The 72,089-nt window shown below is 43.3% G+C and overlaps 1 protein-coding gene across 2 annotated transcripts; it reads left to right on the plus strand.

Annotated features, from left to right (window-relative positions):
• Nucleotides 1-18,099: 18,099 nt before the first annotated feature.
• LOC109870866 (glycophorin-C-like) lies at nt 18,100-58,366 on the plus strand. Of its 2 annotated transcripts, none has more exons than XM_020461546.2 (4): nt 18,100-18,443; nt 21,896-22,109; nt 55,653-55,694; nt 57,241-58,366. In XM_020461546.2, exons 2-4 carry the CDS (start codon nt 22,028-22,030, stop codon nt 57,435-57,437), a joined length of 321 nt encoding a protein of 106 aa, XP_020317135.1. In that variant the 5' UTR covers nt 18,100-18,443; nt 21,896-22,027; the 3' UTR covers nt 57,438-58,366. The 2 variants fall into 2 exon arrangements, with proteins under 2 accessions (XP_020317135.1, XP_020317136.1); XM_020461547.2 differs by having other exon boundaries at nt 21,972-22,109.
• The last annotated feature ends 13,723 nt before the right edge of the window (nt 58,367-72,089 follow it).

Here is a 72,089-nt window from a genome sequence, read left to right on the forward strand (position 1 = left end):
AGAGAGGGAAGGAGAGGCAGACAGGGGAGGGAGAGAGGGGGGGAAGGAGAGGTGGGCAGGGGAGGGAGAGAGAGAGGGAAGGAGAGGTGGGCAGGGGAGGGAGAGAGAGGGGGAAGGAGAGGTGGGCAGGGGAGGGAGAGAGAGAGGGAAGGAGAGGCGGACAGGGGAGGGAGAGAGAGAGGGAAGGAGAGGCGGACAGGGGAGGGAGAGAGAGGGGGAAGGAGAGGTGGGCAGGGGAGGGAGAGAGAGAGGGAAGGAGAGGGGGGCAGGGGAGGGAGAGAGAGGGGGAAGGAGAGGTGGGCAGGGGAGGGAGAGAGAGGGGGAAGGAGAGGCAGACAGGGGAGGGAGAGAGAGAGGGAAGGAGAGGTGGGCAGGGGAGGGAGAGAGAGGGGGAAGGAGAGGTGGGCAGGGGAGGGAGGGAGAGAGGGAAGGAGAGGTGGGCAGGGGAGGGAGAGAGAGGGGGAAGGAGAGGTGGGCAGGGGAGGGAGAGAAAGCAGGGGCACTAGCGAGAAAGGAGAGAGTGGGTGGAGCAGAAGAGGAGGATGGAGAAAAAATAAAGAATAAGAGAGGGTTGGCATCTGGTTAGAGAATAAGCGTGGCAGCAACACAGATCTGAGGGAGGGAGACCATAGAAGGCACTGTCAATACTTCTAATGAGAAAGACATTCATACTGCATTAAGTGAATGGCAAAGGAGATTATTCTGAGGGACATATTGTGCAAGATGATGCCAAGAATTTCCGTAATTAGAGGCCTTTCAAAGATCCAACTAAAGGAGGAGTGTGAAAGTGATGAAAACCATCACACTGATGAACAACAGTCTTCTCTGTGGTCAGATAAGTAAGTGCCAGAGCTCCTCTTATTGGTTGGTTTGGGTACTGTGGCACTACTCCACTGCCGCCTGAAAGCAGTTTTTGTTCCATAGAACTAAATGAAGATGATAAGGAAAGTAGAAAGTTGAAAGTGGCGTGTAGGAGGAAATAGCCATATATCTGTGTGTGTGTGTGTGTGTGTGTGTGTGTGTGTGTGTGTGTGTGTGTGTGTGTGTGTGTGTGTGTGTGTGTGTGTGTGTGTGTGCGTGCGTGCGTGCGTGCGTGCGTGCGTGCGTGCGTGCGTGCGTGCGTGCGTGCGTGCGTGCGTGCGTGTGTGTGCGTGCGTGCGTGTGTGTGTGTGTGTGTGTGTGCGTGCGTGTGTGTGTGCGTGTGTGATACATGGGCATAATACTTTTTGATTATACTCTATTCTCAGATGAAATTTGTTTGTTTTTACCGGTTATTTCTTACTTCCATTATTTCGCTAAACATCCATTTCTTTAGTGTAGTCAAAAACAGACAACATAATGAGAGTGTTATTTGTTTTCATATAATGTTGGCCATATAAATGGCCGTCAGTATTATGGTGATCGTGACTCAACCACAACATATTCTCACACTCCTGCATGACTGCTCCCAGGAAGCCTCAGCCTACTCTGAGCGAATCGTGCACAGGCTTTAATCAAGAATAGCTCTCCAATTAAGCACAAAGCACAGAACAGACTGTGGCTCTGATAAGGTTTAACCACTAGCAAAATAGACCCAATGAAACTGATAATTGGGAACTGGTTCAGTTTGGCATGGCTGACTAGTGTTGTGTGTGAGACCACCTAAAGCGAGACCAATTCAAGACCAAGACCGGAGGAGGGGGGGGGGGGGCGAGTCAATACCGAGATCGGGAGTCTGTGTGGGGGGGGTCAATACAAGACCCCCCCCCCCCCCCCCCCCTCGAGACCTTGTCAATACCGAGATTGGTGGGGGGTGGGGGGTGGGTTTGAGACCGAGTCAAGACCGAGACCAGGAAAATGTGAGTAAAATTTTAGACCATGATTGTAAATGTGTCCATTTGCTCATATTTCAGTGGAACATATGGATTCTTTAGACATTAAGCAATGCATGCTGAAGGCAAATAGAGAGCCACTACATTTTTTATTTAACCTTTATCTAACTAGGCAAGTCAGTTAAGTACAAATTCTTATTTACAATGACGCGCTACCAGGAGACAAAAAGGCATCCTGCAGAGACGTGGGGTCAAATGATAACGATGATAACCCTAACAGGTCTATAGTAGACGAAAATACCAAATATGTTACTTCCCCCAGTCTCCCCGTACTAATTGTGAGCGTGCAGCTTTCAAACTATTTCCCCCCACTCCCTACCACGAATCAAGGACATTTTGACGAGTGAGACAAAGTTGGAGAATATTTTTCAACGAAGGTAAAGGACAATCATTTTACGAGTAAAGTAGGAATCACAGGTTTCAACAGGCCATAAGATATAACAGGTCAAGTAACTGACTGACTGCCTGTGACTGGCAGAAGCAGGATCCTAGAGTACAGTATTTGACCTGCTAGTGTTGGGCGATGGGGGTAGGAGATAGTTATTGGTGGAAATGGGTCCTTCCTTGGAAAGTGGACTGTAACATCTCTCTTTATATATGTGTGTTGTTCATCTAGAGTTGATTAGTAAGAGTTAATCATGTCACCTCAATAACAATAAGAGGGGGGAGAAATTAAGATTTGGAATAATTATTCTGAATTTTCTGAATTGTACTTCAAAGATGGTCGCCGGTACACCCACCAGGGAATGTTGATTTAAATGGTCATGTGTTTTCTATTCAAATTGTATATTTGTACATCTTATTATATGGAATGTACATTTTCATTTTGCAGGAGACTGCTGAAACTCAATTATATAGTCAACGTGAAATCAGGAAAACGTTGCTAACTACTCTCATTTTAAACAGATTTAACTTTGAAACAGAAGGGCTGTACTCAGAGAAATGATGCCTGTAATTTTCCACCTCCCACTGCTTCAGGTATAGAAATAGAATTGTATTTCTATGGTTTCAAGTTTGACATCAGTTCTATTCCATCCTACTGTGCTTTACCTTCCTCATTTCTCTATCTGGTATCGGCCTCCGGCACCTGACGAGACACTAGTACTGTCAAGCCCCAAATGCCAACACTGAGAATCCCCACTGGGTGTACTGTCTGTGTCACCTATCACACATCTCATCCTGCCATTATCTCAAGTTTCTCACAAAAAGAATAATGAAAACTTAACACAGAACTCTGCATGTGATGATGTCATCTTTGTCTTACTCTAGTGAAATAAATCTCTGTTTAAAATAAATGTGATCCACTGTTTAAAGTAGCAGTCCAGTCCTTCTTTTGACATGACATGGGACAAGTGTTGGGGGGGGGGGTGACATCAGAGGGCACCTTCAGACCAACTCCTTGAAGTTATTTTTTTGCTAAAAACGATTTGAAACCCATTAGAGCTGAAACCCATTAGAGCTGAACCCCGTTAGAGCTGAAACCCATTAGAGCTGAAACCCATTAGAGGTGAACCCCGTTAGAGCTGAAACCCATTAGAGCTGAAACCCATTAGAGCTGAACCCCGTTAGAGCTGAAACCCATTAGAGCTGAAACCCATTAGAGCTGAACCCCATTAGAGCTGAACCCCGTTAGAGCTGAAACCCATTAGAGCTGAAACCCATTAGAGGTGAACCCCGTTAGAGCTGAAACCCATTAGAGCTGAAACCCATTAGAGCTGAACCCCGTTAGAGCTGAAACCCATTAGAGCTGAAACCCATTAGAGCTGAACCCCGTTAGAGCTGAACCCCGTTAGAGCTGAAACCCCGTTAGAGCTGAAACCCCGTTAGAGCTGAACCCCGTTAGAGCTGAAACCCATTAGAGGTGAACCCCGTTAGAGCTGAAACCCATTAGAGCTGAACCCCGTTAGAGCTGAAACCCATTAGAGCTGAACCCCGTTAGAGCTGAACCCCGTTAGAGCTGAAACCCATTAGAGCTGAACCCCATTAGAGCTGAACCCCGTTAGAGCTGAAACCCATTAGAGCTGAACCCCATTAGAGCTGAAACCCATTAGAGCTGAAACCCATTAGAGCTGAACCCCGTTAGAGCTGAAACCCATTAGAGCTGAACCCCGTTAGAGCTGAACCCCGTTAGAGCTGAAACCCATTAGAGCTGAACCCCGTTAGAGCTGAACCCCATTAGAGCTGAAACCCGTTAGAGCTGAAACCCATTAGAGCTGAACCCCGTTAGAGCTGAAACCCATTAGAGCTGAACCCCATTAGAGCTGAACCCCATTAGAGCTGAAACCCATTAGAGCTGAACCCCATTAGAGCTGAAACCCATTAGAGCTGAAACCCATTAGAGCTGAACCCCGTTAGAGCTGAAACCCGTTAGGGCTGAACCCCGTTAGAGCTGAACCCCGTTAGAGCTGAAACCCATTAGAGCTGAACCCCGTTAGAGCTGAAACCCATTAGAGCTGAACCCCGTTAGAGCTGAACCCCGTTAGAGCTGAAACCCATTAGAGGTGAACCCCATTAGAGCTGAACCCCGTTAGAGCTGAAACCCATTAGAGCTGAACCCCATTAGAGCTGAACCCCATTAGAGCTGAACCCCGTTAGAGCTGAAACCCATTAGAGCTGAACCCCATTAGAGCTGAAACCCATTAGAGTTAAACCCGATTAGAGCTGAACCCCATTAGAGCTGAACCCCGTTAGAGCTGAAACCCATTAGAGCTGAAACCCATTAGAGCTGAACCCCGTTAGAGCTGAAACCCATTAGAGCTGAACCCCGTTAGAGCTGAACCCCGTTAGAGCTGAAACCCATTAGAGGTGAACACCATTAGAGCTGAACCCCGTTAGAGCTGAAACCCATTAGAGCTGAACCCCATTAGAGCTGAACCCCATTAGAGCTGAACCCCGTTAGAGCTGAAACCCATTAGAGCTGAACCCCATTAGAGCTGAAACCCATTAGAGTTAAACCCCATTAGAGCTGAACCCCATTAGAGCTGAACCCCGTTAGAGCTGAAACCCATTAGAGCTGAACACCATTAGAGCTGAACCCCATCAGGGCGGCAGGTAGCCTGTGGTTAGAGTGTTGGGCCAGTAACCGAAAGGTTGCTGGATCGAATTCCCGAGCTGACAAGGTAAAAATATGTCGTTTTGCCCCTGAACAAGGCAAGTTAACCCACTGTTCCCCGGTAGGCCATCATTGTAAAATAAGAATTTGTTCTTAACTGACTTGCCTAGTTAATTATTATTATTTATTTTACATTAGAGCTGTGTCCTTTGAGTTTGTATTTTGATTCAATTAGACACTTATTAAATATGTTTTAAAATTTAGAATAAATGAGGACATACTGTACAAAGTTGAATTAGGCACAGGATACACTTTGTTCAATTGCACATGGACAGAGGGAATTGAGAGAGGCTTGGCGTGAAGTAATTAAGAGAATAACAGATTCAATCCCCAAAATGAAGATAGAAGAAATGAGTACGTTGAAGCGGATGTAAGTACATGGGAGGAGTTTTAAACTTGTGAGTACTGTATGTTAAAACAGGCATGTTCGTTAGCGAGATGCTGTGATGTGATGTGCTGTTACAGTGGTGTTATGCATTAGTTCAGAAAATGTATCCTTTGAAGAATACTGACAAAACTATTCTCCATGTTTAGTCAGCATCACCATGGGAACAGAGATGAGAAATATATTCGCAGCGATTACACTTTCATACGCAATAACACCGTTGAATCATAGTTTGCTCAATTTACTCCCGAATCGTGTGTGTGTGTGTGCTTGTGTTTGTGCGTGTGTGTGTGTGTGTGTCTCCAGAACCAATCATCAGAAGTCTTCCTGGACCGGCCTGTCTGTGTAAATGGAGCAGTGTGGGTCAGGTGGGTCTAATCCTGAATGCTGATTGGTTAAAAGTGCATTCCAGCCGGTGTCTATTCCACAAGTTACTACCGGCTAAATATATGACGTTAAAATGCCTATTTACTCTGTTCCATCTGACTGAGCAATCCACTGTCTCATCAGCCCAGGCAGGGAAGTTATATACTTGATCTCCACTATAAAAAGCATCTAGACTTTACCTCACGTTTCTTTTAGATTAACATTTAGTTCTCAACAGCGGAGATTTGTATAAACTGTTGCTGTCTGTCTCTCCGACATTTGCAACATTGTTTCAATATTGAAAGTTGATCTCCAACTGTCCAGTAATGAACATGTAGGGGTCAGGAGTCGGGACGAGAGAGAGAGGCAGGCAGCGTTTCTCAGCCAGTCAATATCATGAATCAGCTGGCATCATTTTTTATGGATATATATATATATATAACAAAATATATGTACAACAAAATGAAGTGCAGCTAGTTTGCAGTCTTTCCAGCTTCAGTTTGAAGTGATTGTGTTAGCTGTGTTGTTGGCTAGCTCCTCTGAACAACAGTGTCCTGACGAGAGAGCACATTTTCTAATCCAGGTGAAATCGCGCCTCATTAGCTCATTGTTATGGATGTATCCAAACTAATGTCACTAGAAAACAGCTTAAACAAATGCAGCTACTGTTGTTATTCTGTCTGACGTGTCTGTAAGTTAGCCGTAGTTGGCTAGCTAGCAAGCAAGGGATAAGAATGTTGCCAGCCAGTATGGCAGTGTAACATTTAGAACAAACGACTGGGTCGCGTCCATAGGTCTCTTTCAACCGAATCAATAGAACAAACAACCAGCGGGCTTGGGTAGCAACCGTAGATTTGTTTCGGGACTATATCTTGTGGAAGGATGAAATAGTATGAATAAATTAATCAAAATACAACGTTTTTAATGAAAATATGTCAATAATTATTTGAATATGTTGGTAACCCGTTGAATAAAAGTGATAATGCCCGGTGTTTGGAGGACATTTTGGACTTCGTCTCAGGCCTGAAAACATCCTCCGAACACCGGCTTCTTGGGCATTATCACTTAAACGACAACTAGCACATCTCACTAATGGAACAGAGATCTGGGTTTTACTGCACAAGGCAGCAACACCTTCACTAGAGATGAAGATACAGTAACCAGAGAATGCTGATCTTGAATAATTTAAGAAAATACATTTTAGCTCACATGGGTCTATTTCTACACATCTCTAGGGTTGATGGGGTGTTGTGGTTAGGTATAGACCAGGCTATTATAAGTGGTTATTTGGTGTTATGTAGTTATCAAATGAAAATCCGATCAAATTTTATTTGTCTGTCACGTCGGTTCAACGGGATCGGGAGACAGGTACAGGAATGGTTTTTTTTTATTTACCAAAATTACAGTGTGCGAGGAGTTCCCCAAATAAATACACTGGGGCGAGACCAGTAACACACGCGCGCTCGAGATCCGTAATCATCTGCACAATACATGCAGCACGAAAGCCAAAACAACACAGCACAGGTACTCACACGACCAACGGACATTGGAACAATAATCGACAGCCCAATGATGAAACAAAGGGCACATTTATACAATTACAATCAGGGAAATGGGGACCAGGTGTGTGTAATGACACAGTTCCAGAGGGATCCATGACATTGTCACATGTGTCGAATACATCAGATGTAGACCATACTGTGAAATGCTTACTTACCAGCCCTTAACCAACAATGCAGCTTTAAGAAGAATAAGAGTTCAGAAAAATATTTACTAAATAAACTAAAGTAAAAAATAAAAGAGCAAGAATAAAATAACAACAGCGAGGCTGTTATACAGGGGTTACCGGTACAGAGTCAATGTGGAGGCTATATACAGGGGGTTACCGGTACAGAGTCAATGTGGAGGCTATATACAGGGGGTTACCGGTACAGAGTCAATGTGGAGGCTATATACAGGGGGTTACCGGTACAGAGTCAATGTAGAGGCTATATACAGGGGTTACCGGTACAGAGTCAATGTGGAGGCTATATACAGGGGGTTACCGGTACAGAGTCAATGTGGAGGCTATATACAGGGGGTTACCGGTACAGAGTCAATGTAGAGGCTATATACAGGGGTTACCGGTACAGAGTCAATGTGGAGGCTATATACAGGGGGTACCGGTACAGAGTCAATGTGGTGGCTATATACAGGGGTTACCGGTACAGAGTCAATGTGGAGGCTATATACAGGGGTACCGGTACAGAGTCAATGTGGTGGCTATATACAGGGGTTACCGGTACAGAGTCAATGTGGAGGCTATATACAGGGGTTACCGGTACAGAGTCAATGTGGAGGCTATATACAGGGGTTACCGGTACAGAGTCAATGTGGAGGCTATATACAGGGGTTACCGGTACAGAGTCAATGTGGAGGCTATATACAGGGGGTACCGGTACAGAGTCAATGTGGAGGCTATATACAGGGGGTACCGGTACAGAGTCAATGTGGAGGCTATATACAGGGGTTACCGGTACAGAGTCAATGTGGAGGCTATATACAGGGGGTACCGGCACAGAGTCAATGTGGAGGCTATATACAGGGGTTACCGGTACAGAGTCAATGTGGAGGCTATATACAGGGGTTACCGGTACAGAGTCAATGTGGAGGCTATATACAGGGGTTACCGGTACAGAGTCAATGTGGAGGCTATATACAGGGGTTACCGGTACAGAGTCAATGTGGAGGCTATATACAGGGGTTACCGGTACAGAGTCAATGTGGAGGCTATATACAGGGGTTACCGGTACAGAGTCAATGTGGAGGCTATATACAGGGGGTACCGGTACAGAGTCAATGTGGAGGCTATATACAGGGGTACCGGTACAGAGTCAATGTGGAGGCTATTTTTTTTTTTTATTTTACCTTTATTTAACCAGGTAGGCAAGTTGAGAACAAGTTCTCATTTACAATTGCGACCTGGCCAAGATAAAGCAAAGCAGTTCGACAGATAAAACGACACAGAGTTACACATGGAGTAAAAACAAACATACAGTCAATAATGCAGTATAAACAAGTCTATATACAATGTGAGCAAATGAGGTGAGAAGGGAGGTAAAGGCAAAAAAAGGCCATGATGGCAAAGTAAATACAATATAGCAAGTAAAATACTGGAATGGTAGTTTTGCAATGGAAGAATGTGCAAAGTAGAAATAAAAAAATAATGGGGTGCAAAGGAGCAAAATAAATAAATAAATAAAAATTAAATACAGTTGGGAAAGAGGTAGTTGTTTGGGCTAAATTTTAGGTGGGCTATGTACAGGTGCAGTAATCTGTGAGCTGCTCTGACAGTTGGTGCTTAAAGCTAGTGAGGGAGATAAGTGTTTCCAGTTTCAGAGATTTTTGTAGTTCGTTCCAGTCATTGGCAGCAGAGAACTGGAAGGAGAGGCGGCCAAAGAAAGAATTGGTCTTGGGGGTGACTAGAGAGATATACCTGCTGGAGCGTGTGCTACAGGTGGGAGATGCTATGGTGACCAGCGAGCTGAGATAAGGGGGGACTTTACCTAGCAGGGTCTTGTAGATGACATGGAGCCAGTGGGTTTGGCGACGAGTATGAAGCGAGGGCCAGCCAACGAGAGCGTACAGGTCGCAATGGTGGGTAGTATATGGGGCTTTGGTGATAAAACGGATTGCACTGTGATAGACTGCATCCAATTTGTTGAGTAGGGTATTGGAGGCTATTTTGTAAATGACATCGCCAAAGTCGAGGATTGGTAGGATGGTCAGTTTTACAAGGGTATGTTTGGCAGCATGAGTGAAGGATGCTTTGTTGCGAAATAGGAAGCCAATTCTAGATTTAACTTTGGATTGGAGATGTTTGATATGGGTCTGGAAGGAGAGTTTACAGTCTAACCAGACACCTAAGTATTTGTAGTTGTCCACGTATTCTAAGTCAGAGCCGTCCAGAGTAGTGATGTTGGACAGGCGGGTAGGTGCAGGTAGCGATCGGTTGAAGAGCATGCATTTAGTTTTACTTGTATTTAAGAGCAATTGGAGGCCACGGAAGGAGAGTTGTATGGCATTGAAGCTTGCCTGGAGGGTTGTTAACACAGTGTCCAAAGAAGGGCCGGAAGTATACAGAATGGTGTCGTCTGCGTAGAGGTGGATCAGGGACTCACCAGCAGCAAGAGCGACCTCATTGATGTATACAGAGAAGAGAGTCGGTCCAAGAATTGAACCCTGTGGCACCCCCATAGAGACTGCCAGAGGTCCGGACAGCAGACCCTCCGACTTGACACACTGAACTCTATCAGAGAAGTAGTTGGTGAACCAGGCGAGGCAATCATTTGAGAAACCAAGGCTGTCGAGTCTGCCGATGAGGATATGGTGATTGACAGAGTCGAAAGCCTTGGCCAGATCAATGAATACGGCTGCACAGTAATGTTTCTTATCGATGGCGGTTAAGATATCGTTTAGGACCTTGAGCGTGGCTGAGGCGCACCCATGACCAGCTCTGAAACCAGATTGCATAGCAGAGAAGGTATGGTGAGATTCGAAATGGTCGGTAATCTGTTTGTTGACTTGGCTTTCGAAGACCTTAGAAAGGCACGGTAGGATAGATATAGGTCTGTAGCAGTTTGGGTCAAGAGTGTCCCCCCCTTTGAAGAGGGGGATGACCGCAGCTGCTTTCCAATCTTTGGGAATCTCAGACGACACGAAAGAGAGGTTGAACAGGCTAGTAATAGGGGTGGCAACAATTTCGGCAGATAATTTTAGAAAGAAAGGGTCCAGATTGTCTAGCCCGGCTGATTTGTAGGGGTCCAGATTTTGCAGCTCTTTCAGAACATCAGCTGAATGGATTTGGGAGAAGGAGAAATGGGGAAGGCTTGGGCGAGTTGCTGTTGGGGGTGCAGTGCTGTTGTCCGGGGTAGGAGTAGCCAGGTGGAAAGCATGGCCAGCCGTAGAAAAATGCTTATTGAAATTCTCAATTATGGTGGATTTATCAGTGGTGACAGTGTTTCCTATCTTCAGTGCAGTGGGCAGCTGGGAGGAGGTGTTCTTATTCTCCATGGACTTTACAGTGTCCCAGAACTTTTTTGAGTTAGTGTTGCAGGAAGCAAATTTCTGCTTGAAAAAGCTAGCCTTGGCTTTTCTAACTGCCTGTGTATAATGATTTCTAGCTTCCCTGAACAGCTGCATATCACGGGGGCTGTTCGATGCTAATGCAGAACGCCATAGGATGTTTTTGTGTTGGTTAAGGGCAGTCAGGTCTGGGGAGAACCAAGGGCTATATCTGTTCCTGGTTCTAAATTTCTTGAATGGGGCATGTTTATTTAAGATGGTTAGGAAGGCATTTTTAAAAAATATCCAGGCATCCTCTACTGACGGGATGAGATCAATATCCTTCCAGGATACCCCGGCCAGGTCGATTAGAAAGGCCTGCTCGCAGAAGTGTTTCAGGGAGCGTTTTACAGTGATGAGTGGAGGTCGTTTGACCGCTGACCCATTACGGATGCAGGCAATGAGGCAGTGATCGCTGAGATCTTGGTTGAAGACAGCAGAGGTGTATTTAGAGGGGAAGTTGGTTAGGATGATATCTATGAGGGTGCCCGTGTTTAAGGTTTTGGGGAGGTACCTGGTAGGTTCATTGATTATTTGTGTGAGATTGAGGGCATCAAGTTTAGATTGTAGGATGGCTGGGGTGTTAAGCATGTTCCAGTTTAGGTCGCCTAGCAGCACGAACTCTGAAGATAGATGGGGGGCAATCAGTTCACATATGGTGTCCAGAGCACAGCTGGGGGCAGAGGGTGGTCTATAGCAGGCGGCAACGGTGAGAGACTTGTTTTTAGAGAGGTGGATTTTTAAAAGTAGAAGTTCAAATTGTTTGGGTACAGACCTGGATAGTAGGACAGAACTCTGCAGGCTATCTTTGCAGTAGATTGCAACACCGCCCCCTTTGGCAGTTCTATCTTGTCTGAAAATGTTGTAGTTTGGAATTAAAACTTCAGAATTTTTGGTGGTCTTCCTAAGCCAGGATTCAGACACAGCTAGAACATCCGGGTTGGCAGAGTGTGCTAAAGCAGTGAATAGAACAAACTTAGGGAGGAGGCTTCTAATGTTAACATGCATGAAACCAAGGCTATTACGGTTACAGAAGTCGTCAAAAGAGAGCGCCTGGGGAATAGGAGTGGAGCTAGGCACTGCAGGGCCTGGATTCACCTCTACATCGCCAGAGGAACATAGGAGGAGTAGAATAAGGGTACGGCTAAAAGCTATGAGAATTGGTCGTCTAGAACGTCTGGAACATAGAGTAAAAGGAGGTTTCTGGGGGCGATAAAATAGCATCAAGGTATAATGTACAGACAAATGTATGGCAGGATGTGAATACAGTGGAGGTAAACCTAGGTATTGAGTGATGAAGAGAGAGATATTGTCTCTAGAAACATCGTTGAAACCAGGAGATGTCATTGCATGTGTGGGTGGTGGAACTAATAGGTTGGATAAGGTATAGTGAGCAGGACTAGAGGCTCTACAGTGAAATAAGCCAATAAACACTAACCAGAACAGAAATGGACAAGACATATTGACATTAAGGATAGGCATGCTTAGTCGAGTGATCAAAAGGGTCCGGTGAGTGGAGAGGTTGGTTGGTGATTTAGACAGCTAGCCAGGGCATCGGTAGCAAGCTAGCATAGGATGGAGGTCTGTTAGCCACCCCTTACGTTCCGTCAGTAGATTAGTGGGGTTCCGTGTGGTAGAGGGGATTAATCCAAATCACACAACAACAACAAAAATAAAAACAATAGATATAGTTATAGAGGCCCAAGAAGAAAATATAATAATAATAATTTAAAAAATAATTTAAAAAAAATAATAATAAAAAAATTGTCCGATTGCAGGGGGTACCGGTACAGAGTCAATGTGGAGGCTATATGCAGGGGGTACCGGTACAGAGTCAATGTGGAGGCTATATGCAGGGGGTACCGGTACAGAGTCAATGTGGAGGCTATATACAGGGGGTACCGGTACAGAGTCAATGTGGAGGCTATATGCAGGGGGTACCGGTACAGAGTCAATGTGGAGGCTATATACAGGGGTTACCGGTACAGAGTCAATGTGGAGGCTATATACAGGGGTTACCGGTACAGAGTCAATGTGGTGGCTATATACAGGGGTTACCGGTACAGAGTCAATGTGGAGGCTATATACAGGGGTTACCGGTACAGATTCAATGTGGAGGCTATATACAGGGGTTACCGGTACAGAGTCAATGTGGTGGCTATATACAGGGGGTACCGGTACAGAGTCAATGTGGAGGCTATATACAGGGGTTACCGGTACAGAGTCAATGTGGAGGCTATATACAGGGGTTACCGGTACAGAGTCAATGTGGTGGCTATATACAGGGGGTACCGGTACAGAGTCAATGTAGAGGCTATATACAGGGGTACCGGTACAGAGTCAATGTGGTGGCTATATACAGGGGTTACCGGTACAGAGTCAATGTGGAGGCTATATACAGGGGTTACCGGTACAGAGTCAATGTGGAGGCTATATACAGGGGTTACCGGTACAGAGTCAATGTGGAGGCTATATACAGGGGTTACCGGTACAGAGTCAATGTGGAGGCTATATACAGGGGTTACCGGTACAGAGTCAATGTGGAGGCTATATACAGGGGGTACCGGTACAGAGTCAATGTGGAGGCTATATACAGGGGGTACCAGTACAGAGTCAATGTGGAGGCTATATACAGGGGGTACCTGTACAGAGTCAATGTGGAGGCTATATACAGGGGGTACCTGTACAGAGTCAATGTGGAGGCTATATACAGGGGGTACCTGTACAGAGTCAATGTGGAGGCTATATACAGGGGGTACCGGTACAGAGTCAATGTGGAGGCTATATACAGGGGGTACCAGTACAGAGTCAATGTGGAGGCTATATACAGGGGGTACCTGTACAGAGTCAATGTGGAGGCTATATACAGGGGGTACCAGTACAGAGTCAATGTGGAGGCTATATACAGGGGGTACCGGTACAGAGTCAATATGGAGGCTATATACAGGGGGTACCTGTACAGAGTCAATGTGGAGGCTATATACAGGGGGTACCAGTACAGAGTCAATGTGGAGGCTATATACAGGGGGTACCTGTACAGAGTCAATGTGGAGGCTATATACAGGGGTTACCGGTACAGAGTCAATGTGGAGGCTATATACAGGGGTTACCGGTACAGAGTCAATGTGGAGGCTATATACAGGGGGTACCGGTACAGAGTCAATGTGCGGGGGTACAGGTTAGTCAAGGTAATTGAGGTAATATGTACATGTAGGTAGGGGAAAGTAACTATGCATAGATAAACAGCAAGTAGCAGCAGCATAAAAGAGGAAGTTCAATGTAAATAGTACGGGTAGCCATTTGATTAGCTGTTCAGCAAGCCTAATGGCTTGGGGGTGGAAGCTGTTAAGAAGCCTTTTGGACCTAGACTTGGCGCTTCAGTACCGATTGCCGCGCGTTAGCAGAGAGAACAGTCTATGACTGGGTGGCTGGAGTCTTTGGCAATCTTTAGGGCCTTCCTCTGACACCATTTAATAGAGATTTCGAGGTCCTGGATGGCAGGAAGCTTTGCCCCAGTGATGGTATTTATCAGGCTATTATATGGGGTTAGGTATATATCAGGCTATTATATGGGGTTTGGTATATATCAGGCTATTATATTGGGTTAGGTATATATCAGGCTATTATATGGGGTTTGGTATATATCAGGCTATTATATTGGGTTAGGTATATATCAGGCTATTATATTGGGTTAGGTATATATCAGGCTATTATATTGGGTTAGGTATATATCAGGCTATTATATTGGGTTAGGTATATATCAGGGTTGTGGGGTTATATGGTGTTAGCTACTGTAAATATCAGACTACTACAGGAACCTACAGTATGCAGACACTTCATCACTGCATATGATATGACTGATATGTGTTATTCTTATCACTTAGCATGCCATGCTCTGTGACTGTGTAAATTCACAAGGGTAGGTGATGCAAATAAATGAGCTTTTATGCTCATGTTTAGTATCACCACTTCAGTAACTCAATGCATGCAGTGAAACAATGAGTTTTCTAGGTAATTAATGTAATAGCTAAAATGGCAGGCAAACATCTGGTGCCACCAAGACGGGTATAAAAACTGTTTGCCTGGCATCTGTAGTCCCTGACAGTCACCAGTCACCCCCATTTTTTAAAGAAAATGACTGCAATTAAAAAGCTATTCAGTTCCAGCTAGCCAAGCTTTATTTAAATTGCAGTCCATCAATGTGTCGAGGACCCCCGCAACACTCTCCGCTCAATGGGTGATGTGTACAATATAACTCCATTTTTATCTCTAAACTGCCTCGATTCACTTATTTCAGGATAAATGACATTGGCCTGTATTTCTGTTTATTACTATTATTTTGTATATAAGCAGATTGTGAACCCCATAGTATTAGATATTTTCCTGTCTATCGGTGAGTCTGAGGCTTGTTTCTTAGATACTATTCCTCAGCTACAGAGAAAATAAAGGTACAGTATGTGATTAAAAGACAGGGGGTGATTTTTCCTTCTCTGTTAGTTACTGATTCTGGTCTTTATTTAATGAAAAACTAAACATTAAATGTATTACAGGTAATACAATTACATCCAGTTTCCAATTGTCTTTTTTCCTTTAACTATTTCCCAAGTCGTTGCTGCAAATGATAATGGATTCTCAGTCAACCTGATCAAATAAAATAAAAAATAAAATAACAAATTGTTTACCATTTACCAGGTTGGGTTGACAACAATGCTTCAGGAACACAGAGTGGAAGTTGACAACAATGCTTCAGGAACACAGAGTTGAAGTTGACAACAATGCTTCAGGAACACAGAGTTGAAGTTGACAACAATGCTTCAGGAACACAGAGTTGAAGTTGACAACAATGCTTGAGCAAGACAGAAGTGAAGTTGTGGCAATCAAGAGGCACTTGAGCAAATCTAGATAGGAAGATCATGATGATTTTTTAAAATTTAAATAACTAGGCAAGTCAGTTACGAACAAATTCTTATTTTTAATGACAGCCTAGGAACAGTGGGTTAACTGCCTGTTCAGGGGAAGAACAACAGATTTGTACCTTGTCAGCTCAGGGATTTGAACTTGCAACCTCCCGGTTACTAGTCCAACGCTCGAACCACTAGGCTACCCTGCCACCCCAAATGATTTAAGACTTTGCCAGAAGGGTTTAGTCAAATCGTGTGTGTCGGTGTGAAAGTAGAGCCAGAGAGAAGTATTTTATAGAGTGCAAGACATCTTAGATATATGGCCAGATGATAAGCAATCCCACTGCATGTATATGTCAACATGAATATAATGCTGTTGAATAAGCAATATTATCGCTCTCAGAAAACAAACACCCTAGAAAGTCAGACAGGGAGGAATAAAGATGTGTGTCAATTGTAAACCGAGACAATGAGTTCAGACATCCCCTGAAAAAGATGTGGAGGTGGTGCATTGTCAATTCTTATTTTAGTACAAACATGTTAAAACAATGTTAACATATATCTTATTATCTTAGGCTTGGAACAGCACAAGATTTAAAAAAAAATGTGTCATGAAACAGGAAACCTATTGAAGTTGTCCCCATCTACACCTAGTGGTAGTGCCACTAGATTCACAGACACAGATCCCACATGTTCAGGGCACCTGAACCAAACAACACCTGCCTTTTTTCATACCTCAACGTTTCTCTTTGCCACTAACCAGATGAATGCGCTGGAGGAAATATTTTCTAAATATAAGCAAAGGACAATAAAATAAATGTTTGAAATGGTGGTTTAACAAAACAAGATTAAACATGAATTGTCAGTTAGTGTTTATTGAGTAGATGTAACAAAGCCATCATTGATGCATTCATGGGTATAGCGTTCTTGGCTCAATCTAAAATTATATATTCAGTCTATTGCCTCATTGACAGTCAGTAGCCTACCTTCCAACTTTGATCATGAAAAGATGACGTCATCCTTTCAAAACATGTTTTGCTGTGTTGAGGGTATTGTTGTGTAATCATGCCAATTTTCTATGCATAATTCAGTAATCTCAGAATCGTATAGTTGGGTCCTTGTGCAGAGATGAAAGACACCTAGGTTCTATGTAGTCTGTGGAACGTGGAGCATGAATAGAGAAGGACGAGATTAGCTTCGAGCTTGGCAGAGGATCTCTGCAGAAGTCAGGAATAATGAGAATGAACTGACACATGGAGATCAGATACATATCTCCCACCTCTTTGTCATTCAGTCATGGATTGGTTATGTTCACAATCGAGTCTTGCTGAGGTGAAAGTTGACCGCGCATAATGAGCCAAGCATGGCCATTAAAAAGGATTCTGGCTTCGAGTTGGAGCTAACGTATTATGTGTTACATGAATACACTTTTCAACGATTGTTACGCTGAGTGAATAGCATGTTTAAATTGCCATGTTGACAACAGACTTGATACATCAGACCAAACGAAAGTCGACATCTACTGTAGGGAGTGTGCATTAAGTCTTAATAATCTGATTGGATAATATCCCTCGTTAGTCTTAGAACACCTCAAGAATTATTTCGAATCTTTTCCAGAATGATAACAGAGGCAGATATGGTTTGCACTGTTCTGGCTACATGTCCTGTGTAGTGCAACTGGAGATGGCGTTTGGATGAACACTCCCTAAGTATTGTGCAGCTGTTCAAATTCCTGTCCCGTTCTCTCATCGCTCTCCCTCATTCCACGCAACTGTAACTCTAGAGCCATGGATTTAATTCCCTATAGGCTCAAAATCCTCTCTGTTAAAGGGGCAATCTGCTATTGGTACATCCATTTTTGGACTTTAAAATTCATTATTGACCCATTGATTCTTGATAAATACAACTTACGAATGCCTCAAGAGCTTTGTTCAACAGTTGTACCACATCGGAACCCAAATATGAGCAATGTATTGTAAAGAAACTGTAAACCGTCAAAACATGGTTAAAACTATAATTTTGATCATCATTGTCAGTCCTTGGATCCATAGCTCTGTTTAATGAATTTGAGAGAGGTTCAAATGTTCCAGTCATATCCCTCAGCTGTTTACCAAAACAATAGTGGAGTGACCCTTTGTTATTGCTCCTTCATGTCAGTTTGAGCAAACCTTGCCCCCGAATCGATCCCAGGGTTTTGGACTACATAACTCCCATGATGCATGTGTTTCTGCTCGGTCCACAGCCTTAACAGTCAACGGCAGTCCTTCACAGACTACATTTTGGATAGTCAATGCCCTACCCCTTCTTCTCCTCCCTCTTCCTGTCTCCTCCCTCTAGCCTACCCTGGCCTAAATGAAACTTGGGAATCATTTGCTTGTTGCTGGGAGGGGCCTCTCGGTCCATTGGTTGAGCAGAAGAGATCATTAGTTAGGGGATTGAGTTTACAGGCACTGGGGGGAAAAAGTACAGTTCACATGCTGCACAACACACCCGGTTTTCAGGGCGAGATTTTAAAAAAGGAGTGTTGTCTACAGACAGTATTTGAGTGAACGGTAAAAGGTGAAAGATTGGTGAAGAGGGAGGACTGACTGACTTTAAATATTCTGTTGCTCTGTTCTGAAGAACAGTTTCTTCTTGGAGAGTGGAGTTAGAGAGTGTAGGCAGGAATTCTTGGAAACGTGGTGCTGTGCAGCTCTGGAAATTTGGTGAGTGCATGCTCCTTTTAAGGTCCTTTGTGAAAACTACTTCTAAAGTATGTTTTTTTCTTCTTCTCAGCATCTTAATGCTGTTAGAGGATCATTTGGACAGGGGCCGAGTGAGAACGGTCTGAGACGGCTCTTGACAGATGACGTGTTGTCATAATAAAAGAGCCGGTGAAGGCAGAGATATACTATACGGTGACATCATAGCTATTATTGAAGGAGGAAATGACGAGGCAACTTGTTGATTGGTTGTTTACTCACACAAGCTGCCATTTCCATTTGGAGGTTTGTGACATCCACAAGACTCTTTTCTCACCTCGACATTGGTCAAAGTGTGCCTGTGTCTCCACACATAAGACACTTCTGTTAAGTTATAATGGAGGCAGACAGTGGTATGTACAATAACCTACATAGGTCTATGCATCTATGATGCAGTAGTTTGCGTTTTTATGAAAACGAAAGTCAAACTGCCCTTTCAGCTCATGTGACAGTGCAGCTGGGTTTGACATCTGGTTCTCGTAGTGGCACCCAGTCAGCCGTTAGACACCAGACACTGAAAACGTTGTTCAAAATGACTTCTGTGGTAAATTAAGTTCAGAATTTATGCTTGGCTCCTACAAGAGACCCTGGAGTCAAAACATGTTGATTGTTTACTAACATTGGTTGGGTACTGCAAGACTCTCCAAGACACAGAAGTTCTGAGATAAAATGATCCAGGACATTCAGTCCCAATCAAGTTGATTACTGTTACTGACATTTTCTGTGTAACCATGGTGATGTCAGAGCATCACACCTGCCGTGCGTGCTGAACCTAATGTTCTGTAGTCGCATCCGCTCTTACTTTCAAAGCACAAAGGCCAAAATATTAGACCCTTAGACACATTTATTATTCCTTTGAACAGAGGAAGCTTGATCACACAGAAGATCGTCTATTGTGACATAAGAGAGGCTGACTGAGTAACATAGGAAGAGCAGTAGACAGGACAGACAGGAGAGACAGGAGAGACGGCAGACAGGGGAGACGGCAGACAGGACAGACAGGAGAGACGGCAGACAGGACAGACAGGGGAAACAGCAGACAGGACAGACAGGGGAGACGGTAGACAGGGCAAACAGCAGGCAGGACAGACAGGGGAGACGGTAGACAGGACAGACAGCAGGCAGGACAGACAGGGGAGACGGCAGACAGAACAGACAGCAGACAGACAGGGGAGACAGGGGTCGGCAGACAAGACAGACCGGGGAGACGGCAGACAGGACAGACAGGGGAGACTGCAGACAGGACAGACAGGACAAACAGACAGGACAGACAGGACAGACAGGGGAGACAGCAGACAGACAGGAGTCGGCAGACAAGACAGACCGGGGAGACGGCAGACAGGACAGACAGAAGACAGACAGGAGAGACGGCAGACAGGGGGGACGGCAGACAGGACAGACGGCAGACAGGGGAGACGGCAGACAGGACAGACAGGGGAGACGGCAGACAGGGGAGACAGCCGACAGGGGAGACAGGGGAGACGGCAGACAGGACAGACAGGGGAGACGGCAGACAGGACAGACAGGGGAGACGGCAGACAGGACAGACAGGGGAGAAGGCAGACAGGACAGACAGGGGAGACGGCAGACAGGACAGACAGGAGAGACGGCAGACAGGGGAGACAGCAGACAGGACAGACAGGGGAGACGGCAGACAGGAGAAACAGGGGAGACAGTAGACCGGACAGACAGGGGAGATGACAGACAGGAGAAACGGGGGAGACAGCAGACAGGACAGACAGGGTGATGGCAGACAGGACAGACAGGGGAGACGGCAGACAGGACAGACAGGACAGACAGGACAGACAGGGGAGACAGCAGACAGACAGGAGTCAGCATACAAGACAGACCGGGGAGACGGCAGACAGGACAGACAGCAGACAGACAGAAGATGGCAGACAGAACAGACAGGGGAGACGGCAGACAGGACAGACAGGGGAGACGGCAGACAGTACAGACAGGGGAGACGGCAGACAGGATTGACAGCAGACAGACAGGACAGACAGGGGAGACGACAGACAGGACTGACAGGAGAGACGGCAGACAGGACAGACAGCAGACAGACAGTGGAGATGGCAGACAGGACAGACAGGAGAGACAGCAGACAGGACAGACAGGAGAGACGGCAGACAGGACAGACAGCAGACAGGACAGACAGGGGAGACGGCAGACAGGACAGACAGGAGAGACGGCAGACAGGACAGACAGGGGAGACGGCAGACAGGACAGACAGGGGAGACGGCAGACAGGACAGACAGGAGAGACGGCAGACAGGGGGGACGGCAGACAGGACAGACAGGGGAGACGGCAGACAGGGGAGACAGCCGACAGGACAGACAGGGGAGACGGCAGACAGGACAGACAGGAGAGACGGCAGACAGGGGAGACAGCAGACAGGACAGACGGGGGAGACGGCAGACAGGGGAGACAGCAGACAGGAGAAACAGGGGAGACAGCAGACAGGGGAGACAGGGGAGACAGCAGACCAGACAGACAGGGGAGATGACAGACAGGAGAAATGGGGGAGACAGCAGACAGGACAGACAGGGTGATGGCAGACAGGACAGACAGGGGAGACGGCAGACAGGGGAGACAGGGGAGACAGCAGACAGGGGAGACAGGGGAGACAGCAGACAGGACAGACAGGAGAGACAGCAGACAGGACAGACAGGGGAGACGGGGGAGACAGCAGACAGGACTGACAGGGGAGACGGGGGAGATGACAGACAGGACAGACAGGAGAGACGACAGACAGGACAGACAGGGGAGACGACAGACAGGACAGACAGGAGAGACGACAGACAGGACAGACAGGGGAGACGGCAGACAGGACAGACCGGGGTGAGGGGGGTAAGTGGAGAGTTATTCAGCTCTCAAGAGTAAACTGTATATCTGACTGTTTGACTGTGATAAGGCTGGGCTCCATGCTTCCTCAAAGCTGCACTTCCTCTGTTTGTTAGAAAGGTGTTGGGTCAGCAGCAGGCTGCAGATACAGGGAAGCAGAGGGAGGGAGGAGGGATTATGGACTACGTCCAAGGGAATGGAATAGGATAGGTAGCCTCAGATTCTTGGTGAGCCACGACCCACTGTGATTTGATTGACAGTGTGGAGTGAGATACTTGCAAAACTTCTTAGATATTGTCTATTTAGAAATGAGAGGTGTGTGTGTGTGTGTGTGTGTGTGTGTGTGTGTGTGTGTGTGTGTGTGTGTGTGTGTGTGTGTGTGTGTGTGTGTGTGTGTGTGTGTGTGTGTGTGTGTGTGTGTGTGTGTATATATATGTTCAGTAGAAGTTTATTTCACCTATACCAAACAGGCTAAGAGGGATTGAGAGATTAATATACTATTTCCTCTGACTTCCATGCTTATAGAGATTTGATACAGAGAACCGAGTAACACCCCTACACTCCTCCTTCAGGATCCCCCTTTACCCTCCAAATTCCATCTCTCTATTGCTCTCTCTCTCTTTCTGCTTCTCTTCCTCTCCCTGTCAGCTGTCCCACTCAATCCCCCTCTCCTGACGTCCTGCCTGACACCCTCTCTGCTCGACATGGAGAACTCCACGGCTGTGGCCTTTAACGCGACCCCGGACCAAGCGAAACCAGAAGCCATGACACAACTCATGCCAACCAGTGAGTATTCTTCCACGGTCAGGTCTGGTACCGTTGAACCACCACACACCACAACACTCTTTACCTGTCTGAGCTGCCTGGTGGCCTGGGTCTTGCAGATCAGAATAATCCCTAAGCATGCGTGACATTCCACAATGACTGACTGCTGTGTCATCCTCTGCTGCTGCACTGTAAAACACAAGGGAGAAGAGTTTGGAGTAGAAGTACTGAAACAGACTCGCTGTACTGTAAATCCTGACAACCCCCAATACTCCACATTGTAAAGCACATGACCACTGACCTTGTTGACCCCTGAGAGAGCGAACTCCTGAAGCATAACATGTATCCAACACGTGGTGGTCCAAGAGGCATGTTGAGTGCTGCTCGTATAACTGGGAGGTCAGGAGTGTTGCAATCAAGAAAGAAAAAAAGAAAGAAAAATGACCGACAGCAAGCAGCTGTTTTATTTGACTCTGTTTTGTTCAGTTGAATTTGACAGGGGTTTTTTGCTTCATTTTTTTTACTCCACCCATGTGTTTCCTGTCAAGAGCTGCCTTGTAAAGTGGCCAAACATTGACAGAGCAGGAAGAAGAATGATACAATTGTTAAACTGAATTAATCATTGAATATGCTTTGACAGACAGGTTGCCACCTGCTATCAGACCAAATAGATGCTGGAGGTGTATGGTTATGTATAGAAAAATACCTGAGGCACATAAATATGGGGGAAAAGGAGGTAGATGCTTGTCTGTTAGAAATGCTTTCACTTTTCAAAGTCAGGGGGAGACTCCAGCTATGCTATCCCTTGTGCATGCTACTGTTGTCTCCTCGGGTGTCGGGGAGAGGGAGCAGCCAGGCGATATGACAGGTGTGAATATAGACCTTCTCAGATCCCCGGGCCCTGGCCTGACAGCAAGGGACCCATTGCCAGAGAGGCAACTAGAAACCTGCAGGATAAAAACAGCTCTCACAACCAGGCACTTTAACACTGCTGTTTAATGGGACTTTTATCTCTGATTTAACAAGGCGCAATCGCATCATGAGAAAAAATGTACACTCTCATTAGTGATGCAATGACAAACAATCAGTTAATCTGACTAGATATGAGAAGCAAAGCAAATTTCTCAGGCTTGTACCCTAGCATCCCTGGCTGAAAATGTAGTAGCCAGTTACCGTGTATATCCATCTCTGTGGGTTTCAGGATAAATGGTGGAACCACAAAGGGAGGCTGTGATTGGAATGTGGAGAACACTACAACGTCCGCCATTGGCTTTAGTTAGTGTCTCTCCAGCCAGTGCTTAGATCCCGTTTTCTCTCCATACATCGTACTCTCAAACATTTAAGGTAATAATGTAATAGCAAGTCTTATCACACAATACACCTGTAGGCTACACAATGACAGAGGCAGCTATAGGCCAAGGAGAGAGGGAAGCAAGCGCCTTTAGAATTTATAAATCGGTCTTTCAGGACCTGACTGTTCCTATTTTCTGTTGATGCATTTTTTTTAAACTTCATTTTGGTAGCAGAGTCTTCCGATACATTACATGATTTACCTGTGCACAACTTATTATTTCTCCTTGTAACAGATTCATTTTACTCAGCACCCCCCCCCCCAAAAAAAAAATCTGTTAAATAATATTTGAAGGTTTTAAGATTTAATTTGATATTGTGCAGTAACTGACAGGAAGTCAGTGCAGTAACTACTGACAGGAAGTCAGTGCAGTAACTACTGACAGGAAGTCAGTGCAGTAACTACTGACAGGAAGTCAGTGCAGTAACTACTGACAGGAAGTCAGTGCAGTAACTACTGACAGGAAGTCAGTGCAGTAACTACTGACAGGAAGTTGAAGCAAAAAAGAGGTCCGGTTATTTCAGAATCCATGGGAAAAAGACCCAACTTTAGAGACTCACTTTTGAGTGAGGATGAGCACCTCCCTCTGTGAAATGATCATGATTAAGCATAAAATGTGCCATCAAGCTTGGCTGCTGATGTTCCTAAAGTGCTATGGGGCCAATGTTAATGTTAATTGACAATTACATGCCACCATGCCTACAGGTTGAATCATTCCCTACCTATAGCACAGGGCAAAGTTTGTGAACCTCAAATAAAGTAGATGTGTGTGTGGAAGTCATAACATTGCATTGGAGTCATCCTTGTGTAGTGATGTATCCTTCTCCGTACGACTGCAATATGACCTTGTAGGGGACATCTTGTTGCTGAGGTCAAATAAACAACTGGCAGAGTGAGGCATTCTGTTGTTTGTTTTTTACATAAGGCTTTGAGTTTATAACTCCCTGACTGCACACACAACCCTGAATACAAGGTTGATTTAACCACACACGTCTATATGTATGCAGGACTGTTAACGATCCATTTGCTCAACGAGCACCAAATGTGGGCCAGGACACATTGAATAGGTGTTGAAGAATAATGATCTGTTTGCAACCAGCTGGAAGTAGTTGTACAAAAGCAGTGTCTGTGAAGCAGCCGGTGCCTGATGTTTTTTGTTTGCAGAAACAGCTCTGCTGGCTGTCACTCAGCTGGTCCGGTGGCTGTCACTCAGCTGGTCCGGTGGCTGACAGTCAGCTGGTCCGGTGGCTGTCAGTCAGCTGGTCCGGTGGCTGACAGTCAGCTGGTCCGGTGGCTGTCACTCAGCTGGTCCGGTGGCTGACAGTCAGCTGGTCCGGTGGCTGTCAGTCAGCTGGTCCGGTGGCTGACAGTCAGCTGGTCCGGTGGCTGACAGTCAGCTGGTCCGGTGGCTGACAGTCAGCTGGTCCGGTGGCTGACAGTCAGCTGGTCCGGTGGCTGACAGTCAGCTAGTCCGGTGGCTGACAGTCAGCTGGTCCGGTGGCTGACAGTCAGCTGGTCCTGGTGGCTGACAGTCAGCTGGTCCGGTGGCTGACAGTCAGCTGGTCCGGTGGCTGACAGTCAGCTGGTCCGGTGGCTGACAGTCAGCTAGTCCGGTGGCTGACAGTCAGCTGGTCCGGTGGCTGACAGTCAGCTGGTCCGATGGCTGTCAGTCAGCTGGTCCGGTGGCTGACAGTCAGCTGGTCCGGTGGCTGACAGTCAGCTGGTCCGGTGGCTGACAGTCAGCTGGTCCGGTGGCTGACAGTCAGCTAGTCCGGTGGCTGTCAGTCAGCTGGTCCGGTGGCTGACAGTCAGCTGGTCCGGTGGCTGACAGTCAGCTGGTCCAGTGGCTGTCAGTCAGCTGGTCCGGTGGCTGTCAGTCAGCTGGCTGTGGAGGCTATATACAGGGGGTACCGGTACAGAGTCAATGTGGAGGCTATATACAGGGGGTACCTGTACAGAGTCAATGTGGAGGCTATATACAGGGGGTACCGGTACAGAGTCAATGTGGAGGCTATATACAGGGGGTACCGGTACAGAGTCAATGTGGAGGCTATATACAGGGGGTACCGGTACAGAGTCAATGTGGAGGCTATATACAGGGTGTACCTGTACAGAGTCAATGTGGAGGCTATATACAGGGGGTACCGGTACAGAGTCAATGTGCGGGTGTACAGGTTAGTCGAGGTAATTTGTACATGTAGGTAGGGGTAAAGTGACTATGCATAGTTGAGCAAATATTAATGTCAGTGTAAATAGTCCGGGCGGCCCTTTGATTAATTGTTCAGCAGTCTTGTGGCTTGGGGGTAGAAGCTGTCAAGGAGCCTTTTGGACCTAAACTTGTCTGGCGATCCAGTTCTGCTTGGCGTGCAGTAGCAGAGAGAACAGTCTATGACTTGGGTGACTGGAGTCTTTGACAATTTTCTGGGTCTTCCTCTGACACCGTCTAGTATACAGGTCCTGGATGGCAGGAAGCTTGGACCCAGTGATGTACTGGGCTGTACTCACTACCCTCTGTCGCACCTTGCGGTCGGAGGCCAATCAGTTACCATACCAGGCTGTGATGCAACCGGTCAGGATGCTCTCGATGGTGCAGCTGTGGAACTTTTTGAGGATCTGGGGACTCATGCCAAATCTTTTCAGTCTCCTGAGGGGGAAAAGGTGTTGTCATGCCCTCTTCACAACTGTCTTGGTGTGTTTGAACCATAATAGTTGTTGGTGGTGTGGACACCAAGGAACTTGAAACTCTCGACCCACTTCACTACAGCCCCATCGATGTGAATGGGGGCATGTTTGGCCCTCCTTCTCCTGTCGTCTACGATCATCTCCTTTGTCTTGCTCATGTTGAGGGAGAGGTTTATGTCCTGGCACCACACTGCCAGGTCTCTGACCTCCACCCTATAGGCTGTCTCAGTTGTCTGTGATCAGGCCTACCACTGTTGTGTCATTAACAAACTTAAAGAGGGTGTTGGAGTTGTGCTTGTGCTTTACAGGAGGGGACTAAGCACGCACCCGAGGGTGCCCTTGTTCAGGATCAGCGTGGCAGATGTGTTGTTAACTACACTTACCACCTGGGGGTGGTCCATCAGGAAGTCCAGGATCCATTTGCAGAGGGAGGTGTTTAGTCCAAGGATCCTTAGCTTAGTGAGGATTTTTGTGTTAAACGCTGAGCTGTAGTCAATGAAAAGCATTCTCACATAGGTGTTCCTTTTGTCCAGGTGGAAAAGGGCAGTGTGGAGTGCGATTGAGAATGCATCATCTGTGGAGGTATGCAAATGGGTGTGGGTCTAGGGTTTCCGGGATGGTTTTGGTGTGAGCCATGACCAGTCTTTCAAAGCCCTTCATGGCTACCAACATGAGTGCTACGGGGTGGTAGTGATTTAGGCAAGTTACCTTTGTTTTCTTTGGCACAGGGACTATGGTGGTCTAATTGAAACCTGTAGGCATTACTGACTCAGTCAGGGAGAGGTTGAAAATGTCAGTGAATATACAGTGCCTTGCGAAAGTATTCGGCCCCCTTGAACTTTGCGACCTTTTGCCACATTTCATGCTTCAAACATAAAGATATAAAATTGTATTTTTTTTGTGAAGAATCAACAACAAGTGGGACACAATCATGAAGTGGAACGACATTTATTGGATATTTCAAACTTTCTTAACAAATCAAAAACTGAAAAATTGGGCGTGCAAAATTATTCAGCCCCTTTACTTTCGTTCAAGGGGGCTGAATACTTTCGCAAGGCACTGTACTTACCAGTTGGTCTGTGCATGCTCTGAGTACACGTCCTGGTAATCCATCTGTCCCCGTAGCAGCAACATTATGTACAAAATAAGTTAAACAATGTGAAAAAGCACAGTTGGTTTGGAGGCCCTAAAACGGCAGCCATCATTTTCCCCAGACATGGAGATAGAGCTATACCCCCGAACACTAACCCCCGTACACTAACCTCTGTTGTAGTTCAGAGACCTTTATGTGGCATCTCAGACAGTAAGGAAAGGACACAGAAAAATGGAGACTCTCCATTTTTAGCATGAAAGCATGTGTCTCAAAGGAGCTGAGAGATGACAGCAGAGCGGACCTTGAATTGTTTGGGCTGCTGGAGCAGTGCGTTCAGCCGTGGTGCTAGCGAGGGAGATTTTCCCCTTCCTCTACTTTGACCTTCAGGGTTTTTACTGTAGAAAAACCTAAGTTCCAAAGGCTGGGCCTAATATAGTTTAAGAGGTCATACAATAAGTTTTGTAGTGAATCATATGTTGATGACATAAAGAATATTTGCTGGTCTGTAATGAGGAGCAACCAGACGCTGCACTTGACACATCTATGAAATTGCTTATTCCAGTTACTAATAAGCATTGTAGCAAGATCAAAGGTGTGGGGTTACACATCACCAAGTTCAATAACCAAATAGGCACCAGTAGCACAAATAGGATGCAAAGGGGAAGTTTATTAGCTATGTTCATACATGGGGAAGAAGGGGGAATTCACCAATCACCTCACAGTCCACAAGCCATTCTCTTTGTCTGTGCCGTTTTCCAGGGGTCCAACAGTCCAGGTCACAACGGGCAATCACACAGATTTCATTCTCTTTTCTCTCACTCTTCACACCGCTCTTGTTTCTCTCACTCTTCACACCGCTCTTGTTTCTCTCACTCTTCACACCGCTCTTGTTTCTCTCACTCTTCACACCGCTCTTGTTTCTCTCACACTTCACACCGCTCTTGTTTCTCTCACACTTCACACCGCTCTTGTTTCTCTCACACTTCACACCGCTCTTGTTTCTCTCACTCTTCACACCGCTCTTGTTTCTCTCACACTTCACACCGCTCTTGTTTCTCTCACACTTCACACCGCTCTTGTTTCTCTCACACTTCACACCGCTCTTGTTTCTCTCACACTTCACACCGCTCTTGTTTCTCTCACTCTTCACACCGCTCTTGTTTCTCTCACACTTCACACCGCTCTTGTTTCTCTCACTCTTCACACCGCTCTTGTTTCTCTCACTCTTCACACCGCTCTTGTTTCTCTCACTCTTCACACCGCTCTTGTTTCTCTCACTCTTCACACCGCTCTTGTTTCTCTCACTCTTCACACCGCTCTTGTTTCTCTCACTCTTCATACCGCTCTTGTTTCTCTCACCTCCTCTGCCCCTTTATGCAGGCTGCTTCCTCCTTTATCCCCAAGCACTCCCTGGCATAATTAATGACTCACAGCCTTTCCTCGTTTGGACAGGAAATCCATATAAGGCCCGGGGGCGGAGCCAGCTACCTGCAAGATATCGCTTAATTACCACTCCCCTCACCTCTCCCTGCCGTCTGCCACAGCATGCACTAATTAAGAAAATGACTGTAAAAACGATTAAATCTCCTTGAGTAATTGAAACATTTTATGGTAGAGAGGGATGAGACAAAAGGTATGACAAATAAGTCTGATAAAAATAAACAAATACAAATACAAAGCAAATAAATACAAATACTCTACTTTCAAACGAAAGAAGACAGGTGAAAAGAGGGAGAGAGAGAGTGAGAAAGGAGATGAGAGAGCGAGAGGGAGAAAGAGTGTGGGAGAGGAGAGGGGGAGAGAGAGAGAGAGTGAGAGTGTGAGAGAAAGAGAGTGAGAGAATTAGGCAGACAAAGATAGAGAATCAGAGAGTAACAGAGGGGAACAGTGCAGGCGAGGCTGAGAGAAAGCAGTGTTGTAAAGTACTTTAATTGACTTATTATATTTTTTACTTTTACTTCACTACATTCCAAGAGAAAATAATCTACTTTTTACTCCACACATTTCCCTGACACCCAAAAGTACTCCTTACATTTTGAATACTTAGCAAGACAGGAAAAAATTCCAGTTTACGTACTTTTGAAGAGAACACGTGGTCATCCCTACTGCCTCTGATCAGGCTGACTCACTAAACTCAAATGCATAATTTGTAAATGATGTCTGAGTGTTGGAGTGTGCCCCTGGCTATCCGTACATTTTTAAAACAAAATGGTGCTGTCTACATTGCTTCATTTAAGGAATTTTAAGTTATTTATACTTTTACTTTTGCTTTTTCTTTTGAGTATATTTTAACAATTATACTTACTTTTGATACTTGAGTATATTTAAAACCAAATACTTTTAGACTTTTACTCAAGTAGTTTTTTAAACTTTCTATTAAGGTATCAATATTTTTACTCAGATATCACAATTTGGTACTTTTTCCACCACGAGAGTGCTGCAGAGATATATAGTTGAAGTCGGAAGTTTACATACACTTAGGTTGGAGTTATTAAAACTCTTGTTTCAACCACTCCACAAATGTCTTGTTAAAACCTCTTTGGGCTAGGCGTGCCGCTAGTGCCCCAGCTCGACAACATCTGGTGAAATTACAGAGTGCAAAATTCAAAATACAAAAATCGTAATATTAAACATTTGTGAAAATACAAATGTCATACATTGTTTAAAAGTTGAACTTCGTGTTACTCAAACCACTTTGTCAGATTTCAAAAAGGCTTGAAGGTGAAAGCGATTATCTGAGGACAGCGCATACACCAGCATTAAAAACATCTTCCAAACCAGCAGAGGCGTCACAAAAATCAGAAATAGCGATAAAATAAATCACTTACCTTTTGAAGATCTTCCTCTGTTTGCAATCCCAAGGGTCCCAGCTATACAACAAATGGTTGTTTTGTTCAATAAAGTCCTTCTTTATATCCCCAAAAAGTTAGTTTAGTTGGCGAGTTTGATTCAGTAATCCACCCGTTCCACTCGTTCAACATACAGACAAAGGAATCCCAAAAGTTACCAATAAACTTTGTTCAAACAAGTCAAATATCGTTACTAATCAATCCTCAGGTACCCTAATATGTAAATAAATGATAACATTTCAGATGGAATGTAGTATGTCTTATTTGTGCATGACACAAGTCATTTTTCCAACAATTGTTTACAGACAGATGATTTCACTTATAATTCAATATATCACAATTACAGTGGGTCAGAAGTTGACATACACTAAGTTGACTGTGCCTTTAACCAGCTTGGAAATTTCCAGAAAAGGATGTCATGGCTTTAGAAGCTTCTGATAGGCTAATTGACATCCTTTGAGTCAATTGGAGGTGTACCTGTGGATGTATTTCAAGGCCTACCTTCAAACTCAGTTCCTCTTTGCTTGACATCATGGGAAAATCTAAAGAAATCAGCCCAAGACCTCAGGAAACAGAATTGTAGACCTCCACAAGTCTGGTTCATCCTTGGGAGCAATTTCCAAACGGCTGAAGGTACCACGCTCATCTGTACAAACAATATTATGCAAGTATATACACCATGGGACCATGCAGCCGTCATACCGCTCAGGAAGTGCGAAAAGTGCAAATCAATCCCAAAACAACAACAAAGGACCTTGTGAAGATGCTGGAGGAAAACAGGTACAAAAATATCTATATCCACAGTAAAAATAAATCCTATATCGACATAACCTGAAAGGCTGCCCAGCAAGGAAGAAGCCACTGCTCCAAAACCGCCATAAAATAGCCAGACTACGGTTTGCAACTGCACATGGTGACAAAGATCGTACTTTTTGGAGAAGTGTCCTCTGGTCTGATGAATGTCACGAGTCCGACCGAGGGTGGCTTCCCTTTCCGGTCGGGTGGCGCTTGTCGTCACCGGCCTATTAGCTGCCACTGATTGTCTTTCCTCCCCCTCCTTGTGTGTTTATTGGTAGCACCTGTTTGTGATGATTAGTTGGGCTTCTTTAGACAGCCGGCCCGCCTGTTTGTTGTGCGGGATTATTCATTGTAACCTTCGGCTCTGTAGTAGAGGAACGTGTTAGTTCCTGGTTGTGCATTTTTCAGTTATACATTTTTGTGTTTGGGGCCCTTATTATTGTGAGCACCCTGTGGTGCATTGGTGCAATTAAAGAGCACAGCATTGCACTCTCTGTCTCTTGCGTTTGACTCCACACCCACGACACCCGGAGCATTACAATGAAACAAAAATAGAACTGTTTGGCCATAATGAACAAAAGTGGGAGGCTTGCAAGCTGAAGAACACCATCCCAACCGTGAAGCACAAGGGTAGCTGCATCATGTTGTGGGGGTGCGTTGCTGCAGGAGGGATTGGTGCACTTCACAAAATAGATGGCATCATGAGGTGGGGGGAATGATGTGGATATATTGAAGCAACATCTCAAGACATCAGTCAGGAAGTTAAAGCTTGGTTGCAAATGGGTCTTCCAAATGGACAGTGACCCCAAGCATACTTCCAAAGTTGTGGCAAAATGGCTTAAGGACAACAAAGTCAAGGTTTTGGAGTGGCCATCACAAGCCCTGACCTCAATCCTACAGAACATGTGTAGGCAGAACTGAAAAAGCATGTGCGAGCAAGGAGGCCTACACACCTGACTCAGTTACACCAGATCTGTAAGGAGGAATGGGCCAAAATTCACCCAACCTATTTTGGGAAGCTTGTGGAAGGTTACCCGAAACGTTTGACCCAAGTTAAACAATTTTAAAGGCAATACTACCAAATACGAATTGAGTGTATGTAAACTTCTGACCTACTGGGAATGTGATGCTGAAATAAATAATTCTCTCTACTATTATTCTGACATTTCACATTCTTAAAATAAAGTTGTGATCCTAACTGACCTAAATGTCAGGAATTGAACTGAGTTTAAATGTATTTGGCTGAGGTGTATGTAAACTTCCGACTTCAACTGTAGGTAACTGCCAAAATAAGGGAAACGTGAGTAAATTTCGGATACACAGTGGTGTCCCATCCCTCCGATAGAGTTCCAGACACTTGTAGAATCTATGGCAAGGATCATTGAAGCTGTTCTGATTGCTTGTGATGGCCCAACACCCTATTAAGACACTTTACTGTATTTTGGAGTTTCCTTTATTTAGCTGTAGATTGAGGCTTGGATGTATGGGGTAGTTGGAGAAATCAATAACATAATAAATTAATATAACTGGAGTAAAAGTAAACAGTAAATAACCCTTCCTATCTTCTTGGAGCAGGATGTTGGCTTTGGAACCGCAGGGGGTGGAGGTATTTGTCCAAAAGGGAATTGAGGAGAGATGGGGGAGTTCTAACCCAGTGTCGCGAGACGGGAGAGACCCAACAACAATCCCAGAGAGGCATCTCTGTAGTGTCTGTTTATCTTAGCCCCCCCAGAGTCTCCTCCCCCATCCCCCCAATCCCATCAGCTCAATGCTCCTGAGATAACAGGACAGATGTGCTGCCCCCAGCAGCACCAACTACCTCACACTCTCCCTCTCTGCCTCACGCTGCTGCTAGCTTCACACCAGGGAGAGCCAATCAGGGGCCTGGCAGGGAGGCTGGATGCTGGTCCTGGAGGATAGCTGTCCACTAAGTTTCCAATTCCCTTGGAGTGTCCGTCTGCCAGGATCTGGAGACAGGAGAGGTGTTTAATTGATTCCAGCCATGGTAAAAAGAGACAACTCTGAGATGTTTATAGCACTCCCATGCAGTGTCAATCCCACTGCGAAGTCACACACATCACTATCTAAACACAAACTAAATGTTATTAGTTATAACTAAAAGTATATATATATTTCAATTAATCAAATGAAAAGGGTTCTCCACGGGTGCAGAGTTGAGAAACAGTTAAATAGGTCTAAACCATGGCAGCAAACTTTCAAGGCTTTTCTCTGAAAAAGCAAAAGCCTTTGCCAGGCACTGAACCTATCTGCCACGGTCTAGACAGTTCTGTTTATCTATTTATCTGTCTCAGTCTCTCTCCCTGATTCACTGGTCTGTCTGTTTGTGTCTACAATAGTTAGCCCGGCAGAGAACAAACCTCTTTACACATCCCCATAGGCGGTAAGGCAACGTGGAGCACGGGACAAGGCACCATCTGTCCTTAATCAGCTTCAACCATGCCTGAAGCAAGTCATCTGATCCTGTCATAAGATTTCATAGCCATTAAAAAACTGGCACAGACCCTTCCCAATCCCCCTTTACCTGGTCCGCAATGGTACAACTGCTGCCTTTACACGACAAGGCAAGGAAGAACAGAAAACGGGAAAAGGGAAAGCAGTGTTCTACAGTTGCCAGTGCCATATGGTGGGAAGCGATAGTCTCCATTTTATATTCCAGACAGATATGACCCTCCAAGGCAGCCAGTAAAGAGAGGGATGAGATCTCTGCAAACAAGGAAGAAAGAGGAGAAAGACACAGGAAAGGGTGTGGACGTTTAGCGCCTTCAGAAAGGATTCACACGCCTCGACTTTTTCCACATTTTGTTGTGTTACAGCCTGATTTAAAATGGATTACGTTTAGATTTTTGGTCACTGGCCAACACACAATACCCCATAATGTCAAAGTGGAATAATATTTTTCAAAACGTTACAAATTAATTACTAATTAAAAGCTGAAATGTCTTGATTCAATAAGTATTCAACCACATTGTTATGGCAAGCCTAAATAAGTTCAGGAGTAAATATTTTCTTAACAAGTCACATTATTTAATTTTTTATAAACATTTTATTTCACCTTTATTTGACCAGGTAGACCAGTTGAGAACATAATTTACAACTGCAACCTGGCCAAGATAAAGCAAAGCAGTGTGACGCAAACAACAACACAGAGTTACACATAAACAAACGTACAGTCAGTAACACAATAGAAAAATCTATGTACAGTGTGTGCAAATGTAGAAGAGTAGGGAGGTAAAGGCAATACATAGGCCATGGAGGTGAACTAATTACAATTTAGCATTAACACTGGAGTGATAGATGTGCAGAAGATGATGTGCAAGTAGAGATAATGGGGTGCAAAAGAGCAAGAGGATAAGTAACAATATGGGGATGAGGTAGTCTAGTGTGCTATTTACGATTGGCTGTTTACAGGTACAGCGATCGGTAAGCTGCTCTGACAGCTGATGCTTAAAGTTAGAGAGGGAGATATAAGACTCCAGCTTCAGTGATTTTTGCAATTAATTCCAGTCATTGGCAGCAGAGAACTGGAAGGACAGGCGGCCAACGGAAGTGTTGGGTTTACGGGTGACCAGTGAAATATACCTTCTGGAGCGTGTGCTACAGGTGGGTGTTGCTATGGTGACCAGTGAGCTAGGCTGGGCTTTCCCTAGCATAGACTTATAGATGACCTGGAGCCAGTGGGTTTGGCAACGATTATGATTTGAGGACCGGCCAATGAGAGCAAACAGGTCGCAGTGGTGGGTAGTTTATGGGGCTTTGGTGACAAAATGGATGGCACTGTAATAGACTACATCCAGTTTGCTGAGTAGAGTGATTCAGACTAACCAGACACCTAGGTATTTGTAGTTGTCCACATATTCTAAGTTCGAACTGTCCAGAGTAGTGATGCAAGTCGGGCGAGAGGGTGCGGGCAGCAATCGGTTGAAGAGCATGCACTTAGTTTTACTTGCATTTAAAAGCAGTTGGAGGTCACGGAAGGATTGTTTTATGGCATTGAAGCTCGTTTAGAGGTTTGTTAGAACAGTGTCCAAAGAAGGGCCAGAAATATACAGAAGGGTGTCGTCTGCGTAGAGGTGGATCAGAGAATCACCAGCAGCAAGAGCAACATCGTTGATATATATACAGAGAAAAGAGTCGGCCAGAGAATTGAACCCTGTGGCACCCCCATAGAGACTGCCAGAGGTCCAGACAACAGGCCTTCCAATTTGACACACTGAACTCCATCCCGAGTATACTCCAATGTCCAGTCTCTTGACAACAAGGTACATGAAACTCAAGCAAGGGTAGCCTTCCAGAGAGACATCAGAGATTGTAACATTCTTTGTTTCACGGAAACATGGCTCACTCGGGATACGTTTTCAGAGTCGGTACAGCCACCCGGTTTCTTCACGCATCGTGACAGAAACAAACATCGTTCTGGTAAGAAGAAGGGTGGGGGTATAAGCCTTATTATTAACGAGTCGTGGTGTGATCATAACAACATACAGGGACTCAAGTCCTTTTATTCACCTGACATAGAATTCCCTACGATCAAATGCCAACCGCATTATCTACCAAGAGAATTCTCTCCGATTATAATCAGAGCCGTGTTTATGGACATATTGAATAACTCCCTATCCCAGTCTGCTGTTCCCGCATGCTTCAAGATGCCACCATTGTTCCTGTTCCCAGGAAAGCTATGGTAAACTGAGATAAATGACTATTGCCCCATAGCACTCACTTCCGTCATCATGAAGTGCTTTGAGAGACTAGTCAAGGATCATATCACCTCCACACTACCTGACACCCTAGACCCACTCCAATTTGCTTACCGCCCCAATAGGTCCACAGATGACGCAATCGCAACCACACTGCACACTGCCCTAACCCACCTGGACAAGAGGAATACCTATGTGCGAATGCTGTTCATCGATTAGAGCTCAGCATTTAACACCATAGTACCCTCCAAACTTGTCATCAAGCTCGAGACCCTGGGTCTCGACCCCGACCCTGTGCAACTGGGTCCTAGACTTTCTGACGGGCCGCCCCCAGGTGGTGAGGGTAGGAGGAGGCTGAAGAAATTTGGCTTGTCACCAAAAACACTCACAAACTTTTACAGATGCACAATCGAGAGTACCCTGTCGGGCTGTGTCACCGCCTGGTACAGCAACTGCTCTGCCCATAACCGTAAGGCTTTCCAGAGGGTAGTGAGGTCTGCACAACGCATCTCCGGGGGCAAACTACTTGCCCCCCAAGTAGTTGCTGTACCAGGCCATAAAGATCATCAAGGACAACAACCACCCTAGCCACTGCCTGTTCACCCCGCTATCATCCAGAAGGCGAGGTCAGTACAGGTGCATCAAAGCAGGGACCGAGAGACTGAAAAACAACTTCTATCTCAAGGCCATCAGACTGTTAAACAGCCACCACTAACATTGAGTGGCTTCTGCCAACATACAGACTCAATCTCTAGCCACTTTAATAATTAATAATTGGATGTAATAATAAATGTATCACTAGTCACTTTTAAACAATGTCACTTTATATAATGTTTACATACCCTACATATCTCATTTCATATGTATATACTCTACTCTATACCATCTACTGCATCTTGCCATTTTGATGTAATGTATCACTAGCCACTTTAAACAATGCCACTTTTATATGTTTACATGTCATACATTACTCATCTCATATGTATATACTGTATTCTATACCATCTACTGCATCTGCCTATGCCGTTCGGCCATCACTCATCCATATATTTATATGTACATTTTCTTAATCATTCCATTACACTTGTGTGTATAAGTTAGTTGTTAGAATGTTAGATTACTTGTTAGATATTACTGCATGGTCGGAACTAGAAGCACAAGCATTTCATTTCACCCTGCATTAACATCTCCAACCATGTGTATGTGACCAATAACATTTGATTTGATTTGATAAGTAGTTTGTGAACCAGACGAGGCAGTCATTTGAGAAGCCAAGGCTGTTGAGTCTGCCGATAGGAATGCGGGGATTGACAGAGTCGAATGCCTTGGCCAGGTCGATGAAGACGGTTGCACAGTACTGTCTTTTATCGATGGCGGTTATGATATCGTTTTGGACCATGAGCGTGGCTGAGGTGCACCATTGACCAGGTCGGAAACCAGATTATATAGAGAAGGTGGAGAAGGTACGGTGGGATTCGAAATGGTCGGTGATCTGTTTGTTAACTTGGCTTTCGAAGATTTCAGAAAGCCAGGGCAGGATGGATATAATAGGTCTATAACAGTTTGGGTCTAGAGTGTCTCCCCCTTTGAAGAGGGGGATGACCGCGGCAGCTTTCCAATCTTTGGGGGAGGTTGAATAGGCTAGTAATAGGAGTTGCAACAATTTAGGCAGATCATTTTAGGAAGAGAGGGTCCAGATTGTCTAGCCAGCTGATTTGTAGGGATCCAGATTTTGCAGTTCTTTCAGAACATCAGCTGTCTGGATTTGGGTGAAGGAGAAGCGGGGGAGGGGGCTTGGGAAAGTTGCTGCATGGGGTGCTGAGATGTTGGCCAGGGTAGGAGTAGCCAGGTGGAAAGCATGGCCAGCCGTAGAAAAACGCTTATAGAATTTATCGATTATCGTTGAATTTATCGGTGGTGACAATGTTTCCTATCTGCAGTGCAGTGGGCAGCTGGGAGGAGGTGCTCTTATTCTCCATGGACTTCAGAGTGTCCCAAAACCTTTTGGAATTAGTGCTACAGGATGCAAATTTCTGTTTGAAAAAGCTAGCCTTTGCTTTCCTAACTGACTGAGTATATTGGTTCCTGACCTTCCTGAAAAGTTGCATATCACGGGGGCTATTCAATGCTAATGCAGAACGCCACAGGATGCTTTTTTTGCTGTTCCAGGGCAAACAAGTCTGGGGTGAACTAAGGGCTATATCTGTTCTTAGTTCTACATTTTTTGAATGGGGCATGTTTATTTAAGATGGTGAGGAAAGCACTTTTAAAGAGCAACCAAGCATCCTCTACTGACGGGATGAGGTCAATCTTAGGGACGGCAGGGTAGCCTAGTGGTTAGAGCGTTGGACTAGTAACCGGAAGGTTACTTCCAACCGGAAGTTCAAACCCTCGAGCTGACAAGGTACAAATCTTTTGTTCTGCCCCTGAACAGGCAGTTAACCCATTGTTCCTAGGCCGTCAATGAAAATAAGAATTTGTTCTTAACTGACTTGCCTAGTTAAATAAAGGTAAAATTAATTAAATTTAAATAAATATCCTTCCAGGATACCCGGGCCTTAGAAAGACCTGCTCGCTGAAGTGTTTTAGGGAGCGTTTCACAGCGATTTAGGGGTGGGCATTTGACCACGGACCAATTACGCACACAGGCAAAGAGGCAATGATCTCTGAGATCCTGGTTGAAGACAGCAGAGGAAGACATATATGAGACATATATGGTGTCCAGGGCACAGCTGGGAGCTGACAGGGTTCCATAACAAGCGGCAATGGTGAGAGACTTGTTTCTGGAAAGGTGGATTTTTAGAAGTAGAAGCTTGAATTGTTTTGGCACAGACCTGGATAGTATGACAGAACTCTGCAATAGATTGCAACTTACGCCCCTTTTGACAATTCTATCTTGTCGGAAAATGTTATAGTTAGGGATGGAAATATCATGATTTTTGGTGGCCTTCCTAAGCCAGGATTCAGACGCGGCTAGGACATCTGGAATGGCGGAGTGTGCTAAAGCAATGAATAAAACAAACTTAGGGAAGAGGCTTCTAATGTTAACATGCATGAAACCAAGGCTTTTACAGTTACAGAAGTCAATAAATGAGAGCGCCTGGAGGAATGGGAGTTGAGTTAGGGGCTGCAGGGCCTGGGTTAACCTCTACATCACCAGTGGAACAGAGGAGGAGTAGGATAAGGGTACGGCTATTAAGTTGCATGGCCTCTCACTCTGTGTGCAGTAATAGTGTTTAACATTACTTTGAATGACTACCTCATCTCTGTACCCCACACATACAATTATCTGTAAGGTCCTTCAGTCGAGCAGTGAATTTCAAACACAGATTCAACCACAAAGACCAGAGAGATTTTCTAATGCCTCACAAAGAAGGGCAAATAAAAAGCAGACATTGAATATCCGTTTGAGCATGGTGAAGTTATTAATGACACTTTGGATGGTGCATCACTACATCCAGTCACTACAAAGATACAGGAATCCTTCCTAACTCAGTTGTTGGAGAGGAAGGAAACTGCTCAGTGATTTTGCCATGAGGCCAATTGTGACTTCAAAACAGTTACAGAGTTTAATGGCTGTGATAGGAGAAAACTGAGGATGGATCTACAACATTGTAGTTACTCCACAATACTAACCTAATTGACAGAGATTAAAGAAGGAAGCCTGTACAGAATACACAATATTCTAAAACATGCATCCAGTTTGCAACAAGGCACTAAAGCAATATTGCAAAAGAAATTGGCAAATATCCCCCTCTTGAGAAGAAGTCAATGAAACACACATTGTTCAGCTTTCATTAACAACAGTTCTGAGACTAGAACAACTCAACAGGATAGAATATTTAATGACAGACAGGTTTACATAACGTTTTGGGTCGCCATGGTCTCAAACAATGTAAATGTTCAAAGTTCATGAACCCTAACGTTTCATTATTGTGTATATTTGCCTATTTTAGATTGTACAGTGCATGGTGCAGCCAGTGGCTGTTCTCCAAAATAACACAGATCCTTGTTATTGTTCATAAACCACTCTGTCTCTAAACATAATGCAACTACTTGCGTTCCTATAATTCACAGGGGGTAAGTTCTTCCTTACTGCTGCCAGTAACCCATTGCCTACAATTATTTCCCATCTGTGTGATTTCATAATGATGTAGTGTGGCACTGCTATTGAACCTGCAGGAGAGCACTGAGGTAATTGAAAGGATCTGGAGTGATTTAATTTGTCAAATATCAATCTTTTAGAAAATATCTGAGGCAATGTCTCCAGGTGACAGTGTCTGATTTAAGGCTAATAAGTGTCTCAACCGAGGGACATGTGTTAAGTTGGGTATGAATAGCCTACATTTCAGTTAACAACTGTGGGGGCTGGGAAAAGCTGTTGGCATAGCTGGGGGATTTGTTCACTTTGGGCAGTTAGGTCAAGTAAGGATTTCGGAACATAGTGGAATTGTAATCTGGTCTGCCTCGCTAAATCATGTTTATTGGGGGTGTCTATTTGTTTGAGGTTGATGATTGGCACGTATTTAGGGCACCACCTTTTTCTCTAAAGTTGTGTGACTTTCTACATCTATTCTGTCACTATTCCTCATTCCATGTTGTAACAAAGCAAAGGAGAAAGGGAAAGGATGAGGGAACAGGAGAACAATGCTGCTACTACTGTATGTGTCCAACACAATATCATCCCAAACCTTCATTAGATCCTAGGTCATCAAACTGTTTTGGCCGTAGGCCCGTGGGTTATCCAGCCATCGCTTCCCTTCTAGCTTCATTTTCCAATATGATCTCCCTGAAACATAATATTCTGTCCCAGTCGCTAAAAACGATATATGTAACCTGGTGACCAATGGGTCATTCACAATCTTCCACATGTCAAATCTCGCAGTAATTAACAATACATTTCCTCTATTTCTACCTCTCTAAAAGATCAAAAACAATCCTTCATGCACTTGTAAACTAACATTGTGCTTGGTACTATTTGAACGCTATTTGAACACTATGGTAAACAATATTTTAAACTGGCCTTGTGCTTGGTAAACACTATTTTAAACTGACCTTGTGCTTGTTAAACACTATTATGAACTGACCTTGTGCTTGGTAAACACTATTTTAAACTGACCTTGTGCTTGGTAAACACTATTTTAAACTGACCTTGTGATTGGTAAACACTATTTTAAACTGACCTTGTGATTGGTAAAAAAAACTATTTTTAATTTACCTTGTGCTTGGTAAACACTCTTTTAAACTGGCCTTGTACTTGGTGAACAATATTTTAAACTGGCCTTGTGCTTGGTAAACACTATTATGAACTGACATTGTGCTTGAAAACACTATTTTGAACTGACATTGTGCTTGTTTAAACACTATTTTAAACTAACACTGTGCTTGGTAAACACTATTTTAAACTGACATTGTGCTTGGTAAACACTCTTTTAAACTGTCCTTCTGCTTGGTAAACACTATTGTAATCTGGCCTTGTGCTTGGTAAACACTATTTTAAACTGACCTTGTGATTGATAAACACTATTTCAAACGGACATTTTGCTTGACAAACACTATTTTGAAGTGACCTTGTGCTTGGTAAACACTATTTATAACTGGCCTTGTGCTTGTTAAACACTTTTAACAGATATTGTGTATGGTAAACACATTTTTTAAACTGGCCTTGTGCTTGGTAAACACTATTTTAAGCTGACCTTGTGCTTGGTTAACACTTTAACAGACATTGTGCTTGGTAACTACAATTTTAAACTGACCTTATTCTTGGTAAACAGTATATTAAACTGGCCTTGTTCTTGGTAAACACTATTTTAATCTGACCTTGTGCTTGGTAAACACTATTTCAAACTGACCTTGTGCTTGGTAAACACTATTTTAACTGACCTTGTGCTTTGTAAAAATAAAAAATAAACTGGCCTTGTGCTTGGTAAACACTATTTCAAACTGACCTTGTGCTTGGTAAACACTATTTTAACTGACCTTGTGCTTTGTAAAAATAAAAAATAAACTGGCCTTGTGCTTGGTAAACACTTTACACATACATTTTGCTTGGTAAATACTATTTCAAACTGAGCTTTTCCTTGGTAAACACTATTTTAAACTGGCCTTGTGCTTGGTAAACATTATTTTTGACCTGCTGTTTTCAACTCTCTATAGACAGCAGGAGTAGTAAAGATACTCTGAATGATCGGCTATGAAAAGCCAACTGACATTTACTCCTGAGGTGCTGACTTGCTGCCCCCTCGACAACTACTGTGATTATTATTATTTGACCATGCTGGTCATTTATGAACATTTGAACATCTTAGCCATGTTCTGTTATAATCTCCACCCGGCACAGCCAGAAGAGTACTGGCCACCCCTCATAGCCTGGTTCCTCTCTAGGTATCTTCCTAGGTTTTGGCCTTTCTAGGGAGTTTTTCCTAGCCACCGTGCTTCTACACCTGCATTGCTTGCTGTTTGGGGTTTTAGGTTGGGTTTCTGTACAGCACTTTGAGATATCAGCTGATGTACGAAGAGCTATATACATTAATTTGATTTGATTTAAACTGACCTTGTGCTTGGTAAACACTATTTTAAACTGACCTTCTGCTTGGTAAACACTATTTCAAACTGGCCTTCTGCTTGGTAAACACTTTCAAACTGAGCTTGTGCTTAGTAAACATTATCTAAACCTGGTCTTGTGCTTGGTAAACACTTTAAACAGACATTGTGCTTGGTAAACACTATTTTAATTTGACCTTGTGCTTCGTAAATAGTATTTTAAGCTGACCTTGTGCTTGGTAAACACTATTTCAAATGTATCTTTTGCTTGGTAAACACTATTTTAAACTGACCTTATTCTAGGTCAACACTATTCTAAATTGGCCTTGTGCTTGTTAAACACTTTAAACAGACATTGTGCTTGTTAAACACTTTAAACAGACATTGTGCTTGGTAACTACTCTTTTAAACTGACCATATTCTTGGTAAACACTATTTTAAACTGGCCTTGGTTGTAACGTCGGGAGAGTGATGGGTGTGGAGTCAGACGCACAGAGCAGAAGGTAGACGGGAAAAAAAATCGCTTTAATGTCCTCAATCACAGTAACAGGTACAAACATGGGTGAAGCCCAAAACACAGGCGCAACAAACCCGAAACCACTGTTACCAAAATACCGGACAGCGAAAACCCAAAAGTACACAAACACCACTAACGTAAAATAACCACAAGCACAAACACCAGTGGGCTAAACAAACTTAAATAACACCCCTCCCAAAACCTCAACAAGGAACAGGTGAAAACAATTAGACAAAAACAAACGAAAAGGAAAAAGGGATCGGTGGAAGCTAATAGACCGGCGACGACGCCCGCAGAGTGCCACCCGAGCAGGAAGGGGAGCCACCTTCGCTGGTATTCGTGACATTGGTGTTCTTGGTAAACACTTTTTTAAACTGACTGTATTCTTGGTCAACACTATTTTAAACTGACCTTGTGCTTGGTAAACACTATTTTAAACTGACCTTGTGCTTGTTAAACACTATTTTAAACTGACCTTGTGCTTTTTTTAACCTTTATTTAACTAGGCAAGTCAGTTAAGAACAAATTCTTATTTTCAATGACGGCCTAGGAACAATGGGTTAACTGCCTGTTCAGGGGCAGAACGACAGACTTGTACCTTGTCAGCTCGGGCATTTGAACTTGAAACCTTTCGGTTATTAGTCCAACGCTCTAACCACTAGGCTACCCTGCCGCCCCTGCCGCTTGGTAAACACTATTTTAAACTGGCCTTGTGCTTGGATAACACTTTTAAACTGGCCTTGTGCTTGGATAACACTTTTAAACTGGCCTTGTGCTTGGATAACACTTTTAAACTGGCCTTGTGCTTGGTAAACACTTTTAAACTGGCCTTGTGCTTGGTAAACACTTTTAAACTGGCCTTGTGCTTGGATAACACTTTTAAACTGGCCTTGTGCTTGGATAACACTTTTAAACTGGCCTTGTGCTTGGATAACACTTTTAAACTGGCCTTGTGCTTGGTAAACACTTTTAAACTGGCCTTGTGCTTGGTAAACACTTTTAAACTGGCCTTCTGCTTGGATAACACTTTTAAACTGGCCTTGTGCTTGGTAAACACTTTTAAACTGGCCTTGTGCTTGGTAAACACTTTTAAACTGGCCTTGTGCTTGGATAACACTTTTAAACTGGCCTTCTGCTTGGATAACACTTTTAAACTGGCCTTCTGCTTGGATAACACTTTTAAACTGGCCTTCTGCTTGGATAACACTTTTAAACTGGCCTTGTGCTTGGATAACACTTTTAAACTGGCCTTCTGCTTGGATAACACTTTTAAACTGGCCTTGTGCTTGGATAACACTTTTAAACTGGCCTTGTGCTTGGTAAACACTTTTAAACTGGCCTTGTGCTTGGTAAACACTTTTAAACTGGCCTTCTGCTTGGATAACACTTTTAAACTGGCCTTGTGCTTGGTAAACACTTTTAAACTGGCCTTGTGCTTGGTAAACACTTTTAAACTGGCCTTGTGCTTGGATAACACTTTTAAACTGGCCTTCTGCTTGGATAACACTTTTAAACTGGCCTTCTGCTTGGATAACACTTTTAAACTGGCCTTGTGCTTGGATAACACTTTTAAACTGGCCTTCTGCTTGGATAACACTTTTAAACTGGCCTTCTGCTTGGATAACACTTTTAAACTGGCCTTCTGCTTGGATAACACTTTTAAACTGGCCTTCTGCTTGGATAACACTTTTAAACTGGCCTTCTGCTTGGATAACACTTTTAAACTGGCCTTCTGCTTGGATAACACTTTTAAACTGGCCTTCTGCTTGGATAACACTTTTAAACTGGCCTTCTGCTTGGATAACACTTTTAAACTGGCCTTCTGCTTGGATAACACTTTTAAACTGGCCTTGTGCTTGGTAAACAAGTTCCTCTTCTTTCTTTTTTTTCTTACAACGACTTAATTTGTTGTTTTGACGTGTGATATTTGACGTTGTCATCAAACAAGATGGGCAAGGGGACAGCCCTGCTTCATCCATTGACTCAGGAAGTATGTGTGTCCACAGTGTTATATATCAATCTTTAACTGGTCATTCAGGCCACTGACTATTATGACTGTTATTATTTTTAATTACACATGAATTTTGACAAGGCGTTTTCTGACAACAAGGAATATATGTTACACTTTTAGATATATTACAATGTTTGGAATATACAGGATATAATTATCGTGAAATTATCCATTTTGTTATTATCATTCTCACAACTATATGAAGTTACCACTGTGCTTCCCATGAGGTTTTGACCTAAAATGTAAGGTTACTGGATAGGTTAGATGGCTCCTGGTGGTCTCGGAGAGGGGATCTGGGGCACACCCCAGGGAAGTGAAGCTACAAGGGGAAGAAAGATCATTTTTTTTATCTTAGTCAGTGCTGTGATGTTGGATCCAATGTTTTATCGAGAGCCGTCCTCATGGTGGCATCGTAAATGATCAGATGCCAATCTAGAGGCTTCCTCAACAGGGTTAATTACTTTTAGAGTATTCCATGGCAGTCCGACGATAACATTGTCATCGATCATTGTAGGAGGAGAACTTTGATCTTGCAACAGAACTAGCAGATGGAGCCTAGGGAGTCTAAGAGAGTGGGAGAGAGATAGCGAGAGGAAAGCCTGAACACTGCCGGATACAGACAAAGGAAAGCACAGAGAGGATGTGGGGGAGAAGCAAGATAAGTGAAAAGGGAGAGTAATGCCAAATATTTGAGACACAGTGTAACGGTTCAGTGTAATGGTTCTGGGGAGTGTGTGGAGGGCGCAGGATAGCCCACTGGATGACAAACAAGCGGTTCTGCCAATTCCTTTTAGCCTCAGCACGGAAGCCCCACCCCTCTATTTCCTCTCTACCTTTTTCCCCTCACACTGTCAGCCTTCTATCCCTCACACTGTCAGCCTTCTATCCCTCACACTGTCAGCTTTCTTTCCCTCACACTGTCAGCCTTCTATCCTCACACTGTCAGCTTTCTATCCCTCACACTGTCAGCTTTCTTTCCCTCACACTGTCAGCCTTCTATCCCTCACACTGTCAGCTTTCTTTCCCTCACACTGTCAGCTTTCTATCCCTCACACTGTCAGCTTTCTTTCCCTCACACTGTCAGCTGTTGGCCTACTCGCTCACTTGCTTGCTTCCTTACAGAGCTGTGATTGAAATGTTTTCATTGAGAATTCTGATTCTGATCAGCATTTGATCCTCTGTCTGAAAACGGATAATGGTTGTCAGGGTAGCAATGAGTAGGGAAATAGCCGTGGAAGGAAAAGGGGCATTTTGAATGATCGTGGCACATGGGTAGGTTTCCAGAAACCAACATTGAGCATAGTTAACTTGCTACAGAACAACACATAACATGGTCAGGTCCCAACCTCAGGACCCAAGAAGCGTTCCCTCAAGGACACATTTTCTGATAGGATCTCTCTTACAATCACGCCAGAAGAAATATGCTTTTCGCCCCAGGTTGATCGGAGCCCTGATAATAAAACGTTTTCAACACTGAAAATACAGGTTTGTGACGTCTGTGCAGTTTAACACAAAAAGGTGTCTGACAAGCAATAAACTCCAACCCAACACCTCACCCACTAACTGGATGAGAAATTCAGCTTTTACTCCACTCCCCTCAAGGCTACAATGAGGCCTGGCCTTCCTCTGTATACATCATTTCACTCGACAAATTACCTTCACTTAGTAACCTTGGCACAATTACAAGACCTCAGACGACATCCCAATTTACCTTAAACACAGACAGTGCATTATCTACTGTTTCTAGACTAAGGTTACTGATAATTGTGTTTGTTCAGTGGACCCTAATTCACTCATAACAGCTGGCTGTTTTGATCCCACATATAGAAAATGCCCTCATGTATCTGCAAAATAGATTGAGTAAAAGAAGATGAGTTGTTTTGTACACTCTGTGTTGAAACCTTGAAGCTGTTTCCTTTAAACTGCCTCCCTCTCTCTCTCTGCCCATGTAGACAGAACTATTCTGATAATTGCTTTGCGGTAGTTTGTAAAGACCTCATTGCAAGTTCATTAACGATGTTCCCATATTGCTAGATTGCACTGGTGTAACACATGGGGATGAGTGAAAGGTACTTCTCAGCCTGAAGTGTCCCCACTTGTGCCAGCGAATAGCTTTCTTTTCCCGTGACATCAGCTGGTGTTAAGAAGCTTCCTGGGTTCAAGCTTCGGTGTGAGCCGAATCAGGAGGAAGTGGTACTCACTAAGCAAGCAGCGTGACGTCCTTTACACTGGCATTGCTTGCGTTTCATCAAAGAATCTACTGCTATTGAAAAGAGATTGCACTATTGCTCCTCCCAATCAACTTAGTCTAAAGCAGCAGAAGAAAGAAACTCATTAGAATGCGTTGATTAGTTATGCCTGGCAGGCCATTTTCAGAGAGATAACTTTATTCAAATGTGAAGTCGTTCTGCTGCTTCGTCCCTCAGGCGGTCATTAACCTCTATTACCAAGACCCGAGTGACGCAGCGGTCTAAGGCACTGCAACTCAGTGCAAGAGGCGTCACTACAGTCCCTGGTTCAAATCCAGGCTATATCGCATCCGGCCGTGATTGGGAGTCCCATAGGGCGGCCCACAATTGTCTCAGCGTTGTCTGGGTTTGGCTGGGGTAGGCCGTCATTGTAAATATGAATTTGTTCTTAACTGACTTGCCTAGTTAAATAAAAATATGATCAACCTGCATCACTGATACAGAACGCACTAGAACACCAATATCTAGCTTAGCCTCGTCGAGAACCAGGCTTGGGAGGTGATTTTGGAGCTATAGCAACGCAAGACTATATCTAGCCTAAATGCCTGCCATGCAGCTTCAACTGTGTTTTGCATCAACACAATGCTTTCTGGTAATACTGAACATGTACAGTTCATCAGTGAAGATACTGTCCACTGTCAGTGCTGTCAGGGGCATGTCCTAAAGCAGAGTAACTAGCATTCACATTGTTAATTGGCTGTATAAAGAAAACGTGAAATGGTGATTCCCGTTAGGGATCTGTATTTAGCTAATGAACTCACAGAGGCAAATCAAACCTCTCATATGAATCCCCTTTAAAATTGCATGTGCGCATGGTTTTAGAGCTGATAAGATGCCTCCCTCCCACCCCTACCCTTCATTTCCTCCGTGTCCTTATCACAAGGTGACATGGAGGTCAGTGCATGAATAGAATATTTGAGGGGGAGTGGTGGGGGTCTCGGACGTGACAGAGAAAAGGCTGGTTTGGTCAGCTCAAACAAAGTAGTCATTTTGATTAATGGGGCTACGATTGTTTTCTCTGACAACAAAGTTTATATAACCAAGAAAATGGAGTGAGACTGGATTGCAGTCCATTGTACACACTCATACATGCCTGTCCATTCTGCCCTTTGTTTAGGCTCTCCAGAAGTCCCACTGTTGGACTTAATGGAATGGGAGCAGTAAGCTCAGCCTTTCAGGTCTTCAAAAAGAGCTTTGAACTGTTGACTCTGGTGATGAAATTAAATTACGTTTTTCACTCAGCAATTTGTTACCTAGTCATTGAATAGTCTATTACGATATTATTTGAGTTGTACAGTACCATACCAGTCTTACTCTGACCGTGTTCTTACTGCAGGGGATAAATAAGAAATGTGTCATGTGATGTAACAAGGAAAATTAATGAGCAATTCAAAGTGATTTTTTTTTAGTACCTGCAGTGTGCAGGAGAGGCAGCGTTCAGATCACATGTACATTAATTATAGATTCAAGTTTTTCAAAAGTCAAATATGTTTTGGAGCCCAGGAAAGGAGTCTGAGGGGGAGAGACGATGCGAACTTTGCACATTAAAACTCATCTGCGCTGATGATTTTCCTTTGGCAGGCAAAGTTTAACATTGAACATTTTCCTCAGGAGCATTATCTTAATGCTTTCTGCGACCCTGACGCTGGGAGGAAGTTCATTGTTTTTATGGAAGACTTGCAGTCTCAATACCAGAGGAGTATTTGGTGTGAGTGGTTATCATTGTTCATGGTTCCTTGTTTAACATATAACTAAGAATTGCGGTGTTAATAATGGTTGGTGCTTAGCACATTCACGAGCACAAATGCTGTATATTGAACATGCAGTAGGCTTTCTCGACATGCAGTATTTACATATTCTGAAAATGAAGTACACAGTAAAATAAATAAATACATAAAGAAATAACTCTTAGCACCAGAGGAACTGCAATACGATTCTGTTTAACGAAGGTAAAGCCTCTCAACCTGCTCCACACCTCCAAAGGTGTGCATTTCATTTTGAAGAACACTTAGTATTTTTATTTTTAGACAGCTGCCCTCCGTGTGTTAAATAATACAAGACGAGCTTCCACCTCTGTTCGAACGTCACCCAAAGAGGAAGAGCCGAAAGAGATGGGGAGAGAGAGAGTGGTGTTTAGCCCAGCATTTAGTGGATGTTTTCAACCTAAGTTAGGCACAGGCAGCGGGCCACGGCTGTTTGCTGAAGGAAATCAGGAGTCCATCACATCCACCAGACAACAACAGGTGGGAAATACGGTAGAAAGAAACGCCCTTTCAATTATTTATTTTTCATCCACCGAGACACGGTGAAACTATGAAATCTGTCTTTGACCGCTGTCTGTCCATCCTTGAAATTCGAAATAAGTACTTTGCATTCCTTTTGCAGTTTTAGCAGAATTCATATCTATCGCCTGCATGTTTAACGCTTCTGATGTTAGTCTCCCAAACTCGTGTTGTTTGATAGGCCCTACTTCTCAGACTGAGATGAAGATTATTCCCAAACTCCTTCTGCCACTTTATTGGGGCCAATAAACTAACAAAATGAACATCTCAACTCACCCAACAAGTACAACTTACCAACAACGTGACGACTGTTGATTTGATTTCTAAACATTATTGTGTTGCCACAGCACTGATGGCCTCATTGACTGCTGCCAGAAAACCAAGAGTGTTGTTATTGTCATGGTTACCTCTCAAGACTTATCACAATAATATACAATAGTATATTAATGACATGCCCTGTGCCAGCTGGCCCAGATAGGGAACCAGGAAATGGACTGTCCCACTGCCATACTCCCATACTAGAAACTACATTAGAGAACCAACTGCACTACGCAATATAATTTTCATTAAGATTGGTCCATGCAGTGTGATAGGCTTCCATCTTGCTTCTCACAGTATCTAACATTTAAATTAATATGATTTACTTTTCTTTACAATGGCCACTAAATTGGTACTGGGTCTGACCCTGTATACAGCTTACAATCTTTTTTTTCCTAATTTTTCTTGTTGTTTTTATACGGCGCTATTGGGAAGGGCTTGCAAGTTAAGCATTTCACTGTACTTGCGCATGTGAAGAATAAAACTTGAAAACTTAAAACTTGAAATTGGACCACCATTTAGGGACGAAGAGCCACTGGAGCTAGATTGCAGCCAGGCTTTATTTATTTCCTGGGAATACCATATCAGCCCGGTGTCAGCCATAGACCTGCAGGGTGGGATTAATTTGACTTCCAGTTCCCTCTTCCTTCCTACAGGGAGACACTTACCAGCCCTGCTTCACAGTCGGCTTTCGGCAAGATTAACGCCACTTCTGGGAATGCGATGAAAGCAGTGTATCTCGCTCCCAGGGCAAGGTCTTCTGCGGATGTGTTGGCGAAATGTGTGAAAGAAGTGAAAGAAGGAGGAGGGGATGAATGATGGTGCTCTCATGCTCTGTGGCACCCGATAACCACCACCACCCTCCAACACCCTCCAACATGCCTTGGCCTGCTTGTCAGCCCCTTTGGGTACTGGTGATGGGAAGAGAAATCTGCCCTTGGGTGTGGCTCAGCTGTCCCCATCAGGCGGTGCCGCTCTCCATGTTGCGGCGGCGAGCGGATCTTGGATCTGAGGCTAATGAGGAGACAACTCCGGGCAAATTTGGCAAATTTATCAGGGATTTGCACTCTCTCCTCAGCTCCCAGATCTACAAATAAAATAAAGTCAAATGTAATTTGTCATATGCTTGGTAAACAACAGGTGTAGACTAACAGTGACATGCTCACAGGTCCAGTACCAACAATGCAGAGTTAAAGATAGAAATAGTGAAATACACAGTGAATAACAAATAACAATTATGAGTCAAAAACAACATGGCTATATACAGGAAGTACCAGATAATAACATGGCTATATAGAGGAAGTACCAGGTAATAACATGGTTATATATACGGAAAGTACCAGATAATAACATGGTTATATACAGGGAGTACCAGGTAATAACATGGCTATATATACGGAAAGTACCAGGTAATAACATGGCTATATACAGGGATTAACAGGTAATAAAATTGCTATATACGGAAAGTACCAGGTAATAACATGGACATACACTGGGAGTGCCAGGTAATACCATGGCTATATGCAGGAAGTACCAGGTAATAACCTGGCTATATACAGGAAGTAATAGGTAATAACATGGCTATATACAGGAAGTACAAGGTAATAACATGGCTATATACAGGGTTTAACAGGTAATAAAATTGCTATGTACAGAAAGTACCAGGTAATAACATGGCTATATACAGGGTTTAACAGGTAATAAAATTGCTATGTACAGAAAGTACCAGGTAATAACATGGACATACACCGGGAGTACCAGGTAATAACATGGCTATATACAGGAAGTACCAGGTAATAATACGGCTATAAACAGGGAGTAAATCATTATGGCGTATTGTATGTGGATTGAAAAACATTTATTTAATCCATTTTAGAATAAGACTGTAATGTAACAAAATGTGGAAAAAGTCAAGAGGTCTGAATAATTTCCGAATACACTGTACAACTGAATACAATCAACTGAAATGTGTCTTCCACATTGGAGCAGTAGCATCAGCGCATGTGGTGAGTGTGAAAGTGTGTGTGTGGCGTCATTATGCATGTGTGTGCATGTTATGTATGTGTAGGCATGTGGATAGACTCCAGTGTGTGTGCACAGAGTCATTTAAAGCGTTTAAAACCAAGATATGGGCACTATGCCAGGCTTCTCCCCAAATAGGATTGTCGCTGCACCACATTGCCGGCTGAGCCACTATGTAAAGATTGATAAAGTGAAAGTAATATTTAGTAATAAGAGTACATTTGATCGCCAATGACAATGTTGTGAATTGCGAAACAGGCCATTCATTCCGAGCGTTATCATGTTACTCAATTAATTCAGCACATCTTCAGCTGTAGGCCTAGGCTATCTCGACACACAGAGGACGCACAGAGCACATTATCAGACACAGGCTTAGTAGGGAGTAGGACAGGCTGAAGAGAAAAATCCACTTGTATAACATGCTAGCACAATATTCTGATCAGCTAATATATAAGCAATCTATTTTTCCTCATCTCCTCACTCCGCTGCCAGCTGAGGTGGCACCAGTTTAAATACCTAAATACATAAATGTAGCCTATTGTTTTCTAGGAATGTGGGTTTTTTTCGTGTTCAGGCTCATTGCATTTCTGTAATGTTGGACTAGGCCTGGGCTAGGGCGATGTAATTACCTGGGTCTTGTCATTAAATATTTTAAGGAAATGTGAATAGTGGTCCCAGGACAATCCCGGTGTTAATCCCTAGTGATCAGTCCAACCACCATCGTTTCGTCAGCACTTGAAGATGGTGTCATGGTCAATTGTGGCCACGCAGTCGTGGGTAAACAGGGAGTACAGGAGCGGACTAAGCACGCACCCCTGAGGGGCCCCAATGTTGATGGGCAGCATGGCGGATGTGTTGTTACCTACCCTCACTGCCTGGGGGGCAGCCCATCAGGAATTCCAGGATCCAATTGCAGAGGGAGAGCGTGGTGATGAGCTTGGAGTGGACTATGGTGTTGAATCTTGAGCTGTAATCAATGAACAACATTCTTACATATGTATTCATTTTATCCAAGTGGGTGAGGGCAGTGTGGAATACAATAGAGATTGCGTCATCTGAGGAGGCGGTATGCGAATTGTAGTAGGTCCAGAGTGTCTGGGATGACGGTGTTGATGTGAGCCATGATCAGCCTTTCAAAGCATTTCATGGCTGTAGATGTGAGTGCTACGGGGCGATAATCACTTAGACAGGTTACCTTGGCGTTTCTAGGTACGGGGACTATGGTGGTCTGCTTGAAACACGTAGGTATTATAGACCGGGTCAGGGAGAGTTTGAAAATGACACTTGCCAGCTGGTCATCCTGATATTCAGTCTGACCCCATGGCCTTTCGAATATTAACCTGTTTAAAGGTCTTACTCACATTGGCTATGGAGAGTTAACCCGTTAACCCATTCACTTACCTTGAATTATAGATGGATATATTTTTGCTTTAAAAATAGGATAGGACAGGCTGCCTGCCTGCCTCTGAATTTCACCAAGCATCTTAGTAGCAACTTGAAGTAACTTTCCAGTGAAAATCTCACTTTTAAAAGTTAATATTCTGTTAACTAAAGATGTTGTTGCCAAAGCACAAATTTGAGAAATAAACCCCACCTCAAACTTGTATCTCAAACAGACCATTTCAAAAATGTTTGCTATTTCATCAGTAAAGGAGGATGACCTGGCCAATTAGCAGCCTACTCGCATGAATATTGTTATTTTTTTATTACCAGTATACACCCACACCATTCTGTTGTTGGGGTATGCCTACACCATTCCAACACAGAAAAGCAGCTTTTTAACATACTTAGTAAATACACATTTGGAAGGAAAATTCCATCACTCATATTGTATTTAATTATAAGTAATATTTCATAAAAATCTGGAAACACTGGATAGTTACCATGGATGGGCAACTTTGATAAAGACAAGGTGGTTGGAACCAAAAATCTCATATTTGGACTCATCAGACCAAAGCACAGATTTCCACCGGTCTAATGTCCGTTGCTCGTGTTTCTTGGCCCAGGCAAGTCTCTTCTTCTAATTGGTGTCGACCATGAAGGCCTGATTCACGCAGTCTCCTCTGAACAGTTGATGTTGACATGTGTCTCTTACTTGAACAATGTGAAGCATTTATTTGGGCTGCAATCTGAGGTGCAGTTAACTCTAATTAACTTATCCTCTGCAGCAGAGATAACTCTGGGTCTTCCTTTCCTGTGGGTGTCCTCATGAGATCCAGTTTTATCATAGCACTTGATGGTTTTTGCATCTGCACTTGAAGAAACTTTCAAAGGTCTTGGAATTTTCCAGATTGACTGACCTTCATGTCTTAAAGTAATGATGGACTGTCGTTTCTCATTGCTTATTTGAGCTGTTCTTGCCATAATATTGACTTGGTCTTTGTTCCAAATAGGGCTACATTCTGTATAGCACCCTTACCTTGCCACAGCACAACTGATTGGCTCAAAAAAATTAAGAAAGAAAGAAATTCCACAAATTAACTTTTAACGAGGCACACGTGTTTATTGAAATGCATTCCAGGTGAATAGCTCATGAATCTGGTTGAGAGAATGCCAAGAGTGTGCAAAGCTGTCATCAAGGCAAAGGGGGCTACTTTGAAGAATCCAAAATATATTTTGATTAGTTCAACACTTTTTTGGTTACTACATGATGCCATATGTGTTATTTCATAGTTTTGATGTCTTCACTATTATTCTACAATGTAGAAAATAGTAGAAATAAAGAAAAACCCTTGAATGAGTAGGTGTGTCCAAACTTTTGACTGGTACTGTAAGTATTCACAGCCTTGAGTCAATACATGTTAGAATCACCTTTGGCAGCGATTACAGTTGTTACAGTCCTTCTGGGTACGTTGAAAGAGTGCAGTTTTGTAACGAAATATTGAGCAACATTGTCTACCTCTATTTTGTAAGAAGTATATCAGTTATACCTGTTGTGTAATTATGTAAAAATATTGTTTCAGCAACTATTACTACAAAAGTAAGACAGTGAGGAGACTAAACGTTGATTAAACGTTGATTAAACGTTTCTGGAGTGAAAGTAATATTGTCTTCTCACTCTTCCTCTGCATTCCACAACTAAGTCCTGCCTGCTATTCCAGTACATTCACAGGTCTGAGTGTACAGTAGTAGCAGCCTTCATAACTACTGGTGGTGGGTTCATTTTTCGATTATGTGTTTTGAGTTTTCGCATTCTGAATAATGTTATGCAGTCCAGGGAGCAGAGAGGGTCTGTGAGTCTGCATCTAAAATAGCCAATCAAGAGTTAATGACGGTTCTGGGATTCATGCATGCATATCGAGGCCACCTGGAACAGGCAAGCATTTGTCAATGTCCATAGTCCTAAAGCTCTTCGTTTTTTACTGAATTGAAGAAAAATATTGTGATTTAGTTTCTGAAAGAGCCACACCCATGGTTATGTTTAGAGTTGTCCCTTTCCCAGCATGCATTGCTGCTTCGCTTAGGCTGTAACTACAGTACACACTGGGATCTGTTGTTTAATTTCTCTCCCTTCGTCCCAAATGAACAGGTTCTGTAATGCCCCTTTTATTTGCTGAGAATATGTCCACATTGTAAACATTGTGATGAGGATCTAATGAGTGGGCGAACACCTAGATGTTTTGGGTGATTAGGCATTAATGAGGCTGCCTTTTAATTGCGCACTTCGGGGATGTAATGAAGAAAACATATTTCTTTAGCTATAGCGCACTCTCAAGCTTGAGAGGATCGACCTCCATTTTGGATCTCACGTTGCATTTTTATAGATGACATAGTTTCGTCTCTGGCTGACTTGACTCTTTCAACTGTCCTTCAGAGAAGTTCAAGTCAAGGCGGGCAGATGTTGCATGCGCTATAATTCATGATGACCTTTAATCACTTTCTCCAATGATTATTTTGTCTGTCCCCTGGTGACAGATACAAAAAACCTCCCTGCACACACCAGGGAGACAGCTGTCTATAACAACTCTCCTGAAAGAATCACATGTTAAAAGAATGGCTGGGGGAAATAAATATGAATGTGGTTCAAGATACATGGCATAAATAATGACACACTGTACTGTATGTAACTGATGTATGTAACCTAAAGTATATTAGCACATAATCTGAAAACACCCTTTATTTTTGCCTTCTTAGATTACGATGTGGACGATGGATACTTGGATGCCATACTAGGCGGTGAGTTATAATAGAGCTCCTCTCATGTTCAGAACATTCAAAGGCCTTCCATGCCTTGCCTCCCTCTGCAAACCTCATCCACATCGATGTTGCTGATAGATTTGATGCTGGAGGCAGACATCCCCCTAAATTTAATGATGGTGATGCATGCAACACAAAGACATCTCTTTTCTCTTTCTTTCAGATAGCAAGCAGAGTATGCTAAATGTTTCGGAACAGAGCTATATAAAGCCATTTTTTGAAGTCAGTCAACCAACGGGCCAAATTTAAAATGTAATGCTACTGTTATTTTTATGGCACAAAATATTGCCGTTGTCTGCCAACAGCTGTAACAGACCACGAAATATGCATTTAAAAAGACACTGTTCTTCTTCTGCCAGTAATGTGTTCAAATCAGAATCTAGCCTGAAACTGCCTTTTTATTACCAAGAGACTGGCATTCCACAAAATAGACAATTAAGTCACAAAACATCTTCACAAGTTGTGGTTTTCTGCCTCAGGCAGTTCTTTCAAACTTAACGGTTCACTGTGGGACAAACTGTCTCTCCTAGCAGAGTACTGCTAATATTCACTGTTGGCAAACCATCACGTTGAACTTTGATTGAACAATTCTTAATTGAAAATAACAGAGAAACAGCTGTTTAGGCCTGTACTCTCTGGTTAGGCCTGTACACCCTGGTTAGGCCTGTAATCTCTGGTTAGGCCTGTACACCCTGGTTAGGCCTGTAATCTCTGGTTAGGCCTGTACACCCTGGTTAGGCCTGTAATCTCTGGTTAGGCCTGTACACCCTGGTTAGGCCTGTAATCTCTGGTTAGGCCTGTACACCCTGGTTAGGCCTGTAATCTCTGGTTAGGCCTGTACACTCTGGTTAGGCCTGTACACTCTGGTTAGGCCTGTACACTCTGGTTAGGCCTGTACACTCTGGTTAGGCCTGTACACCCTGGTTAGGCCTGTACACTCTGGTTAGGCCTGTACACCCTGGTTAGGCCTGTACACCCTGGTTAGGCCTGTACACCCTGGTTAGGCCTGTACACCCTGGTTAGGCCTGTACACCCTGGTTAGGCCTGTACACCCTGGTTAGGCCTGTACACCCTGGTTAGGCCTGTACACTCTGGTTAGGCCTGTACACCCTGGTTAGGCCTGTACACCCTGGTTAGGCCTGTACACCCTGGTTAGGCCTGTACACCCTGGTTAGGCCTGTACACTCTGGTTAGGCCTGTACACCCTGGTTAGGCCTGTAATCTCTGAACACTACAAAACAAACTTTGTTTTGCACTGCACTCTGTTGGCAGGTTGAAGCTTGATGTGTATTTTAGAGATGTATATCCCTTTTGGGTTGGTGTTTACCAACTAATCAAGGAGCAGTCTTCTTCTGATCCACATACATTCCAATGACCTTGCCATTTCAAAGATCAATGACACTTCAAGGTCAAAGTCCTACCTGTGCAGAATCGTGGGCTATTGTCAAAACCATCCCCATTGTATTTTGCCATTGTCATTGTGAGGCAAAAGTCCTTGCTATAACATTCTCATCTCTATTTACAGCTGTCATTGCTGCTGTGGTCCTGGTCCTGGTGTGCCTGGCGGTTGTAGTAATTCGCTATATGTACCGGCACAAGGGCACCTACCACACCAACGAGGCCAAGGGCACTGAGTTTGCCGAAACAGCGGATGCGGCACTCCGGGGCGACCCGGCTCTGCAGGATGCCATGGACGAGAGCAAGAAGGAGTACTTTATCTGAGCAGTGGCGTCCCCTGCTGTTTACAGTGGACTTTAGGCTATGGACCCTAGGTATTTTGGGGTTGGAGAATAGAAAGTCTGGAGACTGGATGAAAATGACCTTGCTGTACTTAAGTGAATAGTGCCCTTTCAGTTAAAGATGATATGCTTCTATAGCTAAAGGCCTCTTCTCCTGATGAGACTGGCTAAAGGTCTCTTTTCCTGATGAGACCGGCTAAAGGTCTCTTTTCCTGATGAGACAGGCACTTGATGAGACTCTGATCAGTGACTGAATAGACAACAATTTACCAAAGGTGCATCTTAATAACAATAATATTAATTCAGTATTCTTCCCCCCCTACCAGTTTTCCTCTTTAATATATTTGGCATATCACCTAACAGATCGATACAAAACATTGACTTTGCTATTAGGAGGCTATATTTGAAGAGTTGATTTCCAAAATGTTATATCCACCAATTTTTCACATTTGTGTTTTTTCATCAGAAATGATTGCTTATACATGTGTGTGTGTAAAATATTACTGTTCCCAGATTTTTTTATTCATTGATTTTAGATGTGTATAAAAATGTGTTTCTTTTTGCTAAACGCTACATATCAATTGTTTAGCTACAATGGAATGTTCATATCCTGTTTACTTGACTGTGATATGTGGTTGTGTCACCTAGCTATCTTAAGGTTAATGCATTTACTGTAAGTTGCTCTGCATAAGAGACTCTGCTAAATTACTTAAATGTCAAATGTAAACATATGGAATTGTTTTAAGATGTCATACCATGGATCATTTATCTATTGGATTTTAATTTTTAGGATCCCTGTAGGTATCCCCCCAAAAATATCTTTAAAAAATATATGATACAGTACTGAATTTGATCTTTACTACTACAGCCCATGGAGACTCATTAAATAACATCATCATCAATTGCAAAAAAGACAGTCATAATTTATTTTTTTAAGGAATAAGGTTTTGAAGTGTCTGTCCTAAATCTAGGAGATATAAGAAAGCTCGGGAAATATTTTAGTTTTTTGGACACATATTTACCCCTTTTATTTGTTTGTTGGCACAAAACTACCTCCATACTTCCATTCATTTTTTAACCAGTACCTGGTGACCTTCAGACGAGTCCCATGGCACTTGTGTCCATAGTTTGTAGCCAAAATGGTTTGGACGCTACAGACAGAAGTTGGCACATTGGCGGTACCAACTTCAGATGAGTCCCATGTGGGTCATAGAGGAGAACATCATCGTGTTCGTGAGAGTCTCATCTTTACATCTTTCTATTTGGTTATATTAGTTAGTAGGCCAAACCGTTCGGACACTACAAACGTTTTCATGAGAAGAGCGATTTTTGGGACGTGTCCTGGTCTGACAAACAGCGCCGTAGCTCTGCCACTTTCCAGCGCAGATGCGAAAGGCCGACAGATAGATAGATACAGTGGATTGAGACGCAGCCGAACTCTAGATGACTGATTTTGATTTTCTTATGTTAATTAGACTGACGCACAGGTGTGTGAATAGACTATAAATATTGTTTCAAATGTATCATTTGTATAGTTCTTTATTCAAAAAAAAAATGCTATTTGTTACATTTGACTGTGTAAAACGTAAAAAATAAACATGATTTGTTTCTCTGAAATTAAACAATCAAGTGATACATTTGAAACAGAACACTAAGTATACCAAACATTAGCAACACCTTCCTAATATTGAGTTGTGAAAAAACACCAATCTCTTCCATCATTTATTTTAACAGCAAATGCTCTTTTTTTTTTGAAAGAAACTCTTAATTTGTCATGCGGAACTTCTTCCTGTCAGAAAAAAAGCATCTCATGAGGATCTGAGAAACCATAGCTATGCCTTCTGTGGAAAAAGCATTCCTGGAATACAGAATTGGAAATCACAAAAAGTGAAAGTGGCTATTAAGAAAGTCAAGGAAGTGAACTGACACAGAAGTTCTCTGCAAGCTCACAAAACAAACTGTATTGACTTACTGTAACAAAAGATATTCTGGAATGAAGAAACTTCTCAACAAATTGTCAAATTTGTCAGCAAGCTCAAATTCTTCCTCTGCTCTCAAGTGAACTGACAGAGGAAAACATAGAACAAACGATGTCTAAGGAAGCAACTCTGATTGTATGAATTGAATCACCAATGTGCCCTTACCAAAATACTGAATATGACTCGTTGCTCCCTGAATTACTTTTGAATAACTTTGTTTGGAATGTGAATGTCAATTTGTGAATAACCAATTTCAAGGAAACGCATTTATTATTGGTTAATAACTAGTTAATTACATACACAAAGAGATAACGAGAGCGCTAAACCAGCTACAGTGCCTCCATAGCGTATTTATACCCCTTGACTTATTTCACATTTTGTTGTGTTACAGGCTGAATTCAAAATGGTTCAATCTGTCTTTTTCTTACCAATCTACACACAGTACCCTATAATGACAAAGTAAAAACATGTTTTTAGAAAATGTTGCACAATTATTGAAAGTTAAATACATAAATATCTAATTTACATAAGTATTCACACCCCTGAGTCAATACTTTGTAGAAGTACCTTTGGCAGCGATTACAGCTGTGAGTCTTTCTGGGTAAGTCTTTAAGAGCTTTCCACACCTGAATGGTGCAACATTTGCCCATTATTCCTTTTTAAATTCGTCAAGCTCTGTCAAATTGGTTGTTGATCATTGCTAGACAACCATTTTTTTTAGATCCTGACAGATTTTCAAGCATATTTAACTAAGAACTGTAACTTGGCCACTCATAAACATTTGGTATTTTATTAGGATCCCTGTAGCTGTTGCAAAAGTAGCAGCTACTCTTCCTGTGGTCCACACAGAACATGAAAACATAATACATAATTACATAATACAAAACATCATTAGACTGTGTTGTTGGTAAGCAACTCCAGTGTAGATTATGCCTTGTGTTTTAGGTTCTTATCCTGCTGAAAGGTGAATTCATCTCCCTGTCTCTGGTGGAAAGCAGATGGAACCGTGTTTTCCTCTAGGATTTTGCCTGTGCTTAGCTCCATTCCGTTGACACTTCCGGCGCCGACAGAGATGGCCGCCTCGTTTCGTGTTCCTAGGAAACTATGCAGTATTTTGTTTTTTTTGTGTTATTTCTTACATTGTTACCCCAGGTAATCTTAGGTTTTATAACATACAGTCGGGAGGAACTATTGATTATAAGAGCAACATCAACTCAATAACATTACGACCAGGAATACTTTCCCGAAGTGGATCCTCTGTTTTGCCCACCACCCAGGACAATGGATCGGATTCCAGCCAGCGACCCAAAACAACGACGCCTTAGAAGGGGCAGACAGAGCTGTCTTCTGGTTAGGCTCCGTAGACGGGAACATCGTGCACTGCTCCCTAGCATACTACTCGCCAATGTCCAGTCTCTTGACGACAAGGTTGATGAAATCCGTGCAAGGGTAGCATTCCAGAGAGACATCAGAGACTGTAACGTTCTTTGCTTCACGGAAACATGGCTCACTCGAGACACGCTATTGGAGTCGGTACAGCCAGCTGGTTTCTTCATGCAACGCGCCGACAGAAACAAGCATCTTTCTGGTAAGAAGAGGAAGGGGGGTATGCCTTATAATTAGCGAGACGTGGTGTGATCATAACAACATACAGGAACTCAAGCACTTCTGTTCACCTGACTTAGAATTCCTCACAATCAAATGCCGACCGCATTATCTACCAAGAGAATTATCTTCGATTATAATCACAGCCGCATATTTTCCCCACCAAGCAGACACATCGATGACCCTGAACGAACTTCGTTTGGCTCTATGTAAACTGCAAAACACATATCCTGAGGATACATTTATTGTAGCTGGGGATTTTAACAAGGCTAATCTGAAAGCAAGGCTCCCTAAAATCTATCAGCATATCGATTGCGCAACCAGAGCTGGCAAAACCCTAGACCATTGTTATTCTAACTTCCGCGACACATATAAGGCCCTCCACCGCCCTCCTTTTGGAAAAGCTGACCACGACGCCATTCTGTCTTTTTCCCGCCTATAGACAGAAACTAAAACAGGAAGCTCCCTCGCTCAGGTCTGTTCAACGCTGGTCCAACCAATTGGATTCCACGCTTCAAGATTGCTTCGATCACGTGGACTGGGATATGTTCCGCATTGCGGCGAACGACAACATTGAAGATTAGGCTGATTCGGTGAGCGGGTTTATTATCAAGTGCATCGGCAATGTCGTACCCACAGCGTCTATTAAAACATTCCCAAACCAGAAACCGTGGATTGATGACAGCATTCGCGCAAAACTGAAAGCACGAACCACTGCTTTTAATCAGGGCAAGGTGACCGGAAACATGACCGAATACAAACAGTGTAGCCATTCCCTCCACCATTGTTCCTGTTCCCAAGAAAGCTAAGGTAACTGAACTAAATGACTACCGCCCCGCTCCGTCATCATGAAGTGCTTTGAGAGACTAGTCAAGCTACCATATCACCTCCACCCTACCTGACACCATAGACCCACTCCAATTTGCTTACCACCCCAATAGGTCCACAGATGACACAATCGCAATCACACTGCACACTGCCCTAACCCATCTGGACAAGAGGAATACCTATGTGGGAATGCTGTTCATTGACTACAGCTCAGCATTTAAAACCATAGTACCCTCCAAACTCGTCATCAAGCTCGAGACCCTGGGTCTCGACCCCGCCCTGTGCAACTGGGTCCTGGACTTCCTGACGGGCCGCCCCCAGGTATTGAGGGAAGGTAACAACATCTCCCCCACACTGAGCCTCAACACTGGGGCCCCCTCAATCATCAAGTTTGCAGACGACACTACAGTGGAAGGCTTGATTACCAACAACGACGAGACGGCCTACAGGGAGGAGGTGAGGGCCTTCGGAGTGTGGTGTCAGGAAAATAACCTCACACTCACACTCAACGTCAACAAAACAAAGGAGATGATCGTGGACTTCAGGAAACAGCAGAGGGAGCAGCCCCCTATCCACATCGACGGGACAGTAGTGGAGAGGTTAGAAAGTTTAAAATTCCTCGGCGTACACATCACGGACAAACTGAAATGGCCCAACCACACAGACAGCGTGGTGAAGAAGGCGCAGCAGCAGTCACCAAAAACACACAAACTTTTACAGATGCACAGTTGAGATCATCCTGTCGGGCTGTATCACCGCCTGGTACGGCAACTGCTCTGCCCATAACCGTAAGGCTCTCCAGAGGGTAGTGAGGTCTGCACAACGCATCACAGGGGGCAAACTACCTGCCCTCCAGGACACCTACACCACCCGATGTCACAGGAAGGCCAAAAAGATCATCAAGGACAACAACCACCCGAGCCACTGCCTGTTCACCCCGCTATCATCCAGAAGGCGAGGTCAGTACAGGTGCATCAAAGCAGGGACCCGAGAGACTGAAAAACAGCTTCTATCTCAAGGCCATCAGACTGTTAAACAGCCATCACTAACATTGAGTGGCTGCTGCCAACATACTGACTCAACTCCAGCCACTGGAAAAATTGTGGTAATAAATGTATCACTAGCCACTTTAAACAATGCCTCTTTATATCATGTTTACATACCCTACATTACTCATCTCATATGTATATACTGTATTCTATACCATCTACTGCATCTTGATGTAATGTATCACTAGCCACTTTAAACAATACCACTTGTATATGTTTACATACCCTACATTCCTCATTTCATATGTATATACTGTACTCTATACCATCTACTGCATCTTGATGTAATGTATCACTAGCCACTTTAAACAATACCACTTTTATATGTTTACATACCCTACATTGCTCATCTCATATGTATATACTGTACTCTATACCATCTACTGCATCTTGCCATCTTGATGTAATGTATCACTAGCCACTTTAAACAATGCCACTTTTACATGTTTACATACCCTACATTACTCATCTCATATGTATATACTGTATTCTATACATTACTCGTTGGATATTACTGCAACTAGAAGCACAAGCATTTTGCTACACTCGCATAAACATGTGCTAACCATGTGACAAATACATTTTGATTTGATTTGATTTTGATTAGATTTTTTTACTTTGACAATCTCCCCTGTCCTTAATGATTAATATCATACCCATATCATGATGCAGCCACCACTATGCTTGAAAATATGGAGAGTAGTACTCCGTAATGTATTGGATAGGATTTTCCCCAAACATAACACTTTGTATTCAGGGCAAAAATTGAATTGCTTTGCCCAATTGCTTTGCAGTATCACTTTAGTGTCTTGTTGCAAACAGGATGCATGTTTTGGAATAATTTTATTCTGTACAGGCTTCCTTCTTTTCACGTTGTCAATTAGGATGTTCCAACTTCCATCCTACGTTTTCTCCTATCACAGCCAATAAACTCTGTAATTGTTTTAAGTCACCATTGGCCTCGTGTTGAAATCCCTGAGCGATTTCCTTCCTCTCAGGCAACAGAGTTACAAAGGACACCAGTATCTTTGTGGTGACTTGGTGTATTGATACACCATCCAAAGCGTAATTAATAACCTCACTGAAAAATTGGGTTAGGGTGGTAGAGAATCGAAGGACCATGAATATAATTTGAAGCCTTAGGTGCTGGCTTAAGGCCGGTAGCAACCACTACAGAATGTCCGGTCAGAACACGGATAAGGAGGATGTCCAGGTTAAGGGGAGTTTAATGGAAGAAGATGTTTACATTCACACGTCACACATCTGACCACTCACGGTTCAGATAACTGAGAATCATGTCCAGTGAGAACTGACATTAACTATGTGGTTCAGGAATTCAATCCACAGGAGGAAAAGTTCAGCAGGAAAGCATGTTTATGACCACACAGCGTGCTGATGTCATAGACCAACTGAAACTGAAGTCCCGGGAATCAAGGCTGCTGATAAGCTGAACGAGAGGTGGTGATACTGTAAGTATCTGGTTGAAGCTGCCCAACTAGAACTAACCATTAAGGATGGCTAGAATCAGCTGACTGAAGCTGTCTGTTTTAACACTTACCCATCTACCAACAGGTGCCCTTATTTGCGATGCATTGGAAAACCTCCCGGGTCTTTGTGGTTTAATTTGTGTTTGAAATTCACTTCTTGACTGAGGGACCTTAGAAATAATTATATGTGTGGGGTACAGAGATGGGGCAGTCATTCAAAAATCATCTTAATTAAACAAAATTATTGCACACGGAGTCAGTCCTTGCAACACATTATGTGACTTGTTACTGAGCAAATGTTTACTTCGGCACTTATTTAGGCTTACCATAACAAAGGGATTGAATACTTATTGACTCAAGACATTTCATCTTTTCATTTTTTATTAATTAATAAACATTTTGAAAAAAACATAATTCAACTTTGGCAATATAGGGGAATTGTGTGTAGGCCAGTGACAAAACAATCGCAATTTAATCAATTTTAAACTTAAAGCTGTGGGAAAAAAAAGTTAAGGGGTCTTTCTGAAGGCACTATGAAAATGCAGGAAGACCTACCCTGATGGAGTTAGTTGTGAAGACCAAAGTGATGCTCTGTCCTAGACACGGAGAACCAGGGATCAGACCGGTTCCTAATTGCATTTTCTCACTAGCAGCCTTTCCACTGACTTAGGTCAATTCCAGGTATAAATTGAAAATGCTCTTTGGATAGCCACAGAAAACCAAACATATTGTGGTCTCCCCATCCTGATTTGGGCCTAATAATTTACACCTCAACATTACTAACTAACAACAACAAAAATGCTTTTTAATGCATTATTGATTCTTCAAGTATTGTGGGGTTAAAATGTTTTGAATGGACATTACAGACTATCATTTTGGGGGGGGGGATTGGTGCACAACTCAATGATGAGTATGTCAGAGCCGGAGAGTCCTGTACAAATGTCTGAGGATGGATAAGTGCTGTAACCCTGTTTGTGGAACTATTTGTGGGATTATTTCTTGGAACATTGTAATGATGCTTTTTTAAATTGCCTTGCCCCAAAAATACAATATTAAAGTACACCTCATTTATAGATATAGCTGCCCTGATTCAGTGAAAGAACATCTCCAATCATTAGATATTGTTTGTGACTTTCTGGCAGGACGATACTAAACAAAAATGAGAACACTAAGGAAATTCTTTTTTTGTCAATTAATTCTATTGTGGTGGAAATGGAAACTGGAAATACACCCCCAAGCTCCAAAACTCATTTTAATTTCCCAACCCCCCTATTCTCTGTTGGCTATGATTAATGTGAAAACTCTGCAGAACTTTTCTTTGTCTCCGTAATTGCCAAGTTTGAAAAGAAATTAGTTGTCTTGCTTCAAACAGCAGGCTTGTTTATAGACCAAAAAGCTAGATGGCTCCTCTGCACATTTAGCTTTGATAACTAGTGCTGATGCAGGTATGATTAGGTATGCAGGTATGATTAGGTATGCAGGTATGATTAGGTATGCAGGTATGATTAGGTATGCAGGTATGATTAACTCTCTGCAAACATGTATACGACACACACGCACGACAATATAGTTATTCACTCTCCACAGGGCGGCCACTTTTTTTTAGATCACACGTTAAGTGGAGCGTAGGACACCTGCGACCGAAATCTTTTTAATCTCTGCTGAAGATAATGAAATTCTCTCTAGTAATTTCCTAACACAGGATAAAAAATGAAAAGAGTTGTAGTAAGATGATGCATGGCTTTGCCATGGCATAGCCATGCCTCTCGCCCATCCATAAAGGGTTTTCTGAATCCTGAGAAGCGTGGGAGTGGGCGTATTTTCTTGTCCTTCTCGCCAGCCGTGATTCTGGGCATCTCCATGGTAAGAAATGTGACCGTAATGTCTTATCCCGGAGCTCGAGTAAATTACATTACTAAGTTGCTCCCGAATGTTCTACGCCAGGACATGGAAATCGATTCTATCGTAGTCCATGTGGGTTTAAATGACATTATGAAGGACAGTTCTGAAAAGTTGGATTTTAAAGAGTTGATTGGCTCTCTGCTAGACATTAACAAAAGACCCATCATATCTGTCCCTCTGCCATCTCTGAATCGTGGCATTGAACGCTTTAGCAGGATTCTTTCTCTTCACAACTGGCTACATGATTATTGCAGCTCAATGGGTGTAAATTTGTTGAAAATGTTGATACCTTTTGGAAATAAAACAGGTTTTATAAGGAGGATGGGATCCACCCAAATCATTTGGGATCCTATATCCTTTCACAGCACTATAAGGCTGCGTTGAGACAATGACATATCAATGACTCAATCCCAGCTCAGCTAATCCCTACGATTGTGACGCAGGTTCCTGGATCCTTTCACAGCACTATAAGGCTGTGTTAAGACAATGACTTATCAATGACTCAAGCCCAGCTCAGCTAATCCCTACCATTGTGACGCAGAGTTGGCATAATGCTTCAGCAAATGTACATTACACCAGGGGCGTCGGTAGACACAATACAAACAACCTAATTTATGTCCATTTAACTGCCCTGAATGCCTCTACTGATCCTACAGCTATTGTATGCAGTAATCATGTACCTATGAACCAGATTTATACTGTTAGCACTAAGCCGGTGTGCCCTAGGAGGAAGTCCACTGTGAGCAGCTCATCCTGCACTAACATAAAAAAACATGAGCACATCTACTGCTGCTAAGCTTCCCAGTAAAGCAATGAAAGCAAGTAAGTGCCCCAGAAGAAAAGTGCTCAAATTAGCCCCACGTTATCATATTTAGCTTAAGAAACAATGTTTGTGAAATCAATAATTTGCTAGTAACAGATGACATTCATATTCTGACTATCTCTGAAACTCAAGTAGATAAAACCTTTGATGATACACTGGTAGCCATACACGGTTAGAACATTTACAGAAAATATAGAAATGCTAATGGTGGATGTGTTGCTGTTTATATTCAGAACCCCATTCCTGTAAAGATTAGAGAGAATCTCATGTTAAATACTGTTGAAGTAATATGGCTACAGGTTCATCTGCCTCACCTAAAGCCCATTTTGGTGGGAAGCTGCTATAGACCACCTAGTGCTAACGGTCAGTATCTGGATAACATGTGTGAAATGCTTGATAATGTATGTGATATCAACAAACAGATATTTTCTGTGTGATTTAAAAATTGAGCTGCCCACTCAAGAAAAAGCTTCAAAATTTAACCATTGCCTGCAACCTGATTCAGGTTATCAGTCAACCTACCAGGGTAGTTACAAACAACACAGGAATGAAATCATCAACATGTATTGATCACATCTTTACTAATGCTGCAGAAATTTGCTTGAAAGTTGTATCCAGATCCATCGGATGTAGTGATCACAATATTGTAGCCATATCTAGGAAAACCAACGTTTCTACGGCTGGGCCTAATATAGTGTATAAGAGGTCATACACAAAGTTTTGTAGTGATGCCTATGTTATTGATGTATAGAATATCTGTTGGTCCGTGGTGTGTAATGAGGAGCAAACAGACAATGCACTTGACACATTTATGAAATTGCTTAACACTATACAAGTCAGCTACTACAGCAACTGAAATTACTGTAACACTTAACAAAGAGTTTCAGTTAGATTCAGAGTAGAAGGCAAGGAATGAGTTAGTACTAAATATTTTTAAAACGTAAAGCATTGTATTTGGGTCAATTCATTCACTAAAACCTAAACCTCATCTAAATATTGTAACAAATCATGTGGAAATTGAGCACGCTGAGGTGACTAAACTGCTTGGAGTAACCCTGGATTGTAAACTGTCATGGTTAAAATATATTGATACAACAGTAGCTAAGATGGGGAGAACTATGTCCATGTTAAGGTGCTGCTCTACCTTCTAGACAGCACTGTCAACAAGGCAGGTCCTACAGGCCCTAGTTTCTACCTTCTTGACAGCACTGTCAACAAGGAAGGTCCTACAGGCCCTAGTTGCTACCTTCTAGACAGCACTGTCAACAAGGCAGGTCCTACAGGCCCTAGTTTCTACCTTCTTGACAGCACTGTCAACAAGGCAGGTCCTACAGGCCCTAGTTTCTACCTTCTAGACAGCACTGTCAACAAGGCAGGTCCTACAGGCCCTAGTTCTGTCGCACCTGGACTACTGTTCAGTCATGTGGTCAGGTGCCACAGAATTGCAATTGGTTCACAACAAGGCAGCACGGCTGGCCCTTGGATGTACACAGAGAGCTAATATTAATAATATGGACGATAACCTCTCCTGACTCGAAGTGGAGGAGAGATTGACTTCATCACTACTTGTATTTATGAGAGGTATTGACATGTCGAATGCATCGAGCTGTCTGTATGAACTACTGGTGCACAGCTCGGACACCCACGCATGCCCCACAAGACATGCCACAAGAGGTCTCTTTACAGTCCCCAAGTCCTCCTTCCACATACTCTTACATTACCATTACCATATTCTAAATTGTAATAAAAAAAGAGAAAATCCTCAACAATCTACACACAATACCCCATAATGACATCACAATACCCCATAATGACATCACAATACCCCATAATGACATCACAATACCCCATAATGACAAGGCGAAAAAATGTTTTTACAAATGTTTACAAATGTATTAAATGTTTAAGACAGAAATACCTTATTTACATAAGTAGTCAGACGCTTGCTATGAGACTCGAAATTGAGCTCAGGTGCATCCTGTTTCCATTGATCATCCTTGAGATGTTTCTACAACTTGATTGGAGTCCACCTGTGGTAATTTCAAATGATTGGACATGATTTGGAAAGGCACACACCTGTCAATAAGGTCCCACAGTTGACAGTGCATGTCAGGGCAAAAACCATGCCATGAGGTCAAAGAAATTGTCCGTAGAGCTCAGAGACAGGATTGTGTCGAGGCACAGATCTCGGGAAGGGTACCAAAACATTTCTGCAGCATTGAAGGTCCCCAACAACAAAGTGGCCTCCTTCATTCTTAAATAGCCATTGTCACTTAAATAGCCATTGTCACTTAAATAGCCATTGTCACTTTCAAACCACCAGGACTCTTCCTCGAGCTGGACACCCGGCCAAACTGAGAAATCGGGGGAGAAGGGCCTTGGTCAGGGAGGTGACCAAGAACCTAATGGTCATTCTGACAGAGCTCTAGAGTTTCTTTGTGGAGATGGGAGAACCTTCCAGGAGCCACTCCTCAGTAAAAGGCACATGACAGCCCGCTTGGAGTTTGCCAAAAGGCACCTAAAGACTCTCAGACCATGAGAAACAAGATTCTCTGGTCTGATGAAACAAAGATTGAACTCTTTGGCCTGAATGCCAAGTGTCACGTCTGGAGGAAACCTGGCACCATCCCTACGGTGAAGCATGGTGGTGACAGAATCATGCTGTGAGGATGTTTCTCAGCGGCAGCAACTGGATGATGAGTCAGGATCGAAGCAAAGATGAACGGAGCAAAGTACAGAGAGATTATTGATGAAAAACTGCTCTAGAGCGTTCAGGACCTCAGACTGGGGCGAAGGTTCACCTTCCACCAGGTAATCAACAACCCTAAGCACATAGCCAAGACAACAAAGGAATGGCTTTGCCAGAGCCTGGATTTAAACTTGAACGGACATCTCTGGAGAGACCTAAAAATAGCTGTGCAGCAACGGTCCCCATTCAACCCGACAGAGCTTGATAGGATCTGCAGAGAAGAATGGGAGAAATTCCCCAAAAACAGGTCTGCCAAGCTTTTAGCGTCATACCCAAGAAGACACAAGGCTGTAATCACTGCCAAATGTGCTTCAACAAAGTACTGAGTAAAGGGTCTGAATACTTATGTAAATGTAGTATTTCATTTTTATTTTATAAATTAGCAAACATTTCTAAAAACCTGTTTTTGCTTTGTTATTATGGGGTACTGTTTGTAGGTTGACGAGGGAGAAAAATTATGTAATACATTTTAGAATAAGGCTGAAACGTAACAAAATGTGGAAAAAGTCAAGAGGTGTGAATACTTTCCGAAGGAACTGTAGCAAAAGCTCTTACATAACTGTAGAATTGTGCTTCATCTGTTTGCTTTTCGCCCTCTTTGCAATAGGCCATTGCATTGACTTTCACTGTAAGTGTATTGCATACAGTAATAAATGCTTTCAAACAGAGAGCTCTCCATCCGACCCTCCATTTCATTTATTTGTTCCATTCGTAACTGACAGGAGACCACTGACATTGACAAATAGAGCAGAAAGATCCCAGTTAGCCTCAGCAGCAGTAAGAAATAAACTATTACTTGGTTTCTTTTGCTCTGCGGGATAACCGGATTCATGCGGGAGGAGTTTATTCTCAGTCCCCTTCACCACAAATGTTTTCTTAACTGGTGAAATATTAATGTTGACAAAATTATTTTGGAGCTCAAATATTTTATTCATTTCCTTCGAGGTAAATTAAACTAAAAGCAAATAAACGGCATTCCGAGGCAAACGTACTATTTCGAAAATGACATACTGTATGGGTCGTTCCACAAAATGAGTGCTTTTTATATTCCTTTGATAGTAGAAATTGTGCACCAATATTGATATCCAAATCAATAAAAGCGTGTTATATGAAATGATGTGTCCATTAATATAGACCAAAGACTTTTAGAAACATTTTAACCCACTTCAGCCCAAAATGTTTCAGTTTCAACATCATTGTAAAGCTCTAGTTATTATGTTGCTCTGTCTGACAAAGTCATTTCTGAAGATTGGGATTTATTTCATGTGATTAGTGATTCATTTACGTATGTAACTCATTTTAAGGTCAAATAAGTGAACTTTAAGTGAACTAAACTCCTTTTTTAATGTGGTGAAACTACACATTGTTTAATATAACAACAACAACCAAAAACATTGAACATAGTCAAATCATAGTGTAAAAGCAGGTGAGCTGGTCCTTTTGTTTTGCCATTTGCTTGTGTTTTGTGGTGGAAAACTGATAGGGTTGCACACGTCAACCCTGTTACCCAATTGCCACTCCCTGTTGCACACAACAAGCTTCCATTCCCCTTGTTACAAGGTCAACCCTGTTACGGTCAACCCTGTTACGGTCAACCCTGTAACTTTATTTGGCACTTACAGTTGAAGTCCGAAGTTTACATACACTTATGTTGGAGTCATTAAAACTTGTTTTTCAACCACTCCACAAATTTCAGGTGCGCGTAACGATGGTGACAGGTGTGCGCCATAACGAGCAGCCTGGTGATCTAGAGGCCGAAGAGGGAGCACACGTGACAATGTGACTGGCAGAACGAGTGTTGTATGTGGAGGATGAGGGCTACAATAGGTATATATAGGGGGGTAGTGAGACCTAAGAGGGTTTTATAAATAAGCATCAAACAGTGTGTCTTGTGACTGGTATACAGAGATGACCAGTTAACAGAGGAGTATAGAGCGCAGTCATGTGTCCTATGAGAAGCATTGGTGGCAAATCTGATGGAACTACAGGAAATGTACTTTAAAATGCACAGGGAGGCCCACTTGGTGGGGGGGGGGCCCAACCAAATCTCGCTTAGGGCCCCTAAAAGGCTAGAGCCGGCCTTGCCCCCATAAAAACAAGCTCTGAAGTCACCCATGTGGAGAGACACAATAAGGTCAGTTTGATTCGACAGGTCTCAGACAAGAGTTATGACCCAGACGTTTGCCTCGATTGATCTCTCCTCTCCGGGGAAA

Source organism: Oncorhynchus kisutch, linkage group LG26, assembly GCF_002021735.2.
Source record: "Oncorhynchus kisutch isolate 150728-3 linkage group LG26, Okis_V2, whole genome shotgun sequence".
Classification (NCBI taxonomy): Eukaryota; Metazoa; Chordata; class Actinopteri; order Salmoniformes; family Salmonidae; genus Oncorhynchus; species Oncorhynchus kisutch.

Bases quoted from the DNA above. Each gene is read 5' to 3' on its own strand.
- LOC109870866 (XM_020461546.2), top strand. From the start codon at position 22,028: ATGGAGAACTCCACGGCTGTGGCCTTTAACGCGACCCCGGACCAAGCG. The intron at 22,110-55,652 runs GTGAGTATTCTT...TTGCCTTCTTAG, and splicing joins GACACAACTCATGCCAACCA to ATTACGATGTGGACGATGGA. The intron at 55,695-57,240 runs GTGAGTTATAAT...CTCTATTTACAG, and splicing joins CTTGGATGCCATACTAGGCG to CTGTCATTGCTGCTGTGGTC.